Here is a 71,219-nt window from a genome sequence, read left to right on the forward strand (position 1 = left end):
GATCCTTTCCTTACCCCTTATACGAAGATTAATTCAAGATGGATTAGAGACTTAAATGTTAGACCTAATACCATAAAAACCCTAGAAGAAAATCTAGGTAGTACCATTCAGGACATAGGCATGGGCAAGGACTTCATGTCTAAAACACCAAAAGCAACGGCAGCAAAACCCAAAATTGACAAATGGGATCTAATTAAACTAAAGAGCTTCTGCACAGCAAAAGAAACTACCATCAGAGTGAACAGACAACCTACAGAATGGGAGAAAATTTTTGCAATCTACTCATCTGACAAAGGGCTAATATCCAGAATCTACAAAGAACTCAAACAAATATACAAAAAAAAAAACAACCCCATCAAAAAGTGGGCAAAGGATATGAACAGACATTTCTCAAAAGAAGACATTCATACAGCCAACAGACACATGAAAAAATGCTCATCATCACTCGCCATCAGAGAAATGCAAATCAAAACCACAATGAGATACCATCTCACACCAGTTAGAATGGCAATTATTAAGAAGTCAGGAAACAACAGTTGTTGGAGAGGATGTGGAGAAGTAGGAACACTTTTACACTGTTGGTGGGATTGTAAACTAGTTCAACCATTATGGAAAACCTCAGTATGGCAATTCCTCAAGGATCTAGAACTAGATGTACCATATGACCCAGCCATCCCACTACTGGGTATATACCCAAAGGATTATGAATTATTCTACTACAAAGACACATGCACACGTATGTTTATTGCGGCACTATTCACAATAGCAAAGACTTGGAATCAACCCAAATGTCCATCTGTGACAGATTGGATTAAGAAAATGTGGCACATATACACCATGGAATACTATGCAGCCATAAAAAAGGATGAGTTTGCGTCCTTTGTAGGGACGTGGATGCAGCTGGAAACCATCATTCTTAGCAAACTATCACAAGAAGAGAAAACCAAACACCGCATGTTCTCACTCATAGGTGGGAACTGAACAATGAGATCACTTGGACTTGGGAAGGGGAACATCACACACTGGGGCCTATCATGGGGAGGGGGGAGGAGGGAGGGATTGCATTGGGGAGTTATACATGATATAAATGATGAATTGATGGGTGCTGACGAGTTGATGGGTGCAGCACACCAACATGGCATAAGTATACATATGTAACAAACCTGCACGTTATGCACATGTACCCTAGTATAATAAAAATAAATAAATTAATTAATTAATTAAAAAAATAATAATAATTATATGTATGTGTATGTACACACACACACACACACACACACACACACACATATATATTTGTTTTGAGGTGGAGTCTCACTCTGTCACCCAGGCTGGAGTGCAGTAGTGTGATCCTGGCTCACTGCAACCTCCACCTCCTGGGTTCAAGCGATCCTACTGTCTCAGCCTCCTGAGTAGCTGGGACAACAGGCATGCACCACCACACCCAGCTAATTTTTGTGTTTTCAGTAGAAACGGGGTTTCACCATGTTGGCCAGGCTGGTCTCGAACTCCTGACCTCAAGTGATGTGCTTGCCTCAGCCTCCCAAAGTGCTGGGATTACAAGCGTGAGCTACCGCGCCCAGCCCTCTCACTCTCAATAGTATTTATTGAATCCTTACTTTATGTTGGATGCAATGCCATACATTAGGGAATATAGCAGTGAAAAAAGTCAGACAGTCACAGCCCTTAGGGAACTTGCATACTTATGCTTTAAGAAATATCTGAGATTAGGAATTGTTAAAACTTTTATGTTGCCATTCAAGCTTCTAATTTCTTACCTTTAAACTGTTTTGCCGTTTGACCTTGCCTGTTGATGTATGAGAGCAAATCCACTTACTGAGGCTACTAATCATATAGCAGATAGTCTTTGGTGAAGGAATGATGTTGAAAGGTGGAGGTAATGTACATTTATCATCAAAGTAGCTAAGCCATAACTTCGCTCGAGCAAACTTCCATTCTTTGTCTTCATGATTCTATATAAAAGGCAAATTAAAAAGCAAAGTAGAATATGAATACACACACAAATATGGGGGATATTTCCACACCTTGTAGAAAAAGTTTTGTTCAACATTTGCAATTATTATACATTACTTACATTTAAAAAATCTACAGTTAATTTTAAAATACTATTTTTCAATTCTTATAATCTTATAATCTTTGGCTCTCTTATCTATTGTATGCACTTAGTATGGTCTGAGGAGAATATAAAGTTTTTAAAAGAATGAACTTACTGCTATCAACTGAAAACTTTTATGAAGCATTGCCACCAGCAGTTTGGTAAGCACAATCACAACCACCACATTGTATGTACCAACAATGACAGCTCCCACAAAGGACTGCAGTTCTTCTCCATAGCTAAATCTTGTGACAAAGATTGCGACATGCGCTAAGGAGAAAATATACCAGAACAAAGCAAAGCAGGTGCCAATGAACCTGTAAAGACAATTGCATTTCTGTTTAAAAGGCAATTAAAGAAATTAGCAAAAACGAATAATTTGTTTATATCAAAATTATTTAAATAAAATATTGATAATCCATGAAACAAAAAGTATAATAAAAAAAATAAAAATAAATAAATAAATAAAGAAAACAATTTTATTGATAACAGCAAAAAGAATACTGAAAATAAAATTAATAAAAGAAGCTCAAGATTTATACTCTGAAAACTACAAAACATTAACAAAAATTAAAGAAGATCTAAATACATGGAAAGTCTTCCCCATTATTCATAAAATGGAAAACTTAATATTTTAAATTTAATCTCCAAATTGAACTACAGATTCAATGCAATCCCTATTAAAATCCCAGATGGCTTGTGTTTTGCAGATTTAATAAGCTAAAATTTATATGGAATGCAAGGAACCCTGAATAGGCAAAACAATCTTGAAAAAGAAAAACAAAATTGGAGGCTTCTCATATCCTGATTTCAAAACTTACTACAAAGCCATAGTAATCAAGACAGTGTCATATACACTTAAAGATAGATATATAGTACAGATGTATAGATGTAAAGTGGAATACAATTGAGAGTCCAGAAACAAACTTTCATACTTATGGTCAATTGATTTTCAACAAGGATGCTAAAACAATTCAACGGAGTAAGAAAAGTCTTTCCAACAAAGGTGCTGGGATATCTGGATTTCCACATGTAAAGAAATGAAGTTGGATCTCTACTTCACACTATATACAAACATTAACTCAAAATGGATCAAAGACCTAAATGTAAGAGCTAAAACTATAAAACTCTGAGAAGAAAATATAGGAGGAAATATGCATGACCTCATATTTGGCAATGGATTATTATATATAATACCAAAGCATAAAAACAAAAAAGAAAATAGATAAATTCGACTTCATCAAAATTTAAAATTTCCATGCTTTAAAAGGACACTATCAAATAAGTGAAAAACTCATACAAAGGGAGAAAATATTTGCAAATAATATACCTGATAAGGAAATTCTATTCATAATGTATTAAGAACACTTACAACTCGACAAGTAAAAACTGAGTTAAAAATTAAAAGAGTATTAAATTAATAATGCAGTAAAATATTTCATAGACACTTCTCCAAGGAAGATATAAAAATGGCCAACAGGTACATGAAAACTTTCTGAATGTCATTATCAGGAAAATGCAAGTCAAAACCACAATGAGATACCAGTTCACACCCACTGGGATAACTATAATAAAAAAGATAGAAAATAACAAGTGTTGGGGGAGAATGTGGAGAAATTGGGACCCTCATACATTGCTGGTGGGAATGTGAAATGGTACATTCACTTTGCAAAGGTGTTTACAGTTTCTCAAAAAGTTAAACGTAGAATTGCCATATGACCTAGCAATTCTACTCCTAGGTGTATAACCATGAGAAATATAAACATATATGTCCACACAAAAAATTGTACATATACGTTCATAGCAGCATAATTGATAATAGACAAAAGGTGGAAGCAATCCAGATGTTCATCAAGTGATTAATGAGTAAAAATTATATGGTCTATCCATGCAATGGAATATTTTATGTGGCAATAAAAAGGAACAAATTACTGACACATGCTACAACATGGATGAACCTCAAAAATGAGATGCTAAGTGAAATAAGCCTGTCACAAAAGACCACATAGTGTATGATTCCATCTATATAAAATGTTCAGAACAGGCAAATCTATTGAGACAGAAAGTAGATTAATAGTTTCCAGAGGATAGGGAGAGAAAGGAATGGGAATGGTTGGTGACTGCAAATGGATAGGAGTTTTTTGGAGGAGGATGAAAGGTTCTGAAATTAGATAACAGTGATGTTTATACAACTATACACATCTAAAACCTACTGACTTGTACAGTTTTAAGGGGGCAGTCTGGGCACAGTGGTTCACGCTTGTAATTTCGGCACTTTGGGAGGTCAAGGTGGGAGGTTCGCTTGAGCTTAGGAGTTCAAGACCAGCCTGGGCAACACGGCAAAACTCCATCTCTACAAAAAAAATTTAAAAATTAGCCAGGCATCAGCCTTGCTAGAGATGTAGACAGCCAAATACAAGAAGCTCAAAGAACACCTGGGAAATTTATCCTAAAAAGATCATTGCCCAGGAACATAGTCATCAGGTTATTTAAAGTCAAGACAAAGGAAAGAATCTTAAGAGCTGTGAGGCAAAAGCATCAGGTAACCTATAAAAGAAAACTGGCTGGGCACGGTGGTTCACACCTGTAATCCCAGTACTTTGGGAGGCTGAGGTGGGCAGATCATGAGGTTAGGAGTTCGAGACCAGCCTGGCCAATATGGTGACACCGCATCTCTACTAAAGTACAAAAATTAGCCAGGCGTGGTGGTGCATGCCTGAAGTCCCACCTATTTGGGAGGCTGAATCACTTGCACCTGGGAGGCGGAGGTTACAGTGAGCAGAGATCGCACCATTGCACTCTAGCCAGGGTGACAGAGCGAGACTCTGGCAAAAAAAAAAAAAAAAAAAAAAAAAAAAATCAGATTAACTGTAGATTTCTCAGCAGAAACACTACAAGCTAGAAGGGATTGGGGCCCCATCTTTAGCCTCCTTAAACAAAATAATTATCAGCCAATAACTTTGTATCAAGCAAAACTAGGCTTCATAAACGAAGGAAAGATGCACTCTTTTTCAGACAAACAAATGCTGAGAGAAGTCACCACTACCAAACCAGCACTGTAAGAACTGCTAAAAGGAGCTCTAAATCTTGAAACAAATCCTCGAAATACACCAAAATAGAATCTCCTTAAAGCATAAATCGAACAGGACCTGTAAAACAAAAACACAATGAAAAAAAGTAAAAAGAAGTTATTCAGGCAACAAATAGCACAATGAATAGAACAGTACCTCACATCTCAATACCAACGTTGAATGTGAATGACCTAAATGCTCTACCTAAAAGACATGGACTGGCAGAATGAATAAGAATTCACCAGCCAAGTATCTACTGTCTTCAAGAGACTCACCTGACACATAAGGACTCACATAAACTTAAGGTAAAGGGGTGGAAAAAGATATTCTATGCAAATAGACAGCAAAAGTGAGTAGGGGTGGCTATTCTTATATCATACAAAACAAACTTTAAAGCAACAGCCGTTAAAAAAGACAAAGAGGGACAGTATATAATGATAAAAGGACTTGTCCAACAGGAAAATATCATAATCCTCAATATACATGCACCTAACACTGGAGCTCCCAAATTTATAAAACAATTACTACTAGGCCTAAGAAATGAAATAGACAGTAACACAGTAATACTGGGGGAACTTTAATAATCCACTGACAGCACTAGACAGGTCATTAAGACAGAAAGTTAACAAAGAAACAATGGACTGAAACTACACCTTACAACAAATGGACTTAACAGCTATTTACAGAACATTCTACCCAACAGCTACAGAATATACATTCTATTCATCAACACATGGAACATTCTCCAAGATAAACTATGTGATAGACCACAAAACAAGTCTCAGTAAATTTAAGAAAATTGAAATTATATCAAGTACTCTCTCAGACCACAGTGGAATAAAATTGGAAATCAACTCCAAAAGGAACCCTCAAAACCATAAAAATGCATGGAAATTAAATAACCTGCTCCTGAATTATCATTAGGTCAAAAACGAAATCAAGATGGAAATGAAAAAAAATATTTAAACTGAATGTTAATAGTGACACAACCTATCAAAACCTCTAGGATATAGCGAAGACAGTGCTAAGAGGAAAGTTCATAGCATTAAATGCCTACATCAAAAAGTCTGAAAGAGCACAAACAGACAATCTAAGGTCACACTTCAAGGAACTAGAGAAACAAGAACAAACCAAACCCAAACCTAGCAAAAGACAAGAAATAACATAGATCAGAGCAGAATTAAATAAAATTGAAACAAACAAACAAACAAACAAAAACCCAAAATATAAAGAAACAAAAAGCTGATTCTTTGAAAAGATAAATGAAATTGATAGCCCACTAGTGAGATTAACGAAGAAAAGAAGAGAGAAGATACAAATAAGCTCATTAGAAACAACACAGAAGATACTACAATAGATACCACAGAAATACAAAAGATCATTCAAGGTTACCATGAACACCTTTATGTGCATACACTAGAAAACCTAGAGGAGATGGATAAATTCCTGGAAATGTACAACCCTCCTAGATTAAACTAGGAAGAAATACAATAGCAGACCAATAACAAGCAGCGAGACTGAAATGGTAACTTGAAAAATTGCCAACAAAAAAAGGTCCAGGACCAGACAGATTCACAGCTGAATTCTATGAGACATTCAAAGAAGAATTGGTACCAAGCCTATTGACACTATTCCAAAAGATAGAGAGAGGGAATCCTCTCTAAATCATTCTATGAAGCCAGTATCACCCTGATACCAAAACCAGGGAAGGACATAACAAAAAAAGAAAACTACAGACTAATATCCCTGATGAACACAGACGTAAAAATTCTCAACAAAATACTAGCTAACCTAATCCAACAGCATATCAAAAACATAATGTACCATGATCAAGTGTGTTTCATACCAAAGATGCAGGAATGGTTTAACATACACAAGTCAATAAATGTGATACACCACATAAACAGAATTAAAAATAAAAGTCACATAATCATCTTAATAGATGCAGAAAACGCATCTGACAAAATCCAGCATCACTTTATGATAGAAACCCTCAGGAAAATCGGCATAGAAGGGACGTAACTTAAGATAATAAAAGCCATCTACCACAAACCCACAGCCAACATTATACTGAATGGGGAAAAGTTGAAAGCCTTCCTCTTGAGAACTGGAACAAGACAAGGATGCTCACTCTCACCACTTCTATTCAACATAGTACTGGAAGTCCTAGCCAGAGCATTCAGACAAAACAAAGAAATAAAGGGCATCCAAATCAGTAAAAAGGAAGTCAAACTGTCTCTGTTTGCTGATAATATGATGGTTTACCTAGAAAACCTAAAGACTCCTCCAGAAAGCTCCCAGAAGTGACAATGAATTTAGCAGTTTCAGGATACAAAATTGTTTACAAATCAGCAGCTCTGCTATACACCAACAGCGACCAAGCTGAGAATAAAATCAGGAACTCAATCCCTTTTACAATAGCTGTAAAAATATATATATATTTAGGAATACACCTAACCAAGGAGATGAAGGACCTCTATAAGGAAAACTACATAACACTGCTGAAAGAAATCATAGCCGACACAAACAAATGAAAACACATTCCGTGCTCATGGATGGGTAGAATCAATATTGTGAAAATGACCATAATGCCAAAAGTAATCTACAAATTCAGTGCAATTCCCATTAAATACCACCATCATTCTTCACAGAACTAGAAAAAAGAACACTAAAATTTATATGGAACCAAAAAAGAGTCCACATAGCCAAAGCAAGGCTAAGCAAAAAGAACAAATATGGAGGTATCATATTACCTGACTTTAAACTATACTATAAGGCCATAGCCACCAAATCAGCATGGTACTCGTATAAAAATAAGCACTTAGACCAATGCAACAGAATAGAGAACCCAAAAACAAAGTCAAATACTTACAGCCAGCTGATGTTCGACAAAGCAAACAAAAATATAAAGTGGGGAAAGTATACCCTATTCAACAAATAGTGCTGGGATAATTGGCAAGCCACATGTAGAAGGATGAAACTGGATCCTCATCTCTCACCTTATACAAAAATCAACTCAAGATAGATCAAAGACTTAAATCTAAGACCTGAAACCATAAAAATTCTAGAACATAGCATTAGAAAAACCCTTCTAGACATTGCTTTAGGCAAAGACTTCATGACCAAGAACCCAAAAGCAAATGCAACAAAAACAAAGATAAGTAGATGGGACTTAATTAAACTAAAATGCTTCCACACAGCAAAATAAATAATCAGCAGAGTAAACAGACAGCCCACAGAATGGGAGAAAATTTTCACAAACTAGGCATCTGACAAAGGACTAATATCCAGAATCTACTAGGAACTCAAATAAATCAGCAAGAAAAAAACAAACAACCACACAAAAAAGTGGGCTAAGGACATGAATAGACAATTCTCAAAAGAAGGTATACAAATAGCCAACAAACATATGAAAAAATGCTCAACATCACTAATAATCAGGGAAATACAAATCAAACCCACAATGCAATGCAATACCACCTTATTCCTGCAAGAATGCCCATAATCAAAAAATTAAAAAATAAGAGAAGTTGGCGTGGATGCAGTGAACAGGGAACACTTTTACACTGCTGGTGGGAATGTAAACTAGTACAGCCATTACGGTAAACAGCGTGGAGATTCCTTAAAGAACTAAAAGTATAACTATCATTTAATCCAGCAATCCCACTACTGGGTATCTATCCAGAGGAAAAGAAGCCATTATATGAAAAAGACTCTTACACATGCATGTTTATAGCAGCACAATTCACAATTGCAAAAATATGGAGCCAGTGTAAATGCCTATCAACCAACAAGTGGATAAAGAAAATGTGATATATATAGACACACGTATACACACACACACACACACACACACACACACACACACACACACACACACATACTATGGAATACTACTTAGCCATATAAAGGAACAAAATAATGGCATTCGCAGCAACCTGGATGGAGTTGGAGACCATTATTCTAAGTGAAGTAGCTCAGGAATAGAAAAACAAACATTGTATGTTCTCACTCATAAGTGTGAGCTAAGCTATTAGGATGCAAAGGCCTAACAATGATAGGACTTTGGGGACTCAGGGAAAGAGGTATAAAGGACGAAACATTGGGTACAGTGTACACTGTTTGGGTGATGGGCACACCAAAATCTCAGAAATCTCCATTAAAGTTATTAAACTGTTTTCATGTAACCAAACACCACCTGTTCCCCAAAAACCTATTGAAATAAAAAAAAAATGGGAACAACAGACACTGGGGTCTACTAGAGGTGGGGAGAAAGGGAGGGGGCAAGGGTTGAAAAGCTACCTGTAGGGTACTGTGCTCACTACCTGTGATGGGTTCAATCATACCCCAAACCTCAGTATCATGCACTATTCCTTTGTAACAAACCTACACATGTACCCCTTGATTCTAAAATGAAAGAGAAAAGAAAAACAAAAAGACAATGTGATATCAGTATAAAGACAGGAAAATAGAGCAATGGAACAGAATAGAGTCCAGAAACAGACCCACACATATACGAATAACTGATTTTTTACATTATCAATATTACTTGCAAAAGGAGACTATAAAATACTTCTTGAACACTCTGTTTTGTGCCAGCTACCACATCATGAGTAACTCTTGGGAGATCCCTATGTGGCAAGGTACTGAGGTCTCTTTCCAACAACCATGTGAGTGGGCTTGGAATCCCCCAGTCTCACTCAAGCCTTCAGATGGCTATATCCTCAGCCAAGTTTGACCAAAACCTCATGAGAGAGTTGGAACCAGAACCTTTCAGCAAAGCCACTACTAGATTCCTGCTCCTCAGAAACTGTGTGATGTAATAAATGTCTGCTGTTTTAAAGCAAAAAAAAAAAAAAAAAAAAAAAAAAAAAAAAGCTAGAAATGGTGGTGCACACCTGTAGTTCCACCTGCTCAGGAGGCTGGGGTGGGAGGATCACTTGAACCCAGGATATGGAGGCCGCAGTGAACTGTGATCACGCCACTGCATGCTAGCTTGAATGACAGAGCTAAGACTCTGTCTCCAAAAAAGGGGGCAAATTTTATGGTATATAAATTACATTGTAATAAAACTGTTATAAAGCAACAAACAGGCTAGGTGCAATGGCTCATGCCTGTAATCCCAGCACTTTGGGAGGCCGAGGCAGACGGATAACTTGAGGTCAGGAGTTCAAGACCAGCCTGGCCAACATGGTGAAACCCTGTCTCTACTGAAAATACAAAAATTAGCCGGGCGTGGTGGTACGTGCCTGTAACCCCAGCTACTTGGGAGTCTGAGGCAGGAGAATTGCTTGAACCCAGGAGGCGGAGGTTGCAGTGAGCCGAGATTGTGCCACTGCATTCCAGCCTGGGCTACAGAGCAAGACTCCGTCTCAAAAAAGTAAAAAATAAAAAATAAAAAAACCCACCACCACCAACAAAAATGAACAATCTGAAAAACAGTAACATAATAAAAATAATGGCCGGGTACGGTGGCTCATGCCTGTAATCCTCGTGCTTCGGGAAGCCAGGGAGGGCGGATCACCCGAGGTCGGGAGTTTGAGATCAGCCTGACCAAAATGAAGAAAACCCGTCTCCACTAAAAATACAAAATTAACCGAGAGTGGTGCATGCCTGTAATCCCAGCTACTTGAGAGGCTGAGGCAGGAGAATCACTTGAAACCGGGAGACAGAGGTTGTAGTGAGCTGAGATGGCACCATTGCACTCCAGCCTAGGCAACAGAGGGAGAATCCATCTCATAATAATAAGCCCAATAATTTGGGCTCTAAACCTCAGAAAGTTCCAACAAAAATGAACATTCTTAATATGTAAATTGTTCTTACAAGTTAATTTTAAAAATCACAAAAGCAAAGGAGACAAATACCCAAAGATGAGACTAGACACAAATGGCTAATAAATATGTGAAGAGAGAAAAAAGACAGTGAATAAGGGCTATGACCTCCATGTTGCTTGCCATATAAATGTCTCACTTATTTAACCCTCACACCACCCTATGAATTAGGCTCTCAGTTTCTTGCAGAGAATGCTACAGGCTACTGAGGACTGTGTGTCATCTTGTCCCACTTATGGTTTTTTCCTGACCTGCAGTGGTGGAGTGTGCCCCCACAATGCCCATCTGGGCACCATTGACTCCAGTGGTCTGACTTAATCCAAAGGGTCATTGAAGGTGTCAAGAGAATTCACTGGACTGCACACTTTCAGGCAAGACTCCTGGAAACATTCTTTCCGGAAGTGGGAATTTTGCTATATACTAGGTGGCAGCACCTGAGTCCATCTTCCCTAATGAGCTCCTGGAGTGCAAATATTCTGTGTGGCAGGCTACGTGCAATACGTGCACACCCATCAGCCTTAGCAATCAGCCGGGCTGATAGGGAAGTTGTCAGCTGCTGATGGAAGCTGAGTTGCCCAGCAAGGGCACGCACACCCCTATGAGGAAGACCACTGTGCTCATGCCCAGCAGTGGACCCTGGAAGTCCCTGCTGGCAGGGCTGAGATTTCCTGCAGGAAGCTATTCTGTACTGCACCAACTGGAGGAAAAATGGGTAAGCACAGTCACAGACTCCTGGACCTTATTGCCTAGCTGTAGTAATTTCAGCCTGGACATTTTTAAAAGCAGGTGTTACCAATCATCCCCTTTGGACATAAAACCCCTTAATGAAGTGTCCATGGACAGTCCATCCTGAAACCTGCAAGCTTGGCTCCTGGCAGAATAGGGCTGGGAACCTGATTGGGCTGCCTGCTTTTCAGGGTTATCAACTCCAAGCCAGGGTCTCATTAAAACACAAGTGGTAGGAGAAGGCAAGGAAAGGAGAGGAGGGTTGGACCACCTCAGACCCCCACAGCGGGCTCTTTTCCTTACTAGCCTGAGCAGACTCTTCACACCAATGACTACTAAGAACCGAGTGACTGAAGGAGAGTCTCAGGTAAGTGACTTCCATGGGGAGGAGAGAAGGTAAGGGCAATCTGCCTCAGTTTCCTCCAAGATCACCAGGTTGGAGAGAGACAAAATGTCTCAAGGAGCCATGGACAACAGTGAGGGTTGTGTTGGTGAGCCCTCTACTCAAACGTGCTTGTTGGTTTGGGATTGGTGGCTAACTGGACATGGCATGTGGCGAGGGGAAGTGACTCGGGTGTCTCTCTCATCTCTTTAAGTCTCAGGTCCTGGCACCTGCCAGGCTCAGGGGAGGCCCAGCAGTGTTTGTGAACTGGACTCACCTGCTGATTCCTGGGAGAGACTGGCAGGATCTCTGATGGAATCTCCCTCTTCGGTCCTGGATTCTTGACTTTTTCAGGCATCTGATGTCTGTAGGAGTGTCCTAGTTAGCTATAGCCTCCGCGTGTGACAGGATCTGGGAGACTGCTCATCTGGCCTGGGCAATCTGCCCTTCTGTCAAATGGTGAAACCAGAGAAGACTTTCCCTGAGATGAGGATAGAGGAGAGGAGGAAGGATACAGAGCTAGTCCCTCCATGTTCCATGGAGCATACAAGTCTTTGCTGTGGCCAACACCATTCCTTGACATCAGGGGCTGAGCTGCAGTCATCTCTGTGTCCCTTCCAGGAATAAAGGCTATGTCTGGCATGTGGCTGATGGAGATACCTGTGGCTTGGAGCCAGACAGTCCTGCATAAAACTTTGGGTTTTGTTGCTTACTGGATGTGAGACACTATTTAAGTCACTTGGCTTCTGAGTGCACCAGTTTCCTCGTCTGTATATAGAATGAGTTTCTTATGAGAAAACGGATACAAACAACCTGGAATGTAGTAGGTGCTCAATAAATAGTGGCTGTCACTACCACTACCGCTGCCATCATCACCATCACCATTAGCACCTGTTGAGTGCCTCCTGTATGCCCATCTCTATGCTTGGCCTTGATGCAGAATGACAAAGGAGAAGCAGTTAGTGGTTTCTGCCCCAGGTTAGTATCTAGTGGGAGAGCTAAGATATGCACAAATAATGAAAATCCAAGTGGCGATCTCAGGCAGTACAGTCAGAATATGGAGTTCAAAGAGAGGAACGACTGTTCCTATGGGTTAGTGCCTTCCAGGAAGGCTGCCCAGAGGAGGTGAGTGCTCAGGCAGGCCTGAATAGACTAGATTTCCAGTGTCTGGAGGGAAGATAGGGAGAAAGAAGAGCGTTCCTGGTTTAGCTCAGCCCAGGCCAGCACCGGAAGCTGGCAGTGTCCCGGTCTTCTGTTTGGCTGTTGGGGGTGAGGCTCAGTGCTGGCTCAGCTTTAGGGCTGCAAATACTTAGCTGGCCACTAGAGGTCGACAGAGTTTGAGAAATAGGCAGGCTACTAGAGGAGAGGAAAAGATTGCTTGGGGACTCCACCACTTTGATTCAATAACCTGTCTACTGCCTCTTCCTCACCTCTAAGATCACACCCTCTCTCTCCCTGGTCTTTAGAGCCCTAATTCCTTCAGGCATTGTTAGTGCAGAAGCTCCCAAACTTCCTGCATTCTGCACCTCTGCCAGGGACACGGATCCCAGGAGGAAAGTTCCCTCCCTCTCCACACCCCACCCGTCCCGATTAAGGCAGGGGCTGCCTAGGCCCTGCTTTGTGTCCTGGAAAGAGGCTGTGGAAGAAAAACAAGCCAGGCCAGGGAGAGTGATGTTCCTCTGAGGGGCTGGCTTCCTGGCGAGGAAGATGCTGGGTGGTTTGTCAATCGAGGTTTGTGAGGGCCTCAGCCTCACTCCAACACTTCTTGGGGCAGCCCTGGAGAGGTGGAGGTCTAGTGGGGGTGGGGCGGGGAAGGCTTGGTTGAGAAACTAAAGGCTTAGAGACTGGGCCCCTACCGGGACCTTCCTGACTGAAGGTGGGAAGGAAGGTCTCTAAACCAAGATAGACTAAATTGTGAGTGGGGAGGGGAGGTGTCAATGTCAGAGATCCTGGCTGGATTGGCTGAGGGGCAGCTGGAGGGTGGTGGGCCTGCGTGCCATATATCTGCCAGTGGTTATCTGGCCAGCTGGGTCCAGCCCTATTCTGTGCTCAGGATGCCCCAAGAGGCTGCATGGCCTCTCTCTGGTAGGCCTGGGGTTATCAGCCAAGAAAGCCCAGAACCTGACCCTTTAGCCTCCACGGTTGGGTAGTAGGCAGGATGCTAGCTCGGAGTCCAGTGAGGGCTCAGAGGTAGGGGGCTGGAGCACTGAAGAAGCAGCTTGTCCTTCCCTCTGCTCCTCGGTTGTCCAAATGCACCCTCGGCTTGGGTTGTTCCTCCATAGGAACTTTATTCCTGGTGTTTGTGGGGCCTGACATGTCTAGTGTGTTCACTCAGGAACCAGGAGGAGGACCTGGCAAAGATGCATCCCATCGCCCTCCCCCAGGCCCCCTGGCCCTCTGAGATGAGGAGCTAGGCTGGGGTCAGTGACAGGTAAGGACAGGTGCTGCTCCTTCCCTCGAATTCCTGTGCCCCTGACAGTGATGAATGGCCCAGCCTAGCCTTACACATTCTCCAGGTAACCAGAGCAAGAGAGCAACAGGCTTACCCTTACCTAGGCTGCCTCCTGCTGGGCTGGAGAGCAGAGAAGAGGGGCACTACTGGAGGAAACTGAGCCCAGATCAGTGAAATCCAGCAGGCAGGGGTTTCCAAAGATGAGGCCTCTGAGGGCCCAGGGTCCCATCTGCCCTTCAGAGCCTTGTCCACCTGTTATGCACACTAAGTCATGCTCTGGCTCTCAGATGCCCTATTTCAGGCTCTTGCAGGGACAGGGGGCAGGTCATTTGCCTGTATGGAGCTTGAGGCTTTGGGACAGATGTCTAGGAGTCCAGGGTAGGGGTAAGGGGTATGAGGAGGAGATAAAGAGAGAAGGAGGGAGGGGGACCAGACCCATCTCAGGGAGAGAGGGGCTCCTCCCGTCCCTGGTGTCATTCTGCCATCAACCTGACACAGGCTAGCATCTGGCAGATCAAGATGATCTTAATGCAAACATCCACAAACCAGGCATGTAGCTGGGGCAGGGACAGGGAGGGGCTGGGGAGAGAGAGTCTGGTTGAACCTTTGGCCTTTGGGACCACCCTCTTCTTCCCCAGTCTCTGGGAACTCTCATGGGTGCAGTGAAAACAGACTTCCAGATCTTACCCGCCTGGGGCTAGATCTCACCTAGCCCTGGGGTATGCTGCAGCCAGGTGGGGAGAGGAGGAAGAGTGGGAAGGCTCAGGCCCCACCCCAGGCTTGCCCTGAGACTGACCTACAGATAGAGTGAATTAGAAAAAAGCAAAGTATTCATTGAAGAAAAAGGGCAACCCAAGATCAGCATAGACCCCAGCTGGTCTCAGCTAGGAGGCAGGTGTGGGCAGAGGGAAGGACAGCAGAGAAGGGGGTGGTGGGAATAAGCTGACTGAACAAAAGAGCACTTTGCAGACTGAGGTTGGTGGAGCAGGGGATGCAGGCAGATTGAGCCTGGAGCCTCAGTTTTCTCATCTCTAAACAGGTCTATCAATATCAACCTCAGGAATGTTATGAAGATTAAACAAAGATAATAGAGCACCAGGTGAAAGCACCCAGCCACACTGCCTGGCATGCAGTAGGTGTTTAATAAATGATAGCTCTCCCTCTCCTTGTAGGGAATAGGTGCCGGTGTCTGTGAGATGTGCAGGCACAGGCAGTAGGTCTTCTAGGAGGAAGACAGGAGGCATGGAGCAGGCTAGAGATGACTGCAGACAAGAGAGAGGGTTGCTAGTCCCACTGGGTTGTCCAAGTTGGCAATGCCCTGGGCCTCGAGTTAGGATCCTTGCTCCCTGACCCTTCAGTCTGCTTTTCTAACTGTTAGCTCTGGCTGGGCCTGCTGGCTCTCCAAGGTCCACACCTTGGCACACACTCCTTTCCACAGCCTTGGGATATGAGTGTGGCCTAGGTTTACATCCTGACTTTTCCACTTCCTGGCTGAGTGGACTTAGGTGAGTTACTTCACCTCTCTGTGTCTCAGAGTGCAAGGCAGGCAGGGAGAAGTCAAGGACAAGGTCCACAGAAATAGAAAGGAGGTGTGTGCATGTTCATACATGTGTGTGGATGATAATGAACATGAGAAACTGTGGGGGCTAGATTTTAAATTCCACGAGGACAGGACCCAGTCCTGCCACCTTCTGCTAAATAAATGGATAGCTGAGAAAGAATCAGAGTTTGTATGCGTATATGTACAAGTGTGTGAGAATATGAGAGGAGATAAAAAATGTGCATGTGGCACACAAAGTATGTGTGAACAGGTGAGAATGTGTGTGACTGGGGATGAGAGTGTCTCTGTGGGAGGCTCTGCAGAAGAATAAGAGTTTCCATTTAGTAAGCACCACAGTGGGCCAGGCATGATACTAAGCCCTTCACATGCATTATCTCATTCACCCCTCACCACAGCTATGTGAATGAGGGATGACCTCTAGGTTACAGACAAGTAACTGAGGCACACAGAGGTGAATTGACTTGCCCAAGGAGACACAGTTCATAAGGAGGGAACTCTGGCTCTGAAGTTTACACCTCCCTGCTGCTCATGGGTGCGGGAATCTGAGCTCAGAAGGAGCAGCTCTGCTCTCCCAGGGCTGCACGATGCCCGAGGCTTCCTGCAGCTGCCAGATGTTCTCCCGCATCTCTGAGTCCAGGATCCCCCATATACAGGTATCGGTGTTTGGTGTTCCTTGTGAGCAGGGCTTGTTGGAACTGCTCTTTGTGTCAACAGGGCTGGCCCAGCTCAGAGGTCAGCACAGAGGCACTGCTCAGGAAATGCTGGTGGACTTGAAACCTGATAGTTGTGTGTGTGTGCGTGAGCGCATGGGTGGACGCATCTGTAATGACACAATAACCTAGGAGGCATGGGTGAGGAATGACTGCCAGTGGTATAGGGAGGGCTTGGATGAGAGGGTCCCTATTGCTCACAGATCCTGACTTCCTCTCAGGCTCCCTTGGGAGTAATTTTTCCCTACCTCGGGGGGCTGAATCATTACATCTGAGGCCCCGCCAGGGTGGGGCAGAAGGTGGGAACCTGGAATCACTGGCCTGGCCATGGCAGGGAGTAGGCTCAGCTCTGCTCCTGAGGCCCCTGTAGCTGGCGTGGGCAGGTTGAGGCAGAAAGGCTGTGCTGTGAGCAGGGGTAACTATCATGTGGAGCAGGTCTGGACATAAAGAGTCTTCTCCTCATTTCCTCTGCCACCCTGCCCACCGGGATTAGGTGCTGGCACACTCAGGAACTGCTGCTGTCTTCCCATGTTTCCCAAGACTGGCTGCATAGCCTAATCTCCCCATCCCCCACCTGGCCTTGGGCTCTCCTCCTGTGAGGCACCGGGCATGCTGGCTGTGGGGAAGAAGAATCGAGGCTGGCTCTAGGGTTGGCAGTGGTGGTCTTAGATGAGAAGAACTCTGGGCTATGGCCAGGAACATAGATGAACTTTCCAGGCCTGGCAACCTCTTGAAGGATTGTGAAGGAATAGTCCTGGCCAGCCCCAGGCTGCTGCTGTCCATGCATGACCCAGCCTTAACCAGGAATGAACCAAAGAAGCAAAGAAGCAAGGATTGGCTGGGAATTTGAGCCAGTATGGTACAGGGGAATGGCCATAGGCTTTGGAGATGGATGTTCCAGGAGTCAAATCTTGCTTTCACCACTGATCAGCTTGGTGATCTCAGATGGGTCACTTCTCTCTAAGCCTTACTTTTCCCTGTAGGTAAAATGGGGATACTGAAACTCATCTCAAAAGGTTATGAAAGGAAAAGCATCTAACATGGCTCTTGACAATAGCAGGCACTCAGTAAGCAGCAGGCTACTTTCTGTATTCAGGTTTTGATGTCCTAGCATGCATTCCGGGGATCTCAGTCTCCCAGCTAGACTATTGGTATGTCCCTACACCCTGTTCTTCTCATCTCTCCTTCCTTACACCCCAATGCAGGGTCCAGCTGGGAGCTCAGAGACCCCAAACAGCTCCTTCTTTCCCCTATCTACCTCAAGGGCCTGCCCCTGGAGGTGGGAAGGGCCCAGATTGTACCTATTTTCTCCTCTACTTGGGAGAAAATAAAAAGACAAAATCTGGGCTCTTCCCACCTCCACAGCCACAAAGATCATCAGAGCATCCACTGAGAAACGCTGTAGCTCAGTCACCTATTAAGCGAGATGATGGACATGAAACTGTGTGCGAATGGTGGAGCACTTTGGGAGTGTTGCTCATCTAATCTCCATAAAGAAGCAGTGGGGAGACCTTATATTCTTGGCAGTCCCAAAGCCTACCCCAAACTCAGATATTCCTACTAGTTCTTTCCCTTCCTCCCCATACAGGGTGGCGGTTTTTGCCAAGGCCACGCCTGTCCCAGGTCTTGTGTTCAAGTGCGTGTGCCAGGCTTGGGTATGCCACGCTCCGGATGGGAGCTCCAGGTTTATCGCTGGCGCCCGCAGTGCTACGGAAGTCCAGCAGGGGGAGACATTAGCACGTGGGTACGTCCTCTGGGGTCCGACCAGGGAGAGTGGGTCGGACCGGGAGGGTCTGAGCTATGGGATCGAGCCAAGTTATAAAGGCAAAGAGGCAAGGCGGGGCGGGGAGAATGGGCCAGGGCTGGGAGACAAAGACCCAGATGGCGAGGCCGGGACAGGCTGGAGTCCGGCTTCTTGGGGCCAGGATGCCCGCTTTTGCTTTTCCAAAAGTCTCATGTCCTGTGCTTTTTCCTCTTTGCCCTCGAGGTGTCTTTCTTTATCGACGTGCCCTCTCATCTCCGCTTGCCTATCCCGGGACCTTGCTCGCGCCTTCGGACAGGACAAGACTAAATCTTGGCTCCAGAGGTCCCACAAGCCTCCCCCAGAAAGCTGAAATTCCGAAGGTCTGGTCTCCAGGGGCGATGAACATGCCTTCCCTCCCCACCAAACCCCACCCTGCCCCCCGCCCCACCTCCAACCCCGGTCAAGTACTGGACCCTCCCAAGTCTCCCCCTCCCACTGTTCTCACTTTTATGTTCCCGACTCTGGGTCCAAGTGCAAGCAGACAGTGCATTTTGAGGGCGAGAGGAGGAAAGCCCACCAAAGCCTTACGTTGGACTGGACGGGGAGCAGACAGGCTGTCCTTGACACGGAGGTGGGCACAGAGCAGGACTTCAGGGGTCCTGTGTGTAAAAAGAGAGTGGAAATACTTTCCTGGGGTACATGGGACAGACGCGTGGGGAGGAGAGCAGGCCGGTAGCTCTTGAGAGTGCCAAGTTCCCACGGGTTGAGCGCTCTGGGAACAGGACTGAGCGGGACCCAACCCTAACCACACGAGCCGCACACTCAGATTAGTGCCATCGGGCGCGCGGCGTCCTTAAGAGCTCCCTGAAACCCCGCCCCCTTCCTGCTCTAGGGGCGTGGTATGGGGCAAGGACCCCGCCACTGAGCTTGCTATTGGCTAAGAGAGCAGGGTTGGCCTTGCGTTCGCCTGAGCAAGGGAGTAGACAGCACAGCGGCAGCGGAGGAAGCCTATGCGAGCTGGACAGCAGTGGGAGGTGTGTGAAGCTCGCACTGGCCGCAGACCCTCGGGCTCGATCGCCCGGGAGCAAGGACTCGGCGACGCGAGGCTGCCGGGCTACCCGGCCGAGGCATCGGAGGCGCAAACTAATGGGACTGGCTCGCTCGGCAGCGTCTCCCCGCTCTTCTAAGTACACTGAGTAGGGCCCGCGTTGAAGTAGAAGCTGTCCGGGGGCGCGTAGCCCGGAGTCCCAGTGTGGCCCGGAGGAACGGAGCCCGTGCCAGGGCGGCCCAGTCGGGAGCCCGGGGACCGAGCTTGTTTTGTGGGGAAACCCCCACTTCTTCCAAGGGACAGCGATCCCGGGACGGTCGAGGCGTCGGGGCGGCCACCGAAACCTCTGCGGGAAGACCCCGTCGGGGAGAGGGCTCTCAGCCCCGAACCGTCTCGGGGAGTCGAGCGGAATCGGGCGGGATCACCCGGGGGCGCAGAGCCCCCGTCGCGCCTCGTGCGGCAGCGGAGTGCCCAGGAGAACGAGCCCTCGGAGGCCGAAGCCCATGCCCGGGTTGGGGGCGGCTGCCCAGTGAGTCCTCCTGGCCGGCCGGGCGGAGAAGAGCGACACCGAAGCCGGCGGGAGGGGAGCACTTCAAAGCCGGCGGCTGCGGAGGATGGGCGCCTGAGCGGCTCCGAGCGCAGCGCGGCAGAGGAAGGCGAGGCGAGCTTTGCTGAGGAGGCGCCAAAGGATCCCGAAGTGCAGCCTGCCCCCGGGAAGATGGCTCGGCCTGGGCAACGTTGGCTCGGCAAGTGGCTTGTGGCGATGGTCGTGTGGGCTCTGTGCCGGCTCGCCACACCGCTGGCCAAGAACCTGGAGCCCGTATCCTGGAGCTCCCTCAACCCCAAGTGAGTAACTTATCTCCTCTGGACCCTGGGGTGGGAGGCACTCCTTCAGGGTGAGGCCGCACGCCCCGGAGTGCATGTGGGGCGGTCTTTGGAGGAGGAGCGGCGCCTCATTTTGTCTCCGCTTTCTCGAGTGTTTTCCTGCGGGCGGGCGGGCGGACGGAGCAGGGTGCGGCGGGGTGGGGTAGGGGGACTTGGCGGGGTTGTGACCCCCTGGGCTTCCCAGCCCTTGCCTCCGCACGTCCTGGATCAAGTCGAGATGGTCGCACCAGGCAGAGCTGGGGAGTCCGGGCGCCCGAGAGCGCACTGGAGAGCTGAGTGGAGGCGAGAACGCAGCTTCCTCCGGGGCCCCTGGGAACGTGGTGATTTTCGCCGAGAGCCGCTTCAGGAGTGAGCTTGACTCGGGCGAGGGACAAGGCCAGAACACGGGTTCCTCGTTTGCTTAGCTGTGGAGGGAACACAGAGCGGGACCCGGCGCTTGGGGCGGGTGGCAGCGCCAACATCCCCACTGGGGCTTCTCCCATTTTCATTTCTCTTTCTTCCTTGTTTACCACCCTGGCTTTTTGCTTTGCTGTCTCTTCTTGCCCCCCGCCCCTCCTTTCTCCCTGCCAGGGCGGTAGAAAGGCGGGCGCTGCTCTCAGGCTCACAAAGGCAGCGGGTGGAGAGGGGCGGAGTGGGAGAGTGGTTGTTGGGTGGTGGGGGTTCGAACCAGCGCCCGTCGGGGGTCCAATGGAGCCGGTAACAGAGCTTCAAGGGCCAGCCAGGGCGGAGAGTGGCGGCCGAGCTGGCGAGGGAGGTGGGTGGGGAAGGAGCGATTTCTGCCCAGGCAGGTCCCCTTGGCCCCCGAGTCTGTCCCCTAGATTGGGGAGCTGTGCTTAGCTTTCCCCAAGGGGTTGGGGTGGGGGGTGGGCAGCTATATAAAGGACATCCTTTCTTTTCTTTCTTCTCCTTTCCCTGCACAACTACCCCACCACCACCACACACACAATCCCTCCAAACAACACGCACACCTTTCAGGGCGGTGGCTCAGTGGTTTCTGGGCTTTTAGTGGGAAGTCACTGGGGCTGTTGTAGTGACCTCTGGACCTTCTTCTCTTTTGGCATCCAGGACTCAGGTTGGAACCCAGGGTCAAAATTGCTCTTTTTCTCAGTTTTCTGGAGGTCCCAGCAATGTGCGAACAACCCCACTTAGCAGGAAACTGGGGAGCTTTGACCTGCCCCATCCGTGATCACTGATTCCTGTATCTCAAATTTCTTCCTGTCCACTCTTGCTGCGCTCCCCCCCCCCCCCCCCCCCCCCGCCCGCCCCCGGTAACTTCCCAGGCTCCTGCCTACCTTGGTCTCTTGGGTCCCAGGGACTTTTGATCTCTCAGCCCTGGAGTGGGAGAAGGCAGCTTTAGTTTTCTTCTCCTCGATTAAGGTAGAGTCCTATTACTGGTTGGTGGGATGGCTAAACCAGGGTCGAGGTGGAGGGCTCTGCCTGGGTACAAGGAAAGGGATTGGCAAGAATTTCTTTCCTACCCAGAAGCCAAATGGGGTACAACGCTCTCCTAACAGCAGGGGCTCAAAATGTTCTGGGAGCCCTGGGCTGTTTGAGCCTGGGGGGAAGGTTGTGAAGTGTTCAATTTCCCCAGTAAGGGTGGAGGCTGGAAATGCTCTCTCTTGAGCCAGGAGAGTTGAAATCCGCCTGGGGTAGCCCATCACAGGGGCTCATGGGAGTGACCTAATTGCTCTCTCGGGTCCCTAACCAGAGATAGCATGCAGCTCCACAGCTGGAAAGGAGCCCTCCTGCAGAGTTGGGGGTGCTGGAAGAAACACGATCTGTCTGTGCTCCCCTGTTTGTACTCAGAGCCTTTAGTGCTCTGGACTGGTTTACAGGTTTTGGGGGGTGGTCTCCTCTCTGACCCCCCTCCCCATCCACCTCAAGCTGAGGGCAGGCATTGTGGGGTGGGGATGGGGGGTGGCTGAAGACTCTCTAGAACCTGTCCGAATTCCATTCTGTAATTGGGTAGATCCTGAGAAGGGTGAAGGACTGATCCTGGTGCACCCCCCTTCCATCCAGGCTCAGGGGTCTGGAATGCAGCCACTGTCTGCGTGTATTGGCTCGGGGTGATGGGGGCCAGAGGACAGGAAGGAGGCACTGCTCTCAGCTCTCCGAGAGTTCTGGGGGCTGCTTCTGCCACCGCGCCCAACCCTCAGGCTGCCACAGCCTTTCGAATAAACAGTCCCTCTCTGTCTCCCTCCCTCTCTGCCTCCTGCCCGAGTTCTCCTCTCAGGCCCGTGTCAGTTCGCCCTCTCACACCCTCCGTGAGCAGCACTCACCTCCCCTCTCCAGCTAGGCTCGCCTGTTCTGCCTCGCTCTCACACTCCCTCTCACTCTTAGTCACTCTCTGCCTCTTTTTCTCAAGTCCTTTTGTTTCTCGCACATGCCCGTGCTCTCTCTCTCAGGCTCATTTTCTCTCTTCCCTCCCCTCTTCCTCTCCTGGCTTTTGGTCTCTCTCCTCAGCCCTGTCAGAAGCTGGCAACCCCCCTCCCAAAAAAGAAAATCTCCCAGTGCCTATAAACCCTGCTTAATTGCTTCCTCCTTGGGAAAAAAAAAATCAAAATAAAGAAGTGGTGGGGTTGGGGGTCTGCTTCCAGGTTCCAAGGTGCTTGCGGCCTGGCTCCAGCCCTGACTGAGAGGGGAAGCTGGAAGGGCTGGCCCAAGACTCCCAAGTCTCTTTCCCAAATTGGTGCTGGAGCCTTCTGGGGTGCTAGTCCCTGAGCGGCAGGAGCTTCTGCCTCCTTGGCCCCTCCTGTCAGATTTGCCCCATGAGTGCAAGGTGGGGGGATGGGTTTGGTCCTGCTAGAGTTTTTTTATTTTAGGAACCTGTGTGTGTGTGTGTGTGTGTCTGAGTTGGGGGCCTGTTATCTAAATGGTCCTAGAAGACCCCTCCTGCAGCCACGTCCCCTGGGAGCTTGGGGCAGCCGGCAGGCCTCACACTTGAGTCCTCAGCCAAGTCCAGCTGCTGCAGTTCAGTCTCTCAGTCCCGTCCTGACCCCTTCCTGCCCCCCACTCAGGTTCCCCCACCTCCAGGGAGTCAGAATATGCCTGAGATCACATTACAAACGTTCCCTACAAGGGGGCGGGGGTGGGGGGGTTCGGCCTGGCATCCAGGACCCTTGACTCCAGCATGGGTGGGGGCAGCTGCAGACCCCAACCCATGCTTGCCTGCTCCAAGCCAAAGTGTTGGCCCCAGCCCCACACAGCTGTTCCAGCTCACAGTCCTGGGGAGGCCAGCTCAGGGGGCCCTTTTCCGGGGTGGTTAGGGACCTGACCTCTTCTCCTCTGTGGCTGATTGGCCACAGGTGAGGGCCTGAGAGTGATGGGAATCCAGCAGCTCCTAAAGTACCCTGTTCCCCTGCCTCCCCACTCCCACACAGGCCAGCCAGGGAAGGGCAAGAAGGACCTGTGAGGTTGGGGTAGGGACTGAATCAAGGGTTCCCTTTCTTCTCTTGGGCTCTCTGTTGTCTCATCCACTCAGGTGAATGGGGATGGGTGGGCCCTGGATACTATGGTGGTGCATCACTGTTTTCTGGGGTTAGGGACTAAAGGAGAGAGAGTGGGCCAGCCAGGAGGCTGCTAGTTGCCATGGGAACACCAGGTTTGGAGGAGAGTCCACTTTGTGATTATTAGAGGAACTGAGATACAGGGGTGCTCACCAGCCACATTCTGGGTTCCTTGCCCCGCAGACCATAGCAGCCCCTCTTGGGTATGTTTCGCGGTCATTGTTTTGGGTCAGGGTGCTAGCAGCCAGGAATGTAAGCTCCTTCAGCTTTTTACTTCTAAATAGTGCTGTGTTTGGCATGCTAACTAATAGGAAGGCGGCACCTTGCTACTTACAATGCACTCTCATATATGATCTCATCGGATGCTCCCAACAGCCCTGGGAAGTAGGTATTGGCCCCATTTTCCAGATAAGAAGGCATATGCCCGGACAAGGGAAGTGACTTATCTCAGGCCAGTCAATGACTTGCCTATGGAGGCAGAGCTGTGTTGTGTGCCATTCATTCCTGCTGCCTTGAAATGTAGGAGAGACAGGAATTCAAGGTGGGGTTTGGGAAGAGGCCCTGGCTCCCTGCCCCTGAGTTCCCCTCTTACCTCGCAGGTGTGCAAGCGTCTGTCCTTGTGACTCAGGCCCTGTCTGTGTGGGGTGAGCTGTGCTCCAACTTCCTCATTTGACTTTGCTAGGCCTACCTCCCAGCGCTGACTGCTTGGGTGACCTGAACTAAAGGCAGCCAACTCACTGCCTGGCAGACACTCCCTGCAGAGCTCTGAGTGGCACCTTTGGTTCCTCTCTGAGCCAAGAATCTCTCTTCTCAGGGACCCCACAGAAAGCAGACGTCGACATCGGGGAGGTGGGGTGTTAAATTCATAATGGACACTAGCTTTAGCCAGGTGGGGCAGAGGGAAGGGCATAGTTCACTGTAGGTGGGGAGGGTGACTTCCTCCAGGACTCTCCTGGCTTCCCTGCCTCCGACAGAGCTATGTGTGCCAGGACCCAGCTGCTGTTCCTGCCCACCCACGCCTGGGCGGGCACTGCTGGGACACGCCAGGCCTGCTTCTGCCAGCCTCGGGGGCTGGGTGGAGCTGGGGGAGTTAAAGAGGAGCCTTTAATTTGGGGGCTCCCCACCCTAGCTGGGATGAGAACAGACTTGAGCTCTGGCTTGGGGTCTGTCCTCCACTGGTCTTGCCCCCCTGGCGGGTACAGGTGCAGTGGTGGTGAGGTCACTGAATCGAGGTTGAGGCTAGAGTCTTCTACCAGACTTGGACTTGCATGGCCTAGAACCAGGCTCCCCCTTTGGCCATTCTCTGACCACAAGTTGCTAGATCCTGAGAGCAGGGTGACAGGGAAAGAAGTATAGAGCTGGTGGGATGTGGGCAGCTTTCTGGGCAAGACCCTCCTAGCTGCAAGCTCTCCCTGCCCCCTGTAAATTGTATTCACATGGGTGGAGAAGGGCTTATCTGGAGAAAACAAGGAGGGGGCTGTTGGTTAGTTGGTTTCCGGCCAGTCCAGGGCCTTGGAGGCTCCTGTCCCCAGCCCCTTCAGGTTTTTCATATCCCAGGATTCTTTGTGGCAGTGATGGCATGGTGGTGTTTCTAAGCTAGGTAGAAAGGCTGAAGGTAGAACTTGAGCTAGGTGGAGGGCAAGAGCTGGAATAACTTAGGCCGCCTCCCCTAAGTCCTTTTACTCCCTGGGGTGGCGCCCTGGGGTCCCAGGGCTATCAGAGGCTGGAGAGGGAAGGCCTCAGGGGTTACCATGGCGACCTGCTTCAGGCTTCCTGCTGAGCCATGTCAATCCCTTTATTTTTCAGAAAGGGCTTTGTCTGGGGGTGGCCCCAGGCAGGAAAGCTTGGCTTGGTCATGGGGTAGGGGGAAGTAAGGTGGGGGGATAAAGATTTTCACTTGGGGACATCTCTTCCTCCTCTTCCCTTACTCCTACTCCTAATCTGGTAAGAGGGGAGAACTGTAGGATCCCCATTCAAAGTATGACTAGTGTTCTACCTAGCTTTGGGCTTCACTCTCACTGGCTACACACCCATCCCTTATGGTCCCTTACCACTCTCTTGAGCTTCTGACATGTCAAGACGAGGTTTGCCCAGTGGTAGGGAAGATGCTAAGAAAGTTACCAGTATGGGGGATCAGGGTCAGGGAAGGCAGGTCTCATCAGGCTCCGCTCCCTTCTGCACTTTAGGGGAAGGTGAGTTTCCCTCTGCCAGCTGCTATGCAAATGAACTAATGAATATTTATGAAGTCTGTTCACCGAGGTTGAAGAGACTCTGAGGGGTTTTGGGGGCAATAGTTCTCTCTTCTCCCCCCTCCTCCATCATGTAGACATCTGTTTCCTCAATGCCCCTGGCTTCAAGGTAGAACCCCAATTAGCCAGAAGCCCTGTTCCAGGGCTCTGGAACCTGGGTGGCAATGGGAGACTGCACTTGGGGTAGACAGGACTCCCTGGTGAGTAAGCCAGAACCGAGTGGTTAGAAAGCTGAGCTGGCCTGTCTCCCTTTCCGTGCCCTCTATGTGGCTGCATATATATGTATTGTTGAGATGTAACAGTACAACGATTCAGGCAATGTTTTAGGGCCTCTTAGACCCATCGGGTTACTGTCCTAGGTAGGTTTAGGCCCCTCTTTTCAATGGGAACGTTCATCTGATCATTCATTCCCTCACATCAAGGACCTGGACTCTAAGCTTCCTGCTAGCTCTAAGATGTGAGCAGTTGTCTAATCCTGCCATCTGGATGGGACCATTGTGAGCACTGGAAAGGGAAAAAATGCCTGGAGAATTCTAGAGGCTTTGGGGAAACTTGTTGGCTTTGTATGGTGCAAGGGACAGGGGTGTTCCATCTGAAATGTTTATCCAGGCTTCCATCCCATGCCTACTTCCTTTCTGGGCCCTCTGTAGTTAGGTACCAGTGGGGAGGCCGTCTCATTCTGGCTGTTACCCTCCTGCACATCAAGATGGCAGCTCCCAATTTGGTGGAGCCTCACTTGACATGGAGGACAGGCTGCTTTTCTTCATCCACTTCATCCATGTTGTCAGTTTCCCTCTTTGCCTACTTGGGTATCGTTTCCGTCCCTCAGATGAGGACACAGGTTTGGCATTGCAAAGGCATTTGCCCAGAGCTCCCAGTAGGCCCGTATTGCTTGTTGTCCCTTTGGTGTAAGGGGCCCTCAGGAAATGGAACCACTCTTTTCTCAGATGATTGTGGTAGCCTGTGAACTGGTGCATGACACTGTCAGCTTCATTCTCTTTAAGCACTGCCTGAAGCCTTCCATTGTCCTTCCAGCTCCAAGAGCCTCTCTCCAATGGGATGAAACCCACCCTGCTTGCTGTGACACTTGAGGCCTTTCAGTTTGGCCCCAGGTGAACTTTTCCACCTCTTCTTCTGTTTCTCTCTCCTCACTCCCAGCTAAGCTGGACCAATCACTGGCCCGAGCTTTGTGTCCTAGCCACTGCTGTCTACTCTCGCAGTGTGCTGACTTCTTATTCCTCACCCAGGACCCACTTTCATCCTGCCTTTCCTGTGGATCCATCTCTGACCATCCTGGCCAGATGAGCTATCTCCTTCCTCTCCCTGCCTCCAGCCCTTGCTGCTTGAATCATCATCCTCACACATACCTACAGATAGCCTGGTGTTGTCTATCACTCGAGTGTGGGTTATTTACTTTTCCAACCCAAACTGGACAGTAAAGTCCTTGATAATGGAACCGTATCTTCTCTTCCTGTTTCCCCTCCAAAATATGAGAGTGAGCTCATAGGTACTTAGTCTTAGTATCTGACCTCCTGCCTCTTGGGAGACTGCTTCTAAGAGGCAGTCAAACACGTTGAACGCCTATTGTGTGCTAGGTGTTCTCCATGTGCTGCCTCGTCTTCCCACCACCGTATTGGAAGGTAGGGGCTCTTGCCACCCCCACTTTACAAGAGAAGAAACTGAAGCTCAGATCGGGCATTGGAGGTCACATATTTAGTAAGGGCTTAGCTTGGGAATCTGATTCTAAAGTTTGTGTTCTTTCTCCTACATGGTTCTGCCTTGCTCTCAGCACCAGCCCATCCAGGCTCAGAAATGGCCAAAAAAGCACCATTTTCTTTCTGTGTGCTTAGGCAAGGACAGAGTCCTATGGATAGGTGGCCCTGGGCAGCTGACCCTCCCTGCTGTCCCCCAGTGCCTGGCCTTCTGGATTAGAATATGAACCTGGCTCAAAAGGCATTTGTCCATCTCCTCTCAGGAGCTGGAGTAGGAGCAACACAGAGGTGAGGGGTTAGGATACAGATGAGTGGGGTTACTGAGGCCCTATCTCCTATGATCTGTTGTCTCTGGTTGAGCCCCTTCTCTTCTCCTCTGTTCTTTTTAGGAATGAGAAGAATCAAGTTTAGGGGTTCAGCCTCTTCCATTTTGAGGGTGGGATGAATTGCCAGTAGGACAATGGGCAGTGGAAGTGAGCAGAGCTGCACCTGGCCAGAGACTGTGGCCATCATCCCTTTGCTCCAGGCAATGCCTGTTCCTATCTTTCCATCATGCCCAAGATTAGTAAGGATGGGGAAGAAGACATGGGTCCCAGACAGATTGAGCTCCCCCAGCCTTTGGCTGGGAGCTGTGGGGGGGTGGTGACTAAGACATGTGTGGGCTTGCTGTGTGTGTATGTGTGTGTGTGTGTGTGCGCGCGCGCGCGTGTGTGCGTATGGGTATAGGAGAGGCAGTAGCAGCGGTCATGAAGGAATGTTTGTTGGGGGTGGGGGTATATAAGACTGCCACCTCTAGGTAGCATGGGCCTGACACCTTGGTACCCAGCCCATTGGCCACGTCAGCCCCCTGTGGAAATGCCACATTAGGACAAAGGGCTCCCCCAGCCAGGCAGTGCTCCACCCTGCCGAGCAGTCAGAGCCTGGCAGCCTTGCCCATGGGCCACCCCTTCCACACCCTCCTGGTAGTGTGGTTCTCTCTCCCCACCCCCAGCCTGAGGATGGAGGAAGGGCAGAAGGCTTGCTCTTGCCATCTCCACCCAGTAGGCCCAGCCTGGCTCTTGTCCACTTCCCTGGTTCTGGAATGGCCTGGGGCCACCCCCAACCCCGAGGCTGACCGTCTTCTTCCTTCTGGGCAGGTTCCTGAGTGGGAAGGGCTTGGTGATCTATCCGAAAATTGGAGACAAGCTGGACATCATCTGCCCCCGAGCAGAAGCAGGGCGGCCCTATGAGTACTACAAGCTGTACCTGGTGCGGCGTGAGCAGGCAGATACCTGTAGCACGGTGCTCGACCCCAACGTGTTGGTCACCTGCAATAGGCCAGAACAGGAAATACGCTTTACCATCAAGTTCCAGGAGTTCAGCCCCAACTACATGGGTCTGGAGTTCAAGAAGCACCATGATTACTACATTACCTGTGAGTCCCACCCATCCCATCCTCTGGCTCTCTCCCTGGGCTTAACTCTTTCCTCTCCTGTAGTAGTGGGAGCGTCTACGTGGTACAGTGCTATTGCATGTAGTTAAGGCCCTGCCGGATCTGAAACCCTTTGAAGACTGGCATGTTCTCCGCCTAGCCTGGCCTTGGAATTCTGGCTCCAACATTTACCAAGTTCACCTTGGCTCCAGGGGTTGGGCAGGAGAGGTCTCCAATTCATGTTGCTTCTCTCTTATTTTCTTTGCCCACCTAAGTTCTAATATTGGGAATGGTAGCATTTGCTGGGCCCTTTGGGATCAGCCAGCTATTCAGCCTTTTTCTTCAGGGGAAACCAAGGCCCCAAAAGGTGAAGGGGCTTCTTGCCTTAGATCACACAGTGAGTTAGAGATAGGGTCAGGACTCCAACCCAGTTCTCATGATTCCTACTCCAGAATTCCTTTCAGTCTATGTAGAAGCCCCCATTATGATCCCAGTGAAAAGGCAGACCTTACTGAGGGACCATGGCCTGCTCGTGATAGGGGAGCAGTGCCCCCGGGGGTGGGGCTTGTTCTTGGCCTGGGCTGGACTAGGCCACTCTGTTCCTAGTGGAAGGGAAGAAAATGAAAAGGTTCACTGGTAGATGGGAACTGCTTGCTTCTCCCAACTGCAGTTTATCTTCCTGTTGGCTGAGGCAGAATGGGAGTTTCTGGGTAATGCTGGTAGACCTTTCTCTCCTCCTGACTTCTCTGACTTCTCTGGCCTCTTCCTGCAGCAACATCCAATGGAAGCCTGGAGGGGCTGGAAAACCGGGAGGGGGGTGTGTGCCGCACACGCACCATGAAGATCGTCATGAAGGTTGGCCAAGGTGAGTGCCTAGTCTGAGGGTCCCCTCACTCCACCCCGTTTGACCTATGGAACAGATGTTCCTGGCTGGGTGCATGTGTATTAGGAGTGGGGGGCGCAGGGTTACAGTATCCAGGCCATTCTTGGCCCACCCTTGATGACTGAGGACACCTATGCTGGCCAGGTCCCTCCCTCTCACCTGTTCTCTCTCCATTCTTAGATCCCAATGCTGTGACGCCTGAGCAGCTGACTACCAGCAGGCCCAGCAAGGAGGCAGACAACACTGTCAAGACGGCCACACAGGCCCCTGGTAGTCGGGGCTCCCTGGGTGACTCTTATGGCAAGCATGGTAAGTGTATATGTATTTCCCAGAGGTCAGGAGCCATTGCTCTGTCACCTTGTTAGGCCCTGTCTCTGAAGAAATACAAGCTGGGCCTGGCCTGAAATCTGCTGTGTGTCCCTGGGACCCCTGGCTGACTGTTCCTCCCCACTTCCCTTCCTCAGAGACTGTGAACCAGGAAGAGAAGAGTGGCCCAGGTGCAAGTGGGGGCAGCAGCGGGGACCCTGATGGCTTCTTCAACTCCAAGGTGGCATTGTTTGCGGCTGTCGGTGCCGGTTGCGTCATCTTCCTGCTCATCATCATCTTCCTGACAGTCCTACTACTGAAGCTACGCAAGCGGCACCGCAAGCACACGCAGCAGCGGGCGGCTGCCCTCTCGCTCAGTACCCTGGCCAGTCCCAAGGGGGGCAGTGGCACAGCGGGCACCGAGCCCAGCGACATCATCATTCCCTTACGGACTACAGAGAACAACTACTGCCCCCACTATGAGAAGGTGAGTGGGGACTACGGGCACCCCGTCTACATCGTCCAGGAGATGCCGCCCCAGAGCCCGGCGAACATCTACTACAAGGTCTGAGTGCCCAGCACGGCCTCAGGCCCCTGAGGGACAGTCGGCCTGGACCGGACCTCTCCTTTCGCCCCCACACCCCCTCCCCTCGCCAGTTGTGCCCACCTTTGTATTTAGTTTTGTAGTTTCTTGGCTTTTATAATCCCCCTTTTTCCCTGCCCCCTGGGCTTCGGAGGGGGGTGCTTGTGCCCCTATCCCCCATGCTCTTGTGCCTTCCCCCTCTGGCCAGGCCTCTGGGCTCCGTGGGGGCGCCCCTTCTTGGAGGGCAGGGCTGGACGCTGGTGGACAGCAGGCAGGGAGGCAGTCCCCTGGCCCTGCCCCTCCCTCGCCCCCCTTGCCACCTTCCCAGGACTGCTTGTCCGCTATCATCACTGTTTTTAATGCTTTTGTGTTCATTTTTTAGCTGTCAACTCATTTTCATCTGTTTTTTGAAGAAAAATGGAAAAATGTAAAAGGCAGCCCCTCCCCAGGCTTTGTGAGCCTGGCCCGAGCCAGTAAAAGAGGGCCTGGGGCACGATGTGGTCGGCCAGGAAGCATACGATGCCATTTCTTTTATAGACTCCTCGGTATTTCTGGTGGGGTAAGGGGCAGGCCAGGGCTATTCCTGCCCATGATGGAAGAGGAAAGTGCTACTGGGCAAGGTGTCCCACCCTCCCCTCCTGACCCTCCTTCTACGAGGCTTATCCTGGCAATGGGGTAGTCACTGCCACCCTTCCACCAAAAAAAAAAAAAAAAAAAAATCCCTTCCTTGTGGGATTCTTGGGCATCTCCTGCCTCCCTCAGTCTCACGGTAATTAATGTCTTAATTGGCTGTTGCCTGGGGAACAGGAGAGCTGCTGCAGGCAGATGACCTCATGGGGGGTGGAGGGAGGTGAGGTGCCCAGGTGGCTATTTGCCCTGCAGAGCTGGGAGTTTCCCCCCTACCCCCTGCCCTGTTCTCTCCTTACCTTTGGCATCCTTTGGCCTGGTGGGGAAACAGAGGCCCAGGGTGGAGACCTAAGCGGGTATAAGACCAGGTGGCCTGCCCCTTTTCTGGGCCCTGGCACAGGTGGGTAACCCCCACCCAACCCAGCTCCTGCTGCTGTCCCAGTCTTGGGCTGGGGCCTGGAAAGAGGAAGAGGCTGCCTGGGGCTGGGCCAGCCCGCTGTGCACTTTGACCCCAGTTCCTTGCCAGCACGGCTGCTAACAGACTGCCACTTGAGTGCGCCTTGCAGGCACTCCCAGAGCAGCCATGGAAGGAGCTGGGCCTCACACCATCCACCTCCACACTGCCTCCTGGCCAGCTGCCCACCCCAGTGCCAGGTGGGAGAGGGAGCAGAACAGCCAGCCCCTTCCAGGTGGCAGTCGGAAGGGTTTTTGTTTTTGTTTCTGTTGCCATTTGTGTAAATACTAGTCTTTTTGGAAAAAAATAATGTAAAGATGTTTTGTATAAACTCTGAATTATTTTCTTGTTGCTTTTTTCTTAGAAAAAAAATGAGAACTAAAAAAAAAAAAATTAACCACATGGAGAAATGGGTATAAAATGGTGTCGTGATATTGGGAAATGGAGAGTGAGAGTCGTGTGTGTGTTTGTGTGTGTGGTGGGGGTATGTGCATGTGTGCGCTTTCCTGTGCCCAAACCACTGGTGACTGGGGCAGGTATGGGAAGAGAGTGGCTATCCTAGTGGAGCAAGATGTTTTAATGCCCTATGCCCCTCCTGCCACTCCCCTCACCCCAGGTTTTTCTGCTCTCTTGTTCTGCCGTCATGGAGCCTGAGACCATTTCCCCTGTTCATCCTGTCATCTCTGTGGCATAGGCCATGGGCATCTGCCCAGTCTGGCACAGGCCCAGTTAGAAATGGTTGATGGAGGAGGGGATGTTCCCATGGGGACCTGGGTGTGTCCGCAAGTACTGCCACCACCTAGCTGGGGCTAGATCTGGGACCTGCTGGCAGGCCCAGCCCTGCCCTGCCTCAGGACGCCTGGAGGTGGATAGAAATAACTTCCCAAGATCTGAGCTTCAGCTGCGGCCTACTGGGTATTGGGCCTGCTTCAGGCTGCCCAGTTCACCTCTCAGCCAGAAGAATCTTGCTTCTGAGCTGGGCCACACCACAGCCACCACCATGGCATAGTTGGGGGCTTCTGGCTGGCAATCAATACCCTCAAGCTGGAGCAGCCTTGGGCACCCGGTCTACCTCCTACAGGCTGATGAGTAACCTGCTCAAGTCAAAGAGTGTGGTGAGAGCCCTGAAGAGGGTTTGGCCTCCATCCCACAGCGGAGAGGCAGACTGGCAGGGCCTGGAGCCTTCCTGCTCCAGCCTGGAGCAGCCTGCTGGTCTTGTGGGGGGACTCCCTGTGGAGAGGGCTAAGACAGATGTCAGGGGAAGAGGACAAGTGAGATCCAGCAGCTAAAAATGGGGAAGAAGGCAGCAGAGGAAACAGGAGGAAGAAGGAGAGAGAGAGTGATCCAGAGCAGGAAGCCCCAGAGAACTAGCTAAGGAGCCACCCGGGCTATGAGGGAAGTGGGGAGCTGGTGGAGAAGGAAGGGGGCGGAGAGCCACAGGGTCTGTGGGTGGAGGGAAGGAAGGTTGGGCTAGTGTAGGGCTGGGCCTGGCTGGGGTGCTCCCAGAGCCAGCTGGGGCAGAGGCTGTTTATTTGGTTTCTCATTAACCAAAGGAAGTGCCTGGATCAGATGGAGCCTCTGCTGCTTGACTGCCTGCCCAGATTGGGGCCTGGCCTGGGCTGGGGGTCTCTCATCAGGGTTGGTTCAGGCCAGATTGGTGTCGCTCACTGGGGTAGAGCCTGACTCAGGTTGAGTGAGCACTTCCCACACTTCTCCAACTGAGTGTCCTCCAGTAGTCTCCCACCCAGTCCAGGATACCAGCTGCCTTAAACTCTCCCAGTGGGGGATGAAGCCCTGGGGGCCCTCTGGGAGCAGCTGTGGGAGTGTGAAGTAAAATCCAAGGGAGATTTTACAAAGGGGAGTGGGGCAATCTGCTGGGTAGCCCAGAAGCTTCGCAAGTGACTGTTCCCTTGCCCTAGCATGGGTGCCATGGCTGGCGCTGGTTTGAGCTTGGTGCTCACACTGTTGACCACACGGTGTGCTTAGTAGTTCCTTGTGTCCTTCACCTGGACAGCACCTGGCAGTTTGTTCAAATGCTTTTACACACTTTGTTTCATTGAGTCTCATAAACTGCCCTGTGAGGGTGGTAGGTGGGAAATTACCTGACTTATATTTGAGATGAGGAAACCAAGACCCTATGAGGGGCTGTAACTTGTCCAAGGACACACATCAGGTGAACGGGAGCTCTAGGATACAAGTGCACGCCTTTTTATTACACCACAAGCAAATAAGATATATTCCTTGAGAGCGAGGGGTCTGACTTCCCACTTCTTGCCTTTGTCTGAGCAAGCATGGTTCCTTGGGGATCTTAAAAAACAGGAGCCCTCCCCACCTCCACTCCCCATTCCCTTTCCATCTGTCTTGGTCAGGGAGGGACCAAGCTCAGCTAGCTGGAGGCAGGAGGTGTGAGCCTCCAGTGGTAGGGCCCCAGACTGCCCCACCCTTGACTCTCCTTCCTGTCCCAGCTGGGCCTAAGCTCCTGGTGAGTCAGGGATACAGGATGCTTCCCAGGTGAGGGTGGGGCTGCCTGGCTTTCTCCGCAGGCTGAGCCCAGTTCACCAATAAAGCCAAACTGAGCAGGTGCTAACCAGGCCTCAGTTTCCCTGAAAGATAAGGCCTTGTGGAGCTGGAAGGCCAAGGCTCTTGTGACCTTATTGCACTGGTTGATTTTAAACTCCCAGGTGGCCTCCCTGAGGAACCAGTGACATGAATGGCCTGGTGTCCACTAGGCAGGGGCACGAAGCTGGGCTAAGCAACCTACGGAAAGACCCAGGCCCCACTGGGGCCATCCTAGGTTGGACCCTGCTGAGCAAGCGGCCCTCTGGCCACCTGGCATCAATCACTCTCGGAAATCCAACCCGCCTGCCTACCTGGCCTCCTATCCTGCCTGGGCACGTCACGGTCCCACTGACACCCCAGCTGAGTCAGCCCCAGCCTGCCTGGGACCCTCCTCGCCCATCTGCTGCTGGCCTCCTGTACAGTTGGACATTGGATCTGGGGGGCTGAGGCCCCAGCTGGCACTTGTTAGGTTGGCTTCCCCTTTGGGAGGCTGCTGAGGGGGAGACCAGCCCCCACCCAGGACAGGGGTCATAGAACCCAAAATGAAAGCAATTTAAAGGCATTGGGGAGAGAGTAATTATAGTTTCTGTTTTCAATGGTTAATTATTCAGCTGGCAAAGAGAAAGGAAAAAAGGGAAAGCTGGGGGTTGGAGGGAATAAGGATGAAGGGATATGGGAGGGTGGGAGGAGTTTGCCATGGGGCCCTTTATTCCAGGTGATAGAGCCCTGGACCAAGAGGCTGGAGACCTGAGGGCCTGTCTCTGCTTTGCCATAACTCCCTTTTAGACCAGGGACAGGCAGATCCCTGTCTGGGTAATGAAGGAGTAATACTAACTTTATTCATTTATTCAGAAAATATTTACCAAGTACCTACTATATGCCAGTCAATGGTCTGGGCACTGGAGTACAGTGAAAAGCAGGATAGACAAGGTCCCTTCTCCCAGAGACCTCACATTCTAGAAAAGTCTTTCAGTGCCCAGGTAACTCTTGATTCTGTTTTGTATTGGTGACTGAGTCACAAGAATGTGAGAGATAGAATGGAGAATACACTGATTTAAAACTTGGGTTCTAAAGTGAGTCTTTCATGCATTCACGTATTCATTTTTTTTAATAAATATTGAACGCATGGCACATAGCAAGTACCAATAAATGGTAGCTGTTGCTTCTCCCATGAGAGACGGAGTAGACAATTTGGCTCTGGGGCAGAGCTTCTAGATGACTCTTCCTGCTTTGAGAGTGGACCCTACGACCTGGCTGTTGCTGTTATCATCCACCAAAGTCGGCCTTTTGCGAGGTTGTTAAGCATCCTGAGAAGTTATCCTAGGCCGGGTGTGGTGGCTCAAGCCTGTAATCCCAGCACTTTGGGAGGCCGAGACGGGCAGATCATGAGGTCAGGAGATCGAGACTATCCTGGCTAACACGGTGAAACCCCGTCTCTACTAAAAAATACAAAAAACTAGCCAGGCAGGTGGCGGGCGCCTGTAGTCCCAGCTACTTGGGAAGCTGAGGCAGGAGAATGGCATAAACCCTGGAGGTGGAGCTTGCAGTGAGCTGAGATCTGGCCACTGCACTCCAGCCTGGGCGACAGAGCGAGACTCCATCTCAAAAAAAAAAAAAAAAAAAAAAAGGAAGTTATCCTGTGGTTCTAATGCCAGCTTGCTTCCTCTAGCCCGTGGCCAGGTACCTGAGCAAAACATACCCATGATAAACACTTCCCAAGGCCCGTAGGCAGAAGCTGCCCAAACTAGAAGAGGTGTCCTCAGCCCTTGCCTATCACTGTTGTCCTATGGCTGGTCCCTCCCAGCCTCTCTAGTGGTGGTGGGTGAGGAGCTGGCTTCTAAGAGAAGAGCTTGCCCCCTTTCTCTGGCCAGGTCCCTAGGGAAAAACTCCATGTGGATCATTCAGTTTCAGGGCACCAGGGGAAACCAAGGGAGATCCTAGAATCCACCCCTGCACCAGAGACTCCACACTGGCTGGATTTTCCTGGGTAGAACCCTTGCTGTCAGAGGAACTGGCTAGCGGCCTCACTGGCTGCCCTCATGCTGGTTCAGGTAGAATCTAAGAAGTCAGGGGCCAGGAAACAGTAGAGCTAGGACTTTTCTGAGAGCTCTTTTCCAGACCAAACCCCTCATAAGAAAACTGAGGCCCAGAGATGGGAAGGGACTTATCCAAGGGCACACAGGGAGTGCTGGCAGAGCCAAGCCTTGGACCCAGCTTTCTTGCCTCACAGGCCAGAGCCGGTTGCCCTTCTTGCATACTGTGTGGCCTTGTTCTCTCAGAATCCCTATGAGTGTATGTGTGTGTGTGTGTGCGCGCGCGCCAAACAAACCCATATATACACAGTATTTATATTGACAAACTGTGTAAGTTTACACAAGGCAATTACCAAAATGACACATTATAACCCTAAGAAAAATATGGTCCTGGGAGGTTTAGGCCTGGTTTGGAGCAGACTACGAAAATGTACTCATAGTCTGCCCCCCTCTCTGGGGATCCCTCTCCTGTGGCACCTTACACAGCTCTGAAGTCACTCATCAGCAAAATAGCTTGGAGGTATCCGTAGGGGCCAGACCCACTGGTTCACAGCCCGGACCCAGAATTGGGCATCTCAAGGCTGGGCAGAACCTTACAGATCCAGCGGTTTCACCCTTCTCTGGATACTGAGTGTGGCTGGCCAGCCTGTGCACACATACCTCAGGGCAGGCCTTCTTCCCTCCCCCACCCAGGCTGCCTGGGCCTTTCCGGCCAGCCTGACAGTTAGCTGTCCTAGCCCTGTGTTCAGCCCCCCTGCACACACTAATAGCCATGGCAGTAACATGCTTTCACATGCAAATTGCTATGGAATTCTCAGCCCCTGCCGGTGCCCCAGCCCCCAAGGCCTCCCCCTGGGCAGATTCAGAGAAGAGAATGGAATCTTTCAAGCTGTTAGGGCGTCTAGAGACCTTCGAGTCCAGCCCCCTTGTTGGATGGATGGGAAAACTGAGGCCCAAAGAGGGGAAGAAGGAACTGCCCACAGTCACACAGAGAGTTCACCGGGACTGGCCCTCACCCAGGTCTTTCGACTTCCAGCCCATTGCCTCTTCAAACCACCACACAGCCTCCTAATCCCTCTCATCCCCCAACCAACCCCCTATCATGGGGTGTTTACTGTGGACTCTGGGATCCCTCCCTCTGGCACAGATGCTCCTGAGAGACACCCCTCAGTGGGGCCTGGGGGTGTGAAATCCAGAGAAGAAAAGACCAGAGATAGCCATGACTTAGGGGCATTGCCCGGGGAAGGGAGCCATTCTCCTTTGAAACAGGCAAAAGAGGATTTACTCACTTCTCTCTCTGCGCTGCCATCCCCTGATACCGGCCAAACCGCCCCCACCCTCGCCCACCCAGCAGGCCTGCCAAGCTATGCCAAACCTTCTCCTGGGCCCTAGTCCCACCAGATCTTTCCAGGTTTGTGCATCATCACTCTGCTGGAGAGGTCACCAGCAAAGCTTGGGCCCTGGGAGGCCCTGGGAACCCTGGTCCCAGCTGGAGTATGGGAACATTTCCCTTCCCTTCAGTTCAGCTGAAACAAGATGGGAATTTTCTGAAATTAACTTTACAAGGAAACCGAAAGGAAGTGAAAATAAACACCGAAAGGGAAAAAGAGACAAGTTTACAGAGCACAGGTGTCTGCTCCCAGCTCAGCTGAGGTCTTAGCACAGATAGACCCAAGCTAGAAACTTCCAGGTTATCCTTGAAATCTGCCTTCAGTTCTGCCTCTGAACTGAATTTGACTCTGCCCATTTCTGAGCACCCCTAATACCACCAGCCACTCTGGTTTGTACTACCTTTATCTCTTGCCTGAACGATGGCAATAGCCTTCTGACTGGTCTCCCTGCTTCCATTCTACTCCTCTCTTGCGAAACAGCAGCCAGGGCCATCTTTCCAAAACTCAATCCTGATCTTGCCCATCGCTGCTTACCTTTTATATTTGTCCATCGTTCCCCAACTCCTCAGCATGGCTTTCAGGATCGTGGATGATCTGGCACTTGCCCATCTCCTTAGTCTCTCACCTCTACCCCTCTCCACCACACACACCTTACACCCCAGCAACACAAAGCTACTCCCTGGCACCTGACCAGAACAGGCACCCTTAAGCCTCTGTGCCTTTCTGTATGTGCTCCCATCAGTCAGAAATGCCTGTCCCCTTGCCCGTAGTCTGGCAAACTCCTATTGACATGGACATTTCTGACCCCCAAGCCAGGCCAAGTTTGTGTTCTCTTCTCAGCCCTCACAGCGCTTCTGCTCACCCTGCCAATGTTTGTCTCCCCCAGTAGACTGTGAGCTTCTAGAGGGCAGAGCCAGTGTTTCATGTCTGCATCTCACCTGGAATGATGCCCAGCACGGAGTTTAGCACAGAGGCAATATCAATAAACCTTTGAAATGTTTGTCGACTTGAATGGGCTTCACTGGGCTGGGATGGTCACCCCAGGGCTCTATCCCTGCCCTCCACTCCTCACTTTACCATCCAGCCAATCTGGAGAGTCAACATCTTATTATATTCCCCTACAATAAACGCTAACATTTACTGAGTACTTATTGTGGGCCAGGCACCATGCTGCATACTTCATGTGCATTACTTCATTGACATCTTCTGCTGCAGTGATGTCTCGGAGAGGTCCCTATCTGAGGTAGGACTGTGATTATCTCTGTTTTACAGATGAGGAAATGGAGGCTCTAAGAGGGAAAGTGCCTTGCCCACAGGCGCATGGCTAGGAAGTTGTACGTAAGGACTTGAACTTGGAAGCCAGAATGCGGAGTCCAAGTGCTTAGGTGCTTCACCACATTACTGAGGCAAAGTGATGGTGGCAGCTTGGGGAAAGAAGGAACCTGGGCCCTTCGGCCTGTACCCCTTGATGCTGGCCACGTGACTTCAGAGGCCGTCTAGTGTGGTAGTTAAGAGCCCAGATTCTGGAGTCAGTCTGCCAGGGTTTACATTCCAGCTTTACCACTTTCTAGTTGTGAATTCTTGAGCCATTTACTCAAACCCCTCCGTGCTTCTGTTTTATTCATCCAAAAGATGAGACTGAGAGTAGCAGCCATCTCATGAGACTGTAGTGAGGATTAAGTGAATAAACACACATCCAGCCCTTAGAACAGTGCCCAGCGCTGGTAATTGCTTCATAAACGCCATTTACTACCCTTTGAATCCTGAGGCAGCCTTTGGTTCCTGTCACTCAGCCTTAGGCAGCCTGAGTCCTCTGCTTGGCCACTTGAATCAGAAGTTTCAGCCGCTAAGATTCCCTGGCCTCAGCCTGGGTTGCTATGTCCCCAGTGAGGGTGCAATGGGTGGTGGGCTGCAAGCTCCTCCAGGCCCCAGTCCCAGGGCTTAGCTGTCCTGGGCTTGACTCCTGAGGGCCCAAGGGGAGGAGCACCCAGGCTGCTGTGACCCCTGCAAGGATCCTGGAGTCAGGATGGGGAGACTTGCATTTGAGACCTGACTCTGCCCCTTAGTCATATGTGTCATGTCTTCTCTTGAGCCCTGGGTATCTTCTTCATCTGTTGAATGTAAATGGGATGATGTAAGCAAAACTGCTTTGTGAAAAAAACACATATACTTTGATGTAAGGAGCCACCACTTCCCATCAGAATGTGTGTTCCTTCGGGGCAGTGAACCTGGGCCTCAGTAAAGAGACAATGAATAATGAATGAGTGTTTCTCCCACTCAGAATCCATGCTCCTCCCCAGCCAGAATCTAGCAGCCAGAGATCCAATTCTGAAGCAGGGACACTCACTCTAATAATGGCCTAGAATCCTCTGGGGAAGTCGAGAAGGATGTGTTGCCATGTTTAGGAGAAGCCCATGCACCACAACCTCAGATCCAGAGACTATTTTGTTCCCGTTCTCAACAGGGTCACTAGAGCTGCAGACACTTTTGAAAGAAGGACACTGCTACACTAAATGGCCCCCTTCTACACTCTGTTCTGCTGGTGAAGTTTCAGCAGGTACAGCCTGTCTTGGAGCCACTTAAGTAACAATACACATCAAAAACCTAAAAATGTGGAGGCGCTCTGACCCAGCAATTCTAATGTGGATGAAGGCCCTGTGTAAGCAATTTTCATCACAATCTTATGTATTTGCAGTGGTTTTCTAATATAAAAAAATTGGAGAATACTTCAAAAGCCATCTCCTCTGGGTAGTTTTGGGCTTTTGTGATTTCTTTTTTTTTTTTTTTTTTTTTTTTTTAAGATAGGTCTCATTATGTTGCCCAGGCTGGAATCAAACTCCTGGGCCCAAGTGATCCTCCCACCTCAGCCTCCCAAGCAGCTGGTACTACAGGCACAGGCCACCACCCCTGGCTACATCTGGGTAGTTTTCTTAATCTATACACACACACACACATGCATGCACACACATGCACACACACATACACAAATATACGCCTCCAGTAACAATGAAAAATTTTCTGTGCAGTGTATATTAACTGTCTTCTCCTTTGAAAAACTTTCCTAGTTCCCCTCCTGAGTTCTGCATATGTCTCTCTTGACTCCAGCACATTGGATTGCGACCACTGGAGTCTTCAACTCTCAGTAACTCAGTTTCCTCATCTGTAAAATGGCGAAGCTGATATTGCCTATGATGTTGGACAGTTGAGAAGATGCCACGAGATAATAAATATAAAGCCCTTACCAGAGTGCCCGGCAGGTCATAACCTCTCAATCAATTTTATTATTGTGATTATTACCTCAATGCAAGACAGTCACATGTCTGCCTCTATCATTAGTCAGTGATCTCTTCCATGGTAGGGACTAGGCTCTATTTTTTTTTCTCTCTGAATCTCCAGTGCCCAGTACAAAGCTTGACATATGGTGGGTGCTGAGTGAGTTTGGTAAAAGGATAAATTGAGTCTTATGCCCTCAATACAAAGAAGCAGCTGAGGCTCAGGAGAGGACAAATCAAGAGTTAAGACTAGAACCCAGGTCTTCTGTCTTCAAGCTATGGTCCCCTGGGGAGTTGAGGGTGAGGGTGGGATTGTGAGTAAGCTTCTGGATTCCTTGAGTTGGACTGCTTGGGCTCTTTTTGAACTTGGGGGTCTGAGATCCCTGTGATCAGAGAGACTCTGGGGCGGGGGCAGTTGTGCTGATCCCCCCTCTTCATTCTTGTCCTCATTCCCTCCATCTCGGGCTCTAGCCTAGCCCAGTCAAACAGGAAGATTCATTAACCGTCTAAATATACAGAGCCCAGGGGCCATGTGCAGCCTGCAACAGAGCTGGGGTCCCAGCAGGGCCAGAGCCTGAGGCAGCAGTGCCGGCAGAAGGCTGGCTGGGAGGGGGGCCTGGCGAGGGGGAAGCCCAGGGAACAGCTAATGTGATGATTGATGGGGAGGTGAGTGAAGCCAGGCTAGCCCTGGGCCCTCGGACCTCCAGTCTCTAGTCCCATTCTTACCTATCTATCCTTGCATTCCCCACCCTAGGTCCAACCCTGGTCCCCACCCGAGCTATAGTACCATCCCCCTCTCCATACCCTCCACCTCCTAGGTCCAGGTCCCTGGGCTTCAGAAGTACAGAGCCTAAGAGGTGGGCGGCCAGGGTTGGGGGTGGGTTTCCCCAGGCTCTTGCCTGCTTATTATTATAAGGACTATTTCTCTAATCAAAACTCCCCAATTACCCAAGGGCCCCTCTGATTAATATTCCATGATAACAGGAACAGGTCACATCTGGCTGCAGGAGCTGGAATTCGACACTCCAGGAGCCCCATGATTGGTCTGCAGGAAGAATAATAAACTTCTTTCTCCTGCCCGCTTTCCCTTCCTTTCCATTCAGAGGTCCCCTTTTCCTCCACCTTCCCTTCCCCAGCTCTCCATCTGTCCCTCTCCACCCCTATCCGAGGCCTCTGTGTTGCACTCTACCCTCTTTTGAGGTGGAAGCCGACTGTCCAATCTTGGTCAGCCCTCTGGCCATTGTTGTCCCCTTCTTTGCGTGGCTGATCTTTGGTGTGGGAACATTTTTTTGCTGGGACACGGTGGGCTGAGTAGGGAGGTTGATTTCTGAGTGATTGTGGGTACTTTAAATGTATCATCTCATGAAATCCTCCTCACTATCCTCCTACGAGGGAGGAAGTAGTATCCCTGTTTATTGACAGGGGCACAGTGCACCTAGAAGCCACAAGACTTGCCTAGCATCACACAGTCTTCCAGTGACAGAGCTGGGATTTCAAGCCCAGGGCTTTCTGCTTCCAAGGCTTCTCTTCTCCCCACACCCCACCCTGATCTGCTGAGGATGGTTTCAGTCCCTGGATGCTTGGATTAAGATGGGACCCGCTGATATGGCAGAGAGCAAGTGCCCATGAAACCCAGACTCCCGGGCTTCCGTTGGATTTGAGATGGGTTTTCAGGCAAATGTGCCAAGAACTTTTAATGCAATCCCACAGCCCAGAGAGTAGAAAAGACTTTCCCATGTTCATATGGCAAGGTGGTCAAAAATATGGTTCTCAGCCCCAGATCTTCTGACACTCAGATGAAAACTTCAATTTGCCATCATGTGGACAACCCTGAATGAGAAAGACTTCTTGTCACACCTGCAGGTAAGGGACTGCCAGACACCCCCTCCCCTGATTTAACCCAAAGACACCCCAGACAAGGCCCCGCTGCTTGTGTTTGTTCAGTCTTCACCAAGGAGCCTGGGCAGAATATGGTCTCTGCTTAGGGTAGAGGTGGGGATGGCAGGGGAAGGGGTTGTGGCTGCTACTGGCGGCCAGAAAGGATTTGCCTTCAGCCAATCCTAGGCTATGGCTCTTGGCCCTGGGGTCGAGCTCTGTCCTGACTCACCATGCATCTCAGTAGTCAGGAGGAGGGCAGACTCTTGAGTTTCAGGGGCACAAAATATCCTCCACTGCTCTCTCCCTAACACACTATCAGATGTCTGAGAGTGGGATACCAACTTGGATTTTCTGAGGAGGGGCAGGGCAGTGAAATGTTTCTCTCCACCTCTGACTCTCTTACCTGGCTCTTGCCTTGGGCTCTCACCTTGCTCCTACCTCCCCCAGGGAGCTCCTTTGCTCAACTCTAATCAGAAACACCCTGGAGCCATCTCCCGAATTCATACCTAGGTAAACTGGGGGCCCTGGATGAGGAGGCTAACTGAGTCTTTGACTCAGTCAGTGGCCCCTGGCTCCAACCATACTTCCCATCTGCTCTGTCTGCTGGCTGGGACTGTCCTGGCTAGAGGACTAAAACACAGAGCTGTTCAGTCCTCCTGTTCTACCCATTGGTGGGGTCTGAAATATCCACTGTGTTTTGTAGGTATCCATGAGGCTTCTGGGGCACAACTACCTTGAGATTAATGGAGGCCCAGACAGGCCTTGTAAGATCCTGAGCCCTGCATGGGAGAGCTGAGACCCAGGTCTTTCCCTTCCCTTCTGCCTTGCTTTCTTCCAGCCACTGCTCTTATTGTCCAAGCCCCCACAGCCTCGCACTCCAATCTCTGCCTCTACCTCCCCCCACTTTTACTCTGCCTTCCGGTCGCCACTCTCATGTTCTACACACTGAAGCTACCTTCTTAAACTCCAGATCCAGGTTAATTACTTAACTTCCGTGTGCCTCAGTTTCCTTATCTGTAAAGTGGGGACAAGAATCATACCTATCTAATAGGGTTGTAAGGATTAACTGAGACCACGCATGTAAAGCATTTAGACCCATGCCTAGAGTAGAGTAAGTGCTCAGTATCATCATCTAAACCGCTAATAATGAAACAGGCTAATGCCAAGTGAGGGGTTATATGTGCCAAGCACTGCTCTAAGCACCTTATATGTGTGTTAGTTTAGGTCAGCTCCACAACATTTCGATGTGGTGAGGATTACTGCTCTCATTCTCATTTCACAGATAACTGTACTGACGTGCAGCAATATTATGCAACTTGCTGCAGTTCACATTGCTAGTAACCTTCAGGGCCAACCTTTGAACCCAGATAATCTGACTCCAGATTTGACCTCTTAACCAATCTGTCATTTTTGCCACCCTAGGAACAGTCTCTGACTCCTCAGTACCCAGAGGACAAAGTGTAAATTCCTTAAGCTGCCATTCGAGGCCCTTCCACCCCTCCTCCTCGCATTACAATGCACCCTGAGAACTGAATGTCTCCAGAACACCAAGGGTACTTACCTGCTTACAAGCCACTGCTCAGGCAGTTCCTTCCACTTGGAATGACCCCTCCCCATCCCCCTAAAACCCTCACATATGCACACAAACCCCACCTCTCCCAGTGTTTATTTTGAGCCAATTTCCAAAGCTAATGGGTTTAGAGTAAGCACCTGAAGATGTGGAGTTTGTGTGTGCCTGTTTGGGGGTTTTGGTAGGCAGGGTTTAGAGGGTCACTTCAGGTGTGATCACCCTCATGGAGCCAGATGGGACCTTAGAGGTGCCCTGGGCCAGTAGTCCTTAACCAGTTGACCACCTAGAACCATCCTTTTGAATGATTCCTTCCCATTCCTCTTCTTCCCCTGCCCTCACACCAAGACTCTGATGGATCTTGTCTACCAAACACTTTGCATTGGAAAAATATAAAGCAGGGTTAGCAGGAAAGGCCGGTCTCCTGGGAAATCAGATACCACATTTGAGAGGTGTATGGATTTTGCCTTCTTTCCCAACCCTGCTTCTTCTGAACTTGAGTTTTTGAACGACTCCATGCGACTTCTGGGCAAACCGGATGCCTGTGCTGGGCCCCCTGCAAGTGAGAATAGAAAGATCACTATTTTTCTCTCCACTGTTGATATGGTTTTATTGTCATGCTCTAGGACTGACTGCAAGAGACAATTGATCCTACTGCCCAATTATTGTCAGAAAGCACGACTTAAGATCAACTACCCGAAAAGTCAGATCATCAGCATTGGCAGGCGGCCCCCAGCATTCAGTTGGTTTCTCTCCAACAATTTAATACAGCAGGTCAAATCACTCAGTTACCTGGGGGTGCAATTTGTGACCAATCCACCTTGGAGGGCTCACCGGGAAGTTATATTGCCTAAATTAGATGTTCTAGGGGTGTTTTATTGAGAGTTTTTAAATGGCCACAGTGGCAATTGGTAACGCCTGCTTTGACAACGTTCCAGACAGAAATGGCTGTGGGCCTGGCTCGAAGGTGGAGAACTTTGCACATTGGAGGGGATTGAGAACTCTTTGGGGCGGGGGCGGGGGCAGGGGGCGTGGGGGGCGGGATGATTGCCCTCGTCAGTGGATACCCCTCCCGGCCCCTCTGTGAGAATCACCCCTAGGCCTTCTTGATCCTTCCCCTGTGCCTGGCTCTCTGGCTGAGCCTGGGACTCTGCCATACATCTGTAACTCACAACTGCGACAGCCCAGGATCTCACTCCAGATAATTCAGCCTTGAAGCTCCTGTCGCCCTAGCCTTACCGATAGCTAAGTTGGCAGAGATCATATTTATGGCGGACTGCCTGAAGGGCAGACTGCCCACCCTATCTCTTGGAGTCTCATATTCTCCTTTGCTTAAGGCAGCTCATCAGAGGGCTGAGTATTGAGACCACTGTACTGTGGCCTTTCAGGAGGCAGGAGAGCACAGGCACTGTGAATCTGGTCTTCGGTAACAGACAGACCTGGGTTTGGTTCCAGCCCCACCACTTCCTCCCTGTGTGTTCTTGGGCAAGTGATTTCACCTGACTCAGTTTCCTTCTTTGTAAAGTGAGGATAATAACAGTGTTTATCTTTTGGGGGATTTAATGCCTAGCATGTAGTAAATAATGGCTATTACTATTGTTATTTTTGAGACAGAGTCTTGCTGTGTCACCTAGGCTGAAGTGTGATGGCATGATCTCGGCTCATGGCAACCTCCGCCTCCCGGGTTCAAGTGATTCTCCTGCCTCAGCCTCCCGAGTAGCTGGGATTACAGGCGCCCACCACCACACCCGGCTGATTTTTGTATTTTTAGTAGAGATGGGGTTTTACCATGTTGGCCAGGTTGGCTCAATGTGCTGGGATTACAAGGCGTGAGCCACCGCACCCCGCCTGGCTATAATTATTTATTGTTATTCTTGGAGAATTGCCGCAGGTCCTTGTAGTAGATGGTTGGAGGAAACATTGTGACAATGTCAACCTGGTAGTCACTGCAGGGATGTTGTTGAAGACATGGTGTGGTCGCTTCTCCCAGGGCCCTCTTTGTAAAGGGCCAAGGGAAAGATGTGATTCCTTTTCCAACTGGCAAAAGCCATGCTTCTTTGGAATACTTGGTTTATTTTTATGTTACAGATGCCGTGAAGCTTATAATTGATGGTATTTCCTTCTTTTATGTGGCTACCAGGGGAGCTGAGAGCCAAACACAGGCTCTAGTAACTGTGTAGAACGTCAGGGAAGGCGTTTGGTGTGTGTGCCAACCTTAATCCTGACTTTATTATTTTCCTAATGTTATTTTTCTTTATCTTGATTTCTCTCAAGTACATATTTTATTTTATATTTTATGGTTTTTGTTCAGTTCTCCCAAATTCTTTGATGAAAACATGTGCTACAAATGACTGTTGGAAGAGTCACCATCGTACAGCTTGGTAGCTCTGGGAATGAACCTGTGCCGTCTGATCCAGAGCTGTACCCTGGCTCGGCTGTGCTGCCTCTGATGGATCAATGGAAAGAAGGCACACAGGCAGGAATCTAGGGGATGTGTGTGCACAGATGATGGATGAGATAAATGGACATAGGCGGGAATGACAGGCATAGATGGCAGACAGTGAGATGGAAGATATGATTGTTTTTTTCTGTAAGATACCCAGGGTTGTCTCATCGAGGTGATACAATTCTAACCCAAAGCAAAAGAACTTAACGTCTTAGCCAGTGCAATCCTACCATAAAGGTACATCAGTCTCCCATAGGGCTTTTCAAAATGGAGATACTCGTGGCTGTTCATTAATGCCTTTGTGGACCTCTATTCATTCATGTGTGCATCCATCATGCAACCACTATGTGGCTGGGCACTGGGGACAAAAAGGTCACTAAGACATGATGGGTCTCTGCCGTCAAGGGGCTCCTAACTCACTGAGTGAGACATACATGAAGGCTACAGATCATGATACAGATGCGCTGGAACCGAGGCCTTTTTGTGGGGTTTGGGAGGCACCAAGGCAGTCGGGGTGGGGAGCAGGTCATAGAGAGTCAGGGAACGCTTGAAGTTATTATCTCATTAGGAAAGGCTTCCAAGATGGGAGTTGAGTGAAGCATAGAGGATGACTAGGAGTTTGCTAGGCTGCAGATAGAGGTCTCAGGGGCAAACAGAACCACATGGGCAAAGGTACAAAGGCAGTCACAAAAGCACAAAGATGGGGCATATCGGAAACGCTGCAAGTAACCTCTTTTGATTGGAGGGTAGAGAGTGTGTTGGTGGCCTGAGAGATGAAGCTGGAGGGGCTAGGAGGCTACATCATGAAAGATCAAGGTGTTTGGAGTTTTTCATATGGCAGATGGGGAACCCTGGAAAGGTTTGAGGCAGGAGAGGCACCCGGTCAGCTTTGCATTTTGGAAAGTTATCCACACACTCAGGGAGGCATAGAGGGAGACCAGTTAAGAGGCAGTTTTCACTGCCATCATGCCACCACACTGTTCTGAGCTGCTATCCCATGTGTTGCTAGTTTCAAAAATATCTGTTGAGCACCATCTTAGTCTGCTAATACCTGAGACTGGGTAATTTATAAGGAACGGAAATTTATTTCTCACAGTTCTGGAGACTAGAAGTCTGAGATCAAAGCACTGGCAGACTCTGAGTCTGGTGACGGCCCACTTCCTGGTTCACAGGTGGTGCCTTCTCACTGCGTCCTCACATGGTAGAAGGGATTGCATGGGCAGGGGGGGTCTCTCTCAGTCTGTCATCTTTTATAAAGGCACTAATTCTAATCACCTTTCAAAGTCCCCACCCCCTAATACCATCACCTTGGAGGTTAAGATTTCAACATGTGAACTCTGGAAGGACACAAACATTCAGGCCACACATAGCAAGTGCCTATCAAGCATCAGACACTGTTCTAGGCACTGGAGATATTGCAATAAACAACATGGACAAAGCTCCCTCCTTGCAGAGAGCTTACATGCTAGTGGAGGGAGACACACAATAAAAAATAAATGCAAAAAACAAGAAATGTATATGTCATGTTAGAAAGCAATAAAAGCTATAGAAAAAGAGAAAATAGAGCATGATAAAGAGCATTGGGATTATGAGGGTGGGGCTGGCGTGAGACCTTATTGAGAAGGTATATTAGTCCATTTTCATGATGTTGATAAAGACGTACCCAAGACTGGGTAATTGATAAAGAACAAGAGGTTTAACGGACTCACAGTTTCACTTGACTGGGGAGGTCTCACAATCATGGCAGAAGGTGAAAGGCATGTCTTACACGGTAGCAGACAAGAGAAAATAAGAACCAAGCGAAAGGGGTTTCCCCTTATGAAAGTGTCAGACCTCATGAGACTTATTCACTACCATGAGGACAGTATGGGGGAAAACCACCCCCATGATTCAATGATCCCTCCCACAACACGTGGGCATTATGAGAGCTACAATTTGAGATGAGATGTGGCTGGGGACACAGCCAAACCATATCAGAAGGTGACATTTAAGCAAAAGCTTGAAGAGAGAAAGTAGCGGTGATGTGGGGACTCTTCCCATGTCTGACCCGCACACAGGGCAGTGGACTTGGGATCTGGCTGTCCCTGATTTGAGTCCTGGGACCTTGAGCAAGAAACCACCTCCCAGAGTCTCCATTTTCTCCTGTGCTCCCTGACTTCTGGGGCTGTGGTGAGATGATGGACTCAATGGTGCTTAGTAGCTAGACAGGTGGGGCCTGGAGGTAGAGGGGTTGTCACACATCTTCTCTCTGGCATCCGCCACTCACCCCTACCCCAGCAGCCCCATGGCTCTGGCTGAGGAGCCAGTTGAAGAGAAGGCAGTGGGAGAGTTGCTGACAGTGCCTCATTCAGGGGAGGGTAAACAGCTTCTCTGAGCTCCAGTAAAGATGAAACTGGGCCACAAGTTTCATCCTTACATCCTTCACGATGCCAACCTGTGGCATTATAGCTGTCATCTCTGCCATGCACGACTGGGCATGAACCCATAGTGTGGCAGAGCTGGAAAGAAGCCCCTGTGGGTTGAATGGGGATGCTGAGGCCCAAATAGGGCAAAGGACTGGCCCAAGGGCACACAGCGAGAGTCAGAAACACATCTGACACCGGGGTCTAGATGTCCTGCCTCCCAAGTGGGTCATGGAAGCTATTTTGACCCGAGTCAATTTATTAGTAGTTATGGACCCTGCCTTGGCTTTTTTTTCTTACTGAGGCTTCCTTTGACAGTCTGGAGCTCACTGCTAAAAACTACAACAGTAGCTACATTTAGCGTTCTTCCAAGAGACTTCCATTTGTAATCTCGTGAGTCTCTCGAAAACCCCACAAAGTAATTATTATTTCCCCTATTTTCATTGAGGAGGAAACTGAAGCACAGACAGGCTAAGTGACTTGTCCAAGGCCACACCTTAGGAAGCGGGGGAGCTGATCAATTTTGGCAGTTTTGCTCATAAATCTTTGTATTTAACCACTAGGTTACATAGGTGTGAGATGAGTATGTGTGTGTGCATGATGTCTGTGTGAGTGTGGCTGAATGCGTGTGTTGGGAAGTGTTCCTGGCCAACTCCCAATTGCTGTTTCACGCTCTTCGCAGGGGCTGCCTGGGGAACAGCTGACTAAGAGATCTCCCTGCCAGGCCCCTTTGGGACTGGAGGGTGCTTGTGGTTCAGCATAACTGCGACTCCATGTCCAGATCCCCTTACAGCCCCATCATAGGAAGAGCAACACAACTTGCAAGAACATACACAGACAGCACTGTGGATGTGAAACCCTTTTCACATTGTAGGGCAGTGGCTCCCCAACTGTGCCTACTGAACCAGTAGCATCAGCATCACCTGGGAACTTGTCAGAAATGAAATTTCTTGGGCCCCACCCAGGTGAGACTAGATCAGGGACTCAGAGTGAGGCCCAGCAATCTGTGTTTCAGCAAGCCCTCCAGGGAATTCCATTGCATGCTCAAGTGTGAGCATTAGGGACATACAGTAGAGGAGAGGCCCCACAGCATATTGGGTTTGCAGACTTCCATGTTTGTGCACACATATGTTCAGAGCACAGTGCTTTACAGTTTCCAAAGAGCCTTCTCACCCATAACCTCCTCCTAGCTGCTCGACAACAAGGATTCCGCCCACTTCTCAATGAGTAAACTGACATCCAGGAAGGTGAGGTCACACAGTAGTCCGTCCCTGGCAGATGCCAAGCATGGCGGTCTTCTCTGACATGCGTGCTTCTCTTAGATCCTTCTACCCTGTCCCCTGTGCCAGTTCAGGGCACCCCCTGGCCACAGTAGCCTCTCAGGGAAAAGAGAGGGGATAGAGAGATGGCTGTCCTTGGCTTCCTGCTCACCCCCACCCCCCTCATCCTCTCCCTTCTGTCAGCAGCACCTGCAGAACAAGCTCCCTGTTCTTTAGGTGAGTTCACTTGGCAAGGAAGGAGAAGGGTGCCCCAGGAATGTGGAGGGGCTCTAGGAATCCAATGTTCATTTTCTAGGAGATACTCAGTGGTGGTTCAGTGGCAGCAGAAGGTTAAGATGTAGAGTCCCCTTTCCATTTCATCTGCTGGATATGGGGGCCCCCCCTGGGGTTGACCCAGGAGACATGACCCCAGCCCCAGAATAAGGTGAAAGGTGGGGCCTCAGGTTGACTCCTGCCCAGGCCTGTTTTCCACTCTGGTCACCTGCCTGCATCAGGGTCCCTGGCAGGGAAGTGAGGGGATTGTTCTCTCTAGCCTGCCAGAGGGGCTGTGGGGTAACAGGATGGGACAGCAAGAGGGGGAATATCTGGATCCCCCAAACGTAAGGTGTAGACACAGTCAATAGACCATAAAAGTAGGCTTCAACCCAGAGCATGTTGGCAAACATCTGGTCCAGTGATTCTCAACCTGGGGTTTGTGTAATTTGGGGGCAGCGGGGCCTACTGATATATTCCCAGAGGCCACAAGTTCTCTGAGAATTGAACTTTTTTATGGTCTTATTTTGATGCTAAACACAATTTTTGTTACACTTATGAAAACAGCTATGATTCACAATTGCAAGCCATTTTCATAGCCCGGATTCAGTTGTAAAGGAGGTTCTCAAGTTGGGGGACACGCAGACCTGAGGTGGAGAGTTAGAGGTGTTCATTGATACCTTCTCAGAGGGTGGTTCTGCTGAAATTTTTTTCTAAAAACGGAAAGTCTGTGTATTCCATCCCAACATTCAGAAGCACTAATGTAGCCCAGCCCCTTCATGTTTCACTCATGGACACGGAGGCCCAGAGAAGGCCAGATACTTTCTCAAGGTCTTCCAGCAAGCCAGAGCAGAGCTGAGACTGGAAGGCTGGGCTCCTTCAGCCTGGCCCAGGGCTCTTCGTGGCACACTCTGCAGGGGCAAGGCTCAGGCCAGGCCAGGAGCAGTAGGGGTGGCAGAGGTGTGTGTCTCAAATGTTTCCATTACAAATTTGTTGGTTCTCTTTCTGTTCATTGGGACTGCATGGACTCATTTGGATCTTTTAAAGAGATCCAAGTCCCAGTGCAATAGCTCACACCTATAATCCCAGCACTTGGCAAGGCTGAAGTGGGAGGATTGCTTGAGACCAGGAGTTTGCGACCAGCCTATGTTCCCAAAACATAGCAAGACCTTGTCTCTGTAAAAAATTTAAAAAGTAAAACGGAAAGAAAAAAACTAAAGTGAACAATTCAGCCAGAAGGTGAATGGGAAAGTAGGAATCAAAAGCTTCATGTCATGGTGACTATCGTGTTTTGTTCTGTAACAGATACATGGACGGGTAACGTTAAGTCCCTGACTTCGCCCAGCTCCTAGACTGTCAGGGAATGGGGTGCGGTTATGAAAATAATAATAGTGCTTCACAATTCTCCAAATTGGACATTTCCCATAATGACAACTAACATTTATTTAACATGTACTGTGTGCCAGCTACTTTGCACCTATGATGTCAAGATGTCATCAAGGAAGGTACAGTCACATTTTGTACATAGGGAAAATAAGGCCTGAGAAGGTTAAGTAAACCAATTCTAAGAAGCAGAGCCAAGCATACAGATTCCTGATTCCTGAGCAAACTTTCTTAATACTCCTTCATTTCAATAACTCTGGAAATAATAACAGGGATGGTCATTTCCCCCATTTCACAAAAGAGAAAACTGTGGCTCAAAGAAGAGGAGCATTTGGATCACAGGATAGAAAGCTAGGAAGTGTTCTGTCTGCTTCCTGATATAGTATCTGTTCATTAGCCCCAGCATGCCCCATCGAAGACCCAAGACAGTGAGATCTTTGAGGATTTGGTAATATGTCAGAAACACACTTGTCAAAAATCAGTGACAATAGCAAATCAGTTGAAATTATAAATTGGTTGGAAATAAATGTTTCCAGTCAATGTTTTTCCATGCAATAGTAACTTCCAAGTACTATAGGGAAGGTTTTTTTTTTGTAGCCTTTGAGCATGTTTGTCTGTTTTCTGAATTTTAAAATTTTTATTTTGGGGGAGAATAATTTGGGAATTCATTTTCAACTCATTCTTCCTGTCCTGGTTGTTCAGCAATATTGTCATGAACTTTGAAATTTTACCTGCGATTCTAAGCAAATTGTCTAAAAAAGTAAGTGGGTTGAAACTGAAATGTTTCCATCTGCTGGTTCCAGTTTCTGTAAGTTTGTGCAAGCTGGGACGAATATGCAACCTCTAAATGCAATACAATCTGCTTTTCAAGTGATTTGCCTTTAAGTTTATTAAATTAATTTTTTTGCCAGTGATGCCAACTTTATCTTTAGCTCACATCCTCATCAATTTTAATGTACACTCCTTTTCGATGTAAGCAGCTTTTGCTTAGCATCTTCTCAACAGTGCCACGATAATCACTTTCTACCATTGGGGATGGCGCTTCCTGTCAGAATTGAGGTGATTTGTAGTTTCAGGGACAAGCTTAGACTGAGCTTCATTGGTGTAATGGTGCTTGAAAATATTGATGAGGAAAATGCCAGTTGGCATGATGACCACACACATGGGACACGAGGTGGGGTGTGAAGAGAGAGAAGCCTCTGGTATCACTGAAGAGAATCAGAGCGTATTGTTCCTTACACCCCACCTACTGCTGCTTCAGTGTTTGTGTTGTCTGAAGCTTGGTGCTTCCAGCCCTGGCTCTCCTTCCAGAACTGGTTGGAGCCTCTCTTGGGTGGCAGTGGTTTGGATTCTGGGCCCAGAGTAGTTTCCCTACTGACCTTACACACATTGATTCTTCCACTGAAATGAAACGACTGCCCCAATGCAGCTGAACAGGAAAAATAGGCTTTTCAATAAATTAGAGATAACCTCCCAAATGAAAAACAAACTCCCCCTTTCAACATAAACAATGCACTAAAAATGCTTAAAGTTGATTAAAAAGTTTCTAAAACATCTTCATGGTGCATCAAAATCACCAATACCTGAAAACTCAGTGACCGTGAGTATTCATTTTTCTCCAGTGTATCATTTAGAACCAACTCTTCTTTCATCATTTCACTGGAGCAAGACCAGATCCGTTGGAACAAAGGTCCTCATCTCCTTCTCCCTGGAGATGCCTAGGCCACTGCTGGTTCCATGGTGAACTTTAATTCAGCTGGGCCTCACGCTTTCTTCCTTCACATTCATGCACCACAGTATTTGTCTTGAACTTGAGCCTCTGGCTTCAGAATTCAGAGAAGACACATGTGGACCAGTCATGGTCACATCAACCCTATGGCCATTGTGGATTCAAAGCAGAGTTCCTCTTCTTTTATGTGTTTCTCTGTATTTGCCAAATTTTCTGCAATTATCATGTGTTACTTTTGCAATTAGCTAACACAAAACCCACAATAGACAGGATGAAAGCACATACTCAAAATGCAGAACCAAACCATGTACCTAACATTGTGATGGGCATTTTGAGCTGAGACTGTGGATCCCTGTCTTGGGCTGTCTGGTTCTATTTGGGGATTATTATCTCTGCCAATAACTGGGTTCCTCCCTGTCCCTCTTTCCCACACTGGCTTCATCTGCCAGAGGAGCCAGGGAAGGAGGTAGGGGATTCCAGTCTCAGTCACCAGAGGAAAAAAGTGATTAGTCTAAGGGGAACACATAGTAAATTGAGACTATGTTTGGATAAGACAGCAAAACTTAAGATAGTAAGAACAATTATTCAGTGCTTGCTTTCTGAGTGTCAACTATATGCCAGCTGCCGGGGGTGTTCACAAAAAGGCAGAATTCTACACTTTGAGAGGCTGTGTGACAGATAGGCACAAACTTAGGCACTTGAGCCAAAAAAAAAAAAAAAAAAAAAAAAAAAAAAAAAGTCCAAATTCTGCCTCCACTATTTAGTAGGGCTGTGACTTTAAACCTCAACCCTTAAATTCCCAGAGACTCAGCCTCATCATGTACATATAAGATGTCAACACTGATTATCACACCATCACCATAAGGATGTATTGTGGGCTTACTAAGTGTCAGACATATATGTGCAATTGACATAAACAATCTCACTGCATCTTCACAGCAGCACTACAAGGCAGGTACGGCTAGACCCATTCCATATATGGGGAAACTGAGGCTCAGAGGGATTAAGTGATTTGCTCAGCATCCCACAGCAAGCAAACAATGAGGTCAGAATTGGAAGACAGGCAGGCTGACTCCAGAGTCTTTGTTTCTCACTCTGTGGTACGGCTTCCCATCGGTGAGCTAGTGCGATGAGTTGATGCGGCTTCTAGGCATTGAATGCCAGGCCAGTACTGGGCCTAGCACACAGTAGGTGTTCATCCCAAGCTGGTCCACTGCCCTTGAAGATCTTGCAGTCCAAGGGGAAGAGCAGAGGGAGAAGGGAGGAGCTGTGTCCAGCCCAGAAAAGCATTTCCACCCCCAAAGACTAAAGACCTATCTTGGCAGGTATCTCTTCTGTTTCCTGCTTCCCTGACCCTCAGGCAGGCCAGGAGGCCCCCTTCTCCCTTCCCCCTCCACCACCTCAGACCTTTCTGCCCCCCGCCCCCATGGTCTGTCTGGGCCAGTCTGTCTCCCCCACCCTGGCAAGGCATTAAAAATTGAAACCTCCTTTGAAGGGAAAACAGTTTAATAAAAGCTCCATCCATTTTTCATGAGAGGATCAGGAGAGGGATGGTGAAGGGAGGAGAGGCAAGCTGGGGAAGACAAGTTAGGGGGTGCAGTGAGGGTCTTGGGGAATCTGCAGTGAGGGTTCAGTACAGCAAGGGCCAGGCAGTGCCTCCTACCTTTTACCCACAGCTCTGATGGCCCCATTGCCCTCTTCTTTTCTCAGTTCCTGTCAGCAGGATCCAGGCTGGGCCTGTTGGTGTGAGGTGGGGAAGCATAGCTTCCTCTTTGGGGAAATCTCCTGCCTTCTCTTCAAGGAAGGACTCAGAGCATGGGGGCTGCACTCCCTCAGAGGAAGATGGCCACTAGGTGATCTCTGGCCTAGGGGACCGGCCTCCACATCAGAACAGCTTCTGAAGCTGGGCAAGATGAGCCTGTCACTTGAGCCCTGGCCCCATGTTTGGCACCCCGAAGACCAGGCAGAGCAGAGCCTGGCCAGAGCCCCAGGCTGGGCCCGGGGCAGGAGGCTGAGCTTTGGAAAGAGCCCAACAGAGAGGTCAGGGCATGAGGAAGCCAAGAGGAATTAGGTCCAAGCCCTGGCTCATGTTCTTTGGACCCTAGAGCCTTTTCCAACCACAAGAGACAGAATTACATTCACTGTCCTGCTCAGCCTCCATTCTTTCTTATCTCCCTCACCCCAACAAAGACAGATCCATGTAGAAAAAAGACGCCCCGCAGACTGACCCTGGCAGGAGAGATGTGTACTTAGGTCTGACTGAATGGGTTTCTGTCATAGATCTGTTTGGGTGCATGCATGCCTACATGTGGCAGTGTGTGTATATAGTGGCATATGCATGAGTGTGCATAGCCAGGAGTGTGTGTGTGTGTGTGTGTGTGTGTGTAGAGAGAGAGAGAGAGAGGGAATGAGAGAGAGAGAGAGAGAGAGAGAGAGAGAGAGCCAGGAGGATGTGTGCTTGTGCCAATGTGTGACAGTAAATGTTTCTACTGCTTCCTGCATCTGAATAGACACGACCCCCCCCCAAGCACATGGCAGAGGGTGGGTGGGATGGGTAAGTTGGGTGAGAGGGTAATGGGAAGAGTGGAAAGGAGGGCAGGCCCCAGAGAACTGAACAGGTCCTAGGGCCTAGAAGACAGGCAGCTCTGGATGTGCCAGCCCCAGCCATAAAGCTGTTCCCTGTGGGCCCTAGGAAAGAAGGAATTTTCTTCTTTAGCCTTCCCAACTGAGGAGGGCAGTAGGGTGTACGCGTGTGTGTTTGTGACATGGCGAGGCCTCTGCTTCCTCAGCATGGTCAAGAGGGGTCTTGGAGGACGTTCCAGAGTGATCACTGGGAGGAGGCTGAGAGGCTCATAGATAGTGTCTCTTCCAGTCTGGGAATCGACTTTCAATCAAGGCTCCAGCCATTTTTCTATCCATCCATTCAATACATATTTACTTGTGGCAGGGTTTTTATCAGAACAGTAAACAGGCAGATATGGTCCTGTTCTCCAAGATCACCGAGCCTAGTGCATTCTTGGCTCTTCTCTGTGGCTTCATACATGCCTCCTGCCTCTTCCATGACCCTGTAAGGTGGCAGCTCTACAGGGCAGGGAGTCAGGAGACAAGGATCCTGAATTTCATTCACCCGTGACCATCAGCAAGTTACTCTCCATGCCAGGCCCTCTGTTTTCTCATTGGTATTGGGAGGGGTTGCATCAAGATATGATCCGGGGGCCCTTTCTTCTTCAATGACGGTCATCTCTGGATACACGCTCTAAGATCTAGGACTGAAAATTCCTGGGGAATTTTTTTCCTCGGTCAATGGCACTGGGTGGCTTTAGGCAGTTGATGGCTCCTGTTTAAGCTCAGTTTCACAAACTGTAAAAAGGGCATCAGAAGTCTGCCTTGCTCATAAGATCTTTGGGGGCATTAATTGTGGATGCTTGTGTATGCATGAGTCCTGGCACAGAACCTTTGGGCCTCGAGCAGCATGGGGCCATCAGGCTTGGGTTACTGGTGGTATCCCCACCAGTGACCCCAGTCCCAGGGCCAGGCTCATTTTCCTTGCACACTGAGGCAGGCGTGTGAGTTAAGGTGGTGGGCATAGGGGTTGGTGGTTCATGGTGCTGGTCGGGGTTATGAGGAAATCCGGCAAGGGAGCCAGGGAGAGAGGTCACCCAGGGGCGTGTTCCACTTATCTCCTCACTGCCACCTGAGCCAAATTTGGGAAGGTTCCCAGAGGCCCAGGGCAGGGGAAGGGGTGGCTGCAGCACCTCCACTTCACTGCACCCACCCCCAGTCATTCCTTAAATGAGAATGCAGAGCTGGAGTCCTTTGTGGGTGAAGCCTGTGGGAAGTGAAGGGGTATACTAGGAGGCTGGCAGCCACAGGCTCCAGCCCTTTCCCTTCTTCCCCTTCTCAGTTGCCCTCTTGCCTCCTCGCCCCCACCCTCCACAGAGGAAGGAGTGGCCCTCCTCCTCCTAAGTCCTACCGGCCCATCCCCCAGAGGACCACACTCCAGTAATTATCTCCCCTCTCCTGGCTCCTTGCCCTCAGCCTGCAAATACATTCCAGTTTTTCCCATCTGAAAAACTCCCCTCCTCCACCCAGTTGCCCCCCTCAAGCTCCCGCCCTCCTGCTGGCCTCCCGTCTCACGGCCAATAGACTCAAACAGTCAGCTGTGCTCACTGTCTCCTGGCCTGGCCGGCCTCCCACTCCCTGCTGTCACTGTGAAAACCAGCGATGTCTGGGTGACTGAAGGTCATCTCCTCCCCCAACCCTTGGGCCTTGACAACACCCGCCTGGTGTCTTGACACACTTGCCTGGCCTCTTGTCGCTGGGCTTCTTCCTGGGTTTCATCTGATCTGTGCTCTTTCCTGGTCCTCCTGCCTCTCTGTGAGTTCTTCTCAGGCTTCTTCACGGTTTCCCTTGGATTCCTTCTCTTCCCCTTCCAAAATTTCCTGTCAGCAAACTCTCCTGTTGCTGTGGCCTCAGCTCTCTCTCCCGGTGTGGAGGAAGAGTGAGGCTGGACCAGGAAGGGGAGTCCTCTTCCTTCAGTCAGGAGAGGTGAGGGCTAAAGAGGAGGCTGCCTCAGACCTCCTCCAGGCCATAGGCTGGGGCTGCAATCAACCTCTGTGAGTTTCCAGAGTCCCTCCTCCCCGTCCTGTCTGCCCTCCCTCGTTTTTACCCACCATTTTCTGAGAGCTTACTACATGCTATGGGCTCTATTCTGTTGGAGGGCAGGGCCCTAGGAGCCCTGGTGAGGACTTGTGGTTTTGTTCTAAGTGAGACTAGAGGCCAGTGGCGGGAGGGGGTGGTTAAGCAAGAGGGTGACTTGATCTGATTTGCATTTTTAAAAGAAAAATCACCCTGGTCTCTGTGCGGAGAATAGGTTGTGGGGAGGGGTGGTGAGGGGAGGCCTGTCGGCAGACTCCTCCCATAATCTGGATGAACAGAGAAGGTAGCTTGAACCAGGGTGGTGGAGGAGGAGGTGGGGAGGGGTGGATGGATTAGGATATATTTCAGGGTTAGAGCTGGACTTGCTGATGGATTGAATGCAGGAGGTGAGAAAAAGAAAGATTCAAGGGTAACTCCTAGGTTTGTGGCTGGAGCAACTGGGTGGATAGTGATGCCGTTCAGTGAACTGGGGAACACTGGGGGAAGGAAGGTTTAGGGGGAAAGCAAGAGCTCTGCTCTGACCACATTAAGTTCAAGATCCCATTAGATAGCCAAGCAGTGGTGTCATGTTGCCAGGAGCTCAGTAGAATGGTCACAGTAAGAGATACACACAAGGAAGGCATCTGAGTTTTCACCTTGGAGCCTTTGAACTTGCCCCTCCCTCTGCCTGACACTCTGACTTCCTATCTTCTCCTGGCGGACTCCTTGTCCTCAGTCAGGTCACAGCTCAAACATCACCTCAATCTAAAGTCACCTCCTGCCACCTACCTAGTCATGCTCTATCCCATACCTCTGCTTTATTTCCTGCCCACCACTCATGCATAGCTAAAATTATTTACCTTGCTCACTTATTTATTTATGTGCTTCTCCACTCTCCTGACCTGTAAGCTCCATGAAGGCAGGGGTTGCTGCCTGATTTTGTTCACTGCTGTATCTCAATGAGCTAGATAATGGCTGGCACATAGTAGATACTCACTGAACATGTGTGGACTGAATGAATAAGCACTTTACAATGCATCAGCTTCTTTCATCTTGACAATCTCATGAGAGTGGTAGTTGTCATCCTTGGGTTTCAGAGGAAGAAACTGAGACTTAAGGAGCTCGCTGAAAGTCCAAGGCCACACAGCTAGGAAGTGGTGTAACTGGGACTCAATCTCAGGTCTATTTGGCTCCAAAGTCCATGCTGTAACCACTCCCTCATGCCAGAAAATGCTGTCCAGAGAAGGCTTGGGTTGGAGTCCACCCCTCTTTGCTCTGAGACCTTGGGCAAGTTCTCAAGCAGTTCTGACCCTCAATTTCCTCCCTCTAAACTCGGGATAATAATCATCCCTTACTTGCAGGATTGTTCTTAGGATTCCATGTAGGAACACATGCTAAAAAACTTTATCCACTCTGTCAGTGGGTTCATATATAAGGGATTAATAATGTTGTTGGGCCTCAGTCTCCTCATTTGGATGATGTGCAAGGGTTGGGGAGGGTGTAGTGGGACTAGATCTCTGACCATCCTTCTAGCTCTGACATTCCAAGAATCCTTGAACTCCAATGTTGGTAGAAATGAATTGGGTTTAAATGTTCTAAATTGCAAACATTGTGAACACAGGGGCCTCTACTTTGGTCATCAAAGTTTCAGCTCTGTGGATGTGGGAGGCCTCTTTGAAGCATGAGGGAGGTAAATTGAGGACAAATCAAAGGAAGTCCTTTTTCACCCCAACTTAATGAGCTTATGGCTTTCATTACACACAGGAGTGGTCCAGGCAGGAAACACGAATGGCTTTGGATAAAATGATAAATGCCAGAGACATGGATGGCTCTGAGCAGGAGCTGGCAGAACTGACCTCTAAGGTCAATGGGAGGGAAGTGGCCCCTTAGGGCCCAATCAGAGACCAGCCCTAGGCTTTCAGAGCAGCAGTTCTGGGTGATGGAAATTGGAGGTGGAGTGGTCACCAAACCCATCTACCTGTACTCCCTCCACCTAAATCCATTAGTTTAGCTCCTGGCTGGTAGGGAAAGGAGGACTTGGATAGAGGAGTTGCAGGAACTACAGGAGAAGTGGCAGGGTACAGAGATTCCAGATCCCAACCTCCATCCACCTTCCCAGGCAGGCTCAGGCTGACTGTGCCAACACTCACCAGCTGCTGTGGGGAACACCTGGCACGTGATTTCCCTTTTCTTCTGCCTCACTCCCACCTACACCTGGTGACATCAGCTGGAAGGAAGGACTCCATCCCTTCTATACACTTCAGGGCAGCAGTAGCTTGATGGCATTGGGAAATTGGTGGGGTTTGGCCCTGGTGCCCGCCTCTTGACCCTATTGAAGCCCCTCTATTTCTCCTATTCCTGTCCTCCTTCTTCCAAAAGCCTGTCAGGCAGGGTCTTGCTCTCAGCTGGCTGTCAACTAAGGTGTTAGCTGTCAACTAAGGTGTTAGTTGTCAACTAAAGTGTTAAGTGATATCTAAGGTGTTAGCTGATAACTAAGGTGTTAGCTGACAACTAAGGTGTTAGTTGATAAGGCTTAACACTCCCAAGGGGTATATGCATTTTAATAGGGGATTGCTGAAAAGGAATGGCCTTGAAGACTCAAATAATATATGCTATATTGGTGGAATTTCAGGTAATGCTGCTGATTATGGGTGGAGGTATGTGTAGTCCCCTCTAAATCATACCACTTAGGTAATCATTTATTCATAAGGTCGCACACACACCACATGCACGCACTTGCACACACACATATGTCACTGAATTGTGTGTATATAGGTATACATTTTTGTGACCTGTAATAATAACAACAAACACTCTAGTACTTACTCTGTGCCAGGCACTGTTCTGAGCACTTTACATATATTAACTTGTTTCATCTTCACAACAGCCTTATGATGTAGGTACTATTGTTACTCCAGTTTTACAATTGAGGAATCTGACGCTCAGAGAGGTGAGATGACTTGCGGCCAGGCCACACGGCTTGAGTGTGTTGGAGCCAGGGTGTGTAGATGGCCAGTGTGACTCTGGTGTCCATATGCCACTGCCGCATGAAATGTCCCTGGCTACACAGTGAGATACAATGACTGTGTTGCGGCCATGTCCTGGGGGTGTGACGGGTGTGTGTGTTTGTTTGCAGGCATGCACTCTGATTCTTGAAGTCCCAAACTACAGGGCCAGGCAGAAGCCTTCTGGAGTGGAGAGTAGTGTGAGGGTTGCACATTCTGTGCTGGGATGTGCATGTGGGTGGGATTGTGCCTTTGCTGCACGATGTGGGGGGTTGTGGACTGAGGGAAGTGCGGGTCAGCTACAGAGGGGGCAGATGCAGACCCTGTGCAGTGTGCTGGGGGCTGAGGGAGGGGCTGTGTGTGTGCTCACATTTTGAGCTCGCCAGTCCCCCAAGGCAGTCCCACGCCCAGGCCCTGCTTTGTGACTTGCACTGCTGCCCTTTGGAGTTGTCCCTATCAGAAGGCTGGGCTCTACAGGAGTCTACACCCAAACCATAAGAATCAGCCTCTGACCGGCCAGGGGAGAAGGTGAAACCAATAACCAATGAGTGCAGACAAGGAGGAACGAATTTCGATGTGAATAAAGGGCATGCGTGAGGGGAGGGTGGCATGAGGTGCGTCTTTTTTTTTTTTTTTTTTTTTTTTATACTTTAAGTTCTAGGGTACATGTGCATAACGTGCAGGTTTGTTACATATGTATACTTGTGCCATGTTGGTGTGCTGCACCCATCAACTCGTCAGCACCCATCAACTCATCCTTTACATCAGGCATAACTCCCAATGCAATCCCTCCCCCTCCCCACTCCCCATGATAGGCCCCGGTGTGTGATGTTTCCTTTCCCAAGTCCAAGTGATCTCATTGTTCAGTTCCCACCTATGAGTGAGAACATGCAGTGTTTGGTTTTCTCTTCTTGTGACAGTTTGCTAAGGATGATGGTTTCCAGCTGCATCCATGTCCCTACAAAGGACGCAAACTCATCCTTTTTTATGGCTGCATAATATTCCATGGTGTATATGTGCCACATTTTCTTAATCCAGTCTGTCACAGATGGACATTTGGGTTGATTCCAAGTCTTTGCTATTGTGAATAGTGCTGCAATAAACATACGTGTGCATGTGTCTTTGTAGTAGAATAATTTATAATCCTTTGGGTATATTCCCAGTAGTGGGATGGCTGGGTCATATGGTACATCTAGTTCTAGATCCTTGAGGAATTGCCATACTGTTTTCCATAATGGTTGAACTAGTTTACAATCCCACCAACAGTGTAAAAGTGTTCCTATTTCTCCACATCCTCTCCAACAACTGTTGTTTCCTGATTTTTTAATGATTGCCATTCTAACTGGTGTGAGATGGTCTCTCATTGTGGTTTTGATTTGCATTTCTCTGATGGCGAGTGATGATGAGCATTTTTTCATGTGTCTGTTGGCTGTATGAATGTCTTCAAGATGGATTAGAGACTTAAATGTTAGACCTAATACCATAAAAACCCTAGAAGAAAACCTAGGTAGTACCATTCAGGACATAGGCATGGGCAAGGACTTCATGTCTAAAACACCAAAAGCAACGGCAGCAAAAGCCAAAATTGACAAATGGGATCTAATTAAACTAAAGAGCTTCTGCACAGCAAAAGAAACTACCATCAGAGTGAACAGGCAACCTACAGAATGGGAGAAAATTTTTGCAATCTACTCATCCGACAAAGGGCTAATATCCAGAATCTACAAAGAACTCAAACAAATATACAAGAAAAAAACAACCCCATCAAAAAGTGGGCAAAAGATATGAACAGACATTTCTCAAAAGAGGTGCATCTTAACTGCTAGGGATTCTACCAAGTAGGAGCAAAGGTGGGAAGTGTGTGTGTGTGTGCGCGCGCGCACGCGTGTGCGCGCACGTTCCTCCTCCTCCTTGAAAGAGGGGAATCTGGGAAATGAGATATGCAAAGAGGCTTGAAGGCTTATAGGTTTTTTCCTCTGAGCACTTGGGAACCACCAACTTATTTTGCAGGTGAGAGAGACATGTTTGGATGAAACTTGTAACAAAAGTTGCTCAGCTTGCAACATGAGGAAGGTGGAGTGGAAGGGGCCAGGCCAGGTATCAGGGAGACCAGCAGGCAGGCTGCAGGGCCCTGGCCTGAGACCAAGCAGTAGCCCAGGCTGGGGTGTGGCTGTGGGGAAGGAGAGAAAGCCCTAGAATTCAAAGACACCGTGGAGTTAAAATTGCAGGAGCCAGAAGAGGGAAGGAGCCTGTGGCCCTGTTTGCTGTCTCTGGGCCTGGCTGGCTGGCTAGTGGGCTTTGGAGCCAGGGGCTCAGAAGAAAAGTCTGAATTGGAGACAGAGTTTTAAAAAATTGACACATAACTTTTTACTGCTTTTTCTTATTACAAAACAATACATGCTTATTAAAGAAAAGATGGAAAATACAGACATGCGAAAAGAAGACAGCAATAATTTGCAATATTCTTGCCAGAGATAATAAGTGTTAACACTTTTGTGTATTTCCTCCTTGTAGTCTTTCTTCACTGAACATATTTACTATTTTGGTTTTATAAACAGGTCTTTAATGTACATTGTAATCATCTACTGACATTAAATTTAATCTACAAGTTCTTTTTGTTATGAAGTATTCAATGCTACGGGTAAACTAGAATTTATTTACTCAATCCTCTATTGTCATTGTTAAAATTCCCCTATTATAATTATTGTTGTAATGAGTATCTTTCTGGCCAGTGAGATGGAGATTTGGAAGTTGCCAGCCCTATCTCTGTTGACCCCCTGTGTGTTGGAAACTCTACCAGGGAAAGGCAGTGGGATCTTGGACAAGCCCCTTTCTCCCTCTGGGGCCTCAGTCTCTCCACCTTTGCAATAGAGGAGATTGGACTTGGTGCTGGTGGGCTTTCTATGGCAATGTAGGCCCTGTCCCCACTGAGTTATTTCTTTGCTTTCATTCTCTTCAGTGCCCTTCTCTGACCCTCACCTCCTTCCTTCCCTGGGCTCCCTGTCTCCCTTTTTTCATTTCCTGGCTTCTGCCCACCTCTCCTGTACCTCCTCTAGTCCTCCTCTCCTTGGCTCTCCTAGTGGGTCAGACAACCAGTGGGCCATTGCTCTTTCCCAGTTGGCTCGCTGATCTGACCCCTCTGCTGAACACTAGCCCTGCCTGGCAGGGGTCGGGTACTCCAGCAGAGACCTACCTGGATGCCAGAGCCCCAGGACAGCTCTAGTTGCCCCAGCAGCTACAGTGGCACTGGGCTTTCCTGGCACTGGATGTCAGGCAACTGGGCAGGCAGGCACAAAACTCATGAAATAAAAACTGAGGCTCGGGGAAAGGGCAGGGAAGGTTGGGGATTTCTTGGGTTCATCCTGAAGGGGTGATATTTCCCAAGAGGGGTGGCTTCATGCAGTAGAGAGCCATTGGATCAGAGGTTCTGGATCCAAGTTAATGGCCAGGATATCTGGACAGCTTCCAGGGGTCTGGAGACCAATTCTTTAAAATGAATTGTAAACTAGTGTGGGTGTGTGTTGCTACAGCCTACTTCTTCCATCAAGATATTCAAGGGCTCATAAGTTCAGAAAAAGATTAAGAAGGAGGTCATCTTGTCCCTAGGCTGGATCTACCTCCCAGTCCCTCCCTGACACACGCACACACACACACACACACACACACACACACACACACACACACACACACACACTGGGGATTGACCTCAGTGATGTGACATCACTGGGAGGGTGACACTAGTGTCATGTAGGAAGTGCTCACCATGCATTGCTTTAAGGATCACTGTCCTTCTAGCTGCCTCTCAGTGGTTTCTGCCCCTTTCAAAGTTCTCTGTGATGAGCAGAAGTTGCTTGGTCAGGATGCCAGGAGGCCAGGCTGGGGGCATCTGTGTGAGAAGTAGCAAAGGCCAGAGCATCTGCTGCCTGGAGGCCCTGAAAGTGCCTAAGGACTCGAGTGTGTGGAGCAATGCAGAGCTGGATTGGAGAGGATTAGATAATTGACCTCATAATTGACCTAATTAGTGAGTGGCTGTGTGGAGAGCCCTTGGGGACACTGGGCCCGCAGGTGGCACAAAGGCCAGGCAGAAACTCATAGAGGCTGTGAGAGCCGAAGCCTGGGCATTTGCCAGCAAGGGGCGGGGGTAGGGATACCATAACAGGGAAAGGGATAGGACTTGAGGGCACCAAGCAGAGAGGGGCAGGGGTGGCAGGGGTCACTAAAGAGAGAGGGAGGAGGAAGGAGAGGCCTTTCAGAGCAGAGGGATAGCATTTGGGGGCCTGGGAAGGGAAGGGTCAAGATCTGGGGACATCAAGGGGAGAAGGCTAGGGACCAGGGGAACTAGTGAGGGGAGGGGACAAGGCTTGAGGACACTGAGGTAGGCCAGGGTCACAGGAGGGCCAGAAAAGACCCTGAGGGCAGAGAACCAGGGCCTAGGGGACCTGAAGAGGAAAAGAGAGTTATTGAGGGAACAGGGCAGCAGTTGAAGGGAGGAGAAGGGCAGAGCCTGGGTGTTTTCTGGAGCCATGGGCCAGTGTTGGAGCCAAATAATCTGGCCCCAGTGCCCACATATGGGCAGTGTGTTTGTGTGTGCGTGTATGTGTGTGTGTGTGTGCATGCATGCATGCACATGGTGAGTCTAAACCTACTGGGGCTGTGAGGAACCTAACAGCATCTTGGTGGGAGGAGAGGTGGCATGGTACCATCAGGGATGGAGACTGGAATTCTTGTACCCCAAAGCTTGTTGAAAGCTTGCTCCTGTGTCCCAAAGAACTTGGCCCCTGGGGCTTCTTCCCCTGGCTGCATTTTTTTGCCGTATGTTCATTGTGTGTCTATAAGATGCCAGAAAGTGTTTTAGGAGCTGGGATCCATCAGTGATTAGATTCCACAGAGATCCTGGGGGAGCTACCGTCTAGTGAGGGGAGACAACAAATCTCACATGCAGTGTGTTCGAGCATGGTGAGTGCTGTGGAGAGGAAAGGACCAGAGTATGGGAGGAAACGGAGGCCCAGGGTGGGTGATCTGCCATTGTTAATAGAGTGGTACTGGTGGGCCTCATTGAGAAAGTGACAGAAGACATGCGAGTTAAAAGGTGAAGGGGGAGAGGGAGTGAGCCTCCTGTCTATCTGGAGGAAGAGCCCTGCAGGCAGAGGGTGTAGCAAGTACAAAGGCACTGAGGCAAGAGAGTGCCTAGAGCACTGGGGGAAGAGCAAGGAGGCCTGCCTGGCTGCAGTGCATCAGGTAAGGAGGAGAGTAGTAGGGGATGGGGGTCAAAAAAGCAATGACAGGGGTGGAGTGGGGTGCAGGGCACATCAGATAGGGCCGTGATAAGAGCCATGGAATGGACAGTGGCATTTACTCCAAGTGAGATGGGAGCCCTGGCAGGGCTTGCAGCAGAGGAAAGACAAGATTGAACTGAGTTTTAATGCAACCCTCTGGTTGTTTCCTGGAGAATAGGCTTTGGTGGGGTGAAGGGAGGAGCTGGAGAGCAGCAATCCTGGTGAGACACAAAGGGGGCTCAGCCAGGAGGAGAGTGGAGAGGCGGTTTGAAGGATGTGTCCTTGCCAGCGTCTCATGCTTGCTTGGCTCTGGCTGGGATCCGTGAGGGCTGGGGTTCGTGAAGGGCCCTGTCCAAGAAGGGAATAGGAATCCTGTTCTATGAGTTCATGCTCATCAGGAACCTGGCATATTCGATTGAGAGATATGTGCAGTGATGCTCTTTTGGAAGCTGCTCATGAATAGGGCTTGGTCCTTGACACTTGGTGGGCAAGTAATTTACAGAGGAAATGGCAATGTGAATCCTGGCCCCTGGGGTGCTGGCAGTGTGGTCAAGGAGACCCAACACACACAGGGATGGGACCCAACACAAGCTAAGGAAGAGTCCGTCCCCAGCCCTGATGTCTGCTGGAACAGAGAGGATAGGAAAAAAAAGGGGGGTGGGGGTGGGGGTGGGGGGGGGCTTTTGGAGATGGTTCAGGGGAACACACCCGGAAGCACACATTCAGATCCAAATGCCCATCACAAAAGTGACCATCATTGCACATGCACACGAGCTGACATGCCAACTCACACCTACAAACATGTACACACACAGGCACGCATGCATCACTCACGCTATCATACACCATGCAAAGCCTTTATCACGGGCCACAGCTCACTCCCAAGCCTCATCTTCCACCAGCCTCTGCTTCTCTACTTCCCCAACCCCACCAAGCCACCTTCCTCAAATAGGCTGTTTCACATTACATCGTCGTGCTTTTTTGCACACATTCCGTCTGATTTGGAATAATCTTTTTCTCTGACCTCCTTCGACAACTGGTAGCCTCATGCCCTAGCACCCACTGATCACACTGAACTGGCATTACTTCTGCATTTATCCCTCTTCTCTGCAATGGGAGCTCCCTAGGGCCTTGTCCATCTTGTTCACCACTAAATCCCCAGATCAGTGCCTGACATGTACTAAGTGCTCAATAAATTGTTGAATGAATACAGCCCTTTAAAGAGTAGAGGGTCTAGGTGTTGACAGGAAGACAGATCCAAGATAAGGTGGCCAGAGCAGCCTGGGCCGCCTTCTCCAAGGGGCAGCAGTGATGGCATCCCAGGGAGCTGTCAGGAGCCCTTGATGTAGCTCCACAAGGCCCAGGGTCTGGCTTGCCTCCCTCTCCAGGCCTAAGGGAACTTCCTGGGACTGGGAGTGGGGGTTGGAGGGGAGAGGACAGGGAGAAGGAGCAGATTAATCTGGGGATTAATTGAGGGACTTGGCGGCCCGGCAGCACGTGCTTGGGGCAGCGTCTCTAATGGCTTAATCAGATTACAGGCCTCGGCGCATGGTGTGTCCCAGCAGTGCCCAGCTCACCCTCAACAGCGACTCAGTTCCATGGCTCTCAGGTTAGAGCCCACACCCTGTGGTCGGGACCCATTTGGAAGTCCAGCATCTTGAGCCTCCACTGTGGGGACTCCCTGTCTGTCCAGTCTAGCAAGGTCCAGGCCCACTAAATGAGCTCATTCGAAGGGCACTGGGTTTGCAGTTGAGACCAAAATGGGTTCAAAGCTAAGCTCCGCCACTCTCTAGCTGTGTGACCTTGGGCAAGTTATCTAACCTTTCTGAGCCTCAGTTTTCTTGTTTGTGAAAGGGTACAATAACACCTCCCTCAAAGCATTGATGTCAGGATTAAACAAGATGCATTAAGTAAAAGTGCTTTGGAAGTGTTCCTTGTTGCTGGTGGAGCCTGTCAACCCTTTCTTCCTGCTGGTCCAGTCCAGCTGAGGCCAGAGGCGAAGAATTCAGAAAAGAAAAGAATCATAACAATAACAGCAACAATAATCAGCAGCCATCCTAACAACAAACATGCGTGTGGGCACTTTAAATTTGAGAAAGCACTTTTTTTTAAATGATATTATTTAATACCTAGGACAGCCCTAGGAGGTAGGCAGATGGGGAATGAACAGCCTCTGTTTGAAAGACAAGAAGTCAAGCAAGGCCAACAGGAGAAATGATCAGCCTCAGTCAGTGGCTGGGGCTGTGCCCACAGAGGGAGTCCCGCCTGCCCCAGTGTGGGTAGGATGGTCAAGTACCAAATAAGTTAGGGGCCTCCAGGCTGAGCTCCCGGACCACCAGACAGCCTGAGGGTGGGAGCACCTGGCCTTGCCACTTCTCCTTTCTGCTTGGGGTTGTGCCAGGAGGAGCTGGGCTGAGGCTCTGGGGTTCGGTGAAGGTGAGAATCTGACCTGCTGCCCCCACCCCACCATGGATCTGAGGCCTGAGAAATCTCAGACCCCAGGGGTGAGGCTGGGTAGGGCCAAAGGTGTACTCCGTTGAGACGTCCCTGAAGGAAAGCCTGTGGCTCTCTTGGAAGCCAGGCCAGGTAGGCAGACTGGCTGAGGGGGCAGCCCAGCGCACCAGGGCACAGACAGAGGTGCCTCTCTGGGAGCAGGCTGGCTTCCGGCCTCCTCTCCTCTCGCCCCCGGTAGTTTATTAGGAGTAATTTGTTAAGCTGTTCCAACTTGTCAGCAGCCACTTCAATGCCTCTGCCTCCTGCTTGCTTTTTTGGGGGGTCCAAAAATGTCAGGAGCCAAGGGCCGGGCTAGCAAGAGGAGATCGTCTGAGAAACAGGCTTCCAGGGGAAGTGGTGCCCAGTCCTCTCTCCACCACAGGGTGGAGAAGAAGCCTTACCCCAACAGGGTGCCATGTCTGAAGGGAAGAGAGATGGGATAATGAGCCTCCTGCCCTCATAGCCCACCCCGCTCCAGTTTTGCTCCAGTCTCAGGGAAAATAGAGGTATCCAGGGAGGAACTGGTGGCTGGGGTAGGGGCAGGTTTTCGGGTGGCCTCTAGGGGTAGAGATTGGGCTTGGAAAAGAGGTGGAGGTGGTATGGGGTGCTGGGTTGTGGAGTATTTGGGCCTCAAGCTGTTATTTGGAGCTTGGCTCCGGGTGGGGCATCAGAAACCTGTGTGCAGGAGGAAACTAGATAGGAGCACAGATACGCTCTCAGGGCCATCACATGGTGCCAGGTGCTGAACTCTAGGCTTCACTGGCACTAGCTCATTTTGTCCCCATAACCATGTCATTTGACAGGTGGGGAAACTGAGGCTCAAAGAGGTAAAGTGACTCGTTCAAAGTCATACAGGTGGAAAGCAAAAGGGCTAAATTCGAACACAAATCTGGTGAACTCCAAGGCCGTCAGAGAACCAAGAAGTTCCATCTGGTGGGCAGGCAGGCAGGTGAGAGAGCAGCTCATCAGCTCTCCTGGACTCTGGCCCTTCCTGTGGGCTCTGGTTTCCTGCCCCTAGAAGAAGCAGGAGCTGGACCGGAGGGTCCTGGAGGATTTCTCAGATCTATGTTAAACTCCTTGCCGTGGCCAGTCTGCCAGCTAGTCAGGGCCGGGGGGCAGGAAGGCAAGCCTGGAAGAGTTCAAGCCACCCTAGGATGAAGGAGGCGTGGTGGGGGGATGGTTCCTGAGAGAGCCAGGCCCATAGTACCAGACCAGGTGCGGCTTTGAGCAAGACTTGGCAAGAGGAGACAGGTCTGATGCGAGCTTTGGCTCTTAATCACTGCTCCCTCCCTCCTGCACGCCCTGCCACCCTCCCAGGAGCTGGGCGCCATGGGGGGCTGGGAATGGAAAGGGCCTGC

General features: G+C 49.5%; 1 protein-coding gene across 1 annotated transcript; it reads left to right on the forward strand.

The window, feature by feature from the left end:
• Window positions 1-19,546: 19,546 nt before the first annotated feature.
• EFNB1 (ephrin B1) lies at window positions 19,547-32,667 on the forward strand. The gene is made up of 5 exons (XM_010356433.1): window positions 19,547-20,487; window positions 29,130-29,407; window positions 30,177-30,269; window positions 30,468-30,596; window positions 30,752-32,667. The coding sequence occupies exons 1-5, from the start codon at window positions 20,360-20,362 to the stop codon at window positions 31,162-31,164; spliced, it is 1,041 nt and encodes a 346-aa protein (XP_010354735.1). The 5' UTR covers window positions 19,547-20,359; the 3' UTR covers window positions 31,165-32,667.
• Window positions 32,668-71,219: the final 38,552 nt, after the last annotated feature.

This window comes from Rhinopithecus roxellana, chromosome 7, assembly GCF_007565055.1.
Source record: "Rhinopithecus roxellana isolate Shanxi Qingling chromosome 7, ASM756505v1, whole genome shotgun sequence".
NCBI lineage: Eukaryota > Metazoa > Chordata > Mammalia > Primates > Cercopithecidae > Rhinopithecus > Rhinopithecus roxellana.

Bases quoted from the DNA above. Each gene is read 5' to 3' on its own strand.
- EFNB1 (XM_010356433.1), top strand. From the start codon at position 20,360: ATGGCTCGGCCTGGGCAACGTTGGCTCGGCAAGTGGCTTGTGGCGATG. The intron at 20,488-29,129 runs GTGAGTAACTTA...CCTTCTGGGCAG, and splicing joins TGGAGCTCCCTCAACCCCAA to GTTCCTGAGTGGGAAGGGCT. The intron at 29,408-30,176 runs GTGAGTCCCACC...CTCTTCCTGCAG, and splicing joins CCATGATTACTACATTACCT to CAACATCCAATGGAAGCCTG.